Genomic DNA, 72,089 nt, shown 5'->3' on the forward strand with positions numbered 1-72,089 from the left:
TAATCAATGACCCTTGGGTAATAAACAACCAGAAGTTCATCTTCTGCAAATGAGTTACTCAAGAAAGTGAAGGTTTTCATTAAATGGTGGTTTTACACACAATACATTATGAGGACTTGGCTCCAACAAGTCTTTACTGCAGGCCTACTAGGTAGACGCCAGGCACTGTGTTAGATGCTTTTACATCTATTAGCTCATTTTTCTTTCTGGGCTTCTGAGCATTCTCTGCACATATATTTTGGTGAACTATAAAGCTATAATTATGAGTTCTGCCTCAATATATTTTATGGGTCTCTCTGGATCCCTTTCAATCTCAAGTTCCCAAATATAATGAAACTGAAGTTCCCTTAATTCATTTTGTTTGGCAGACAGTCCGTTTGAAAAGGCATAAAGTGCAGAGAAGCATATATAAACAAACGTTATAAACAAAAAATGATCAGTGTCTGAGAATCAGTCCTGTGTCTGACCAGCTGTGGGGCCTTGGGAAAATCACTTCACTTCTTCGGGGCGTAGTTTTCGTATCTATAAAACTGGCCTAATGACTTCTCTTCCCATATTTCAGGCAGACTATAAAGCACTAATGTGTTGACAGTAATAACCCATTATTCAAGGGTAAGGTATGAAAATTTCTCATTAGGAAGAATAAGTGAATTTAATTATCATTAAAGAGTTTTTATAAGTCCAGAAATTTTATGTGTGTTTTATAAAAGAAATCATGATATGATCAATTTGGGGTCCTTACTGTTGAAATTGGATCTTATCACTAAATTTCACTTATTATTAATGATCCCTAAAGTTGATTCTACTGTGCACAAGAGTTTTGAAACGACCTAATTTTTAAAGTAAATAGTGTCAAAATTATCACCAAAGCATGCTGGCCTACAAAACACTTCACGGGGCAAGGAACTACACTGAGAGCTGGTCCATTACTCCCAACTTTTTCCCATCACCTTAAAATAATACTCTCAAGATCTAATAATCCCATGATTCCTGCTCATAGGAGAACAAGTCCAGCTGAATCCAAGCTCAGGCATGCTGAACTGCATTCCTTGAGATCATACTACTCCACTCTCATACTTAAATGTACATTCTGTGTTTTACATATATAGAATATTTAACTATCATTTTACCATCATTGACCTGTAATGTACCAGAGCGCTCAAAAAACTCTGATTAAAACCTGAGGAAAGACTTCAATAAGGAATTAATAAAGATAAATAAATTTTCCTAGTTGCAATGATTTCTCATAGACTAAGTTATAGCCTTTACGCTTTCCGTATCTGGAATATTCATTTCCAGTCTATATTAATTAGGGTAGCCTATTTGCTATAATGAATAGACTCCAAAATACATAATGACTCAAACACAATAGAAGGTTAAAAAAAAAAAACTATGCTCACATAAAAGTGCATGACTGGTAAATACCTCGGTGAAGTTGTTCTCTTTCACACAGCTATTCGGTGAACCAGACTGACAAGGCTCTGCTGTCATCAGCATATGCCTTTCAAGACCACGCTGGGATCATCTTCATTTCTGCAAGCTGGAGAGAAGAATATGAGTAAACACATGTGAAAGGTTTTTTAAGGGCCAGGACTGGGAGTTGAGTATATCATTTGTACCCACATTTCACTGATGAGAACTCAGTTATACGGCCACATATAACTGCAAGGGAGCTTGGGAAATATATTCCAGCTGCATTCCCAGGAAGAAGAAGAAAACATGGATTTAGTGAGCAGCTAGCACACAATGATATCTCCTAAAATGTCTACAGGGAGTTTATCTAAGTTTTTGAAAAACACTCTAAAGCCATTTATACTCCAGTGCTGTATATCATTCAGTGAATATTTAGTAAACATCCACTGGATATCTTTCTACATGGGCAGTGATTTTGTGTGCAGATTTGTACTCCAGACTCAACAGAGAAGAATCAAGCCCAACAAATCAAGTATACAGTCAGAGAACTCAGAGCAACAAAAACTGATGTTTCCAAACTGATTTTATGTTTTCTGACCAAAAGTACTTCTCAAAACTCCAGACAGTAAATAATGAAAACGTTTTCTATGGGATTCTTACTCCATCAAAACTTGCATGACCTTTTGCATAAACTCTCATTCCTGGGGCAAGTCAGCATGTTTTCTGCTTTAGATTTTTGCACTTATAAGATGATTCTATTTTTTATTGGGTGATATTATGAATTAAATGACCACTAATTCATAATGTGACTGGCACATGTGACACATTCAATGAGTTTGTCTCCCAATAAATTTTAGACCCTCCTCATTCTCTTCTTCACATTTTTTTCTTTGCTTCCACACTCTCTTACTATGTCAGTTACACGGTGAGTTATATGGACTGGAAACAAGGACTGTCACTGAGATCTAAAACTAAATATTATTATTGGGCTTGCTGTCAGGATAGCTGTGGCAATTCCCATCTCAACTGTCTTGGTAGGTTTTTTTTCCCTTGAACTTCAAAACTGCTGTTTTACTGAGCACTGAAAATCTTAAGTGAAACAGAGAATATGATGCTTTGTGGTAGTCGCTGGTATTGTTCACCTATATTCCAGGTTGTCTTCCATTCAGACACGTGGTAGGGGTGGCACGCCCTCCCCACCCTCCTTGAAGTGGAACATGAGTAGAGGTGACACGTGCTACTTCCCAGTGGAAGCCTTTAAAACTAAGGAACAATTTTTCCTTTCTTTTCCATTATCACATTAACCAGCAATGCTCCACGCATGGAGACTCCAGCCCCTCTCTGAGAGCAACTAGAGGCAGGTCTCCCTACTGACCTGAAATGGGCTTATAACATGAGCTAGACACACATTTTCCCTAAGACACTGAGAATTGGGGGTTATTACCAAAGCATAGCTTAGTGCATTTTGACTGACTGAAACGTACCTCCCCTTATTTATATAAGTAATTATATTCATTTCCTTGGGCTTCCGTAAGAAAGTGCCATAGACTGGGCAGCATAAACAATAGAATTTTATATTCTTACAAACCTGGAGGCTAGAAGTCTGAGATCAATGTGTTGGTGAGTTCGTTTCTTCTGAGGTTTCTCTCCTTGGCTTACAGAGGGCCATCTGTTCCCTGTGTCTTTACATGATCTTCCCTGTGTACTTGTCTGCTTCCTAATCTCCTCTTATAAGGACATCAGTCATACTGGATGAGGGAACCACCCTATTGACCTCATTTTAATTCCATGGCTCCACTTCTAAATATAGTCACATTCTGAGGTCCTAGGTGTTAGGATTTCAACATATGAATTTTGAGGGACACAACTCAGACCGTAAGAGTAGTACCTGTTCACCTGGTCTAAGGTATATTATTTTATATTATCTACCTTAGGACTAAGCAGAAAGGCAAACATCCATTGAAACCTAAATTTTGACCAGAGGCTAGTAATTAATTTGAGATGATAATCCATGGATAGCCAAACCAATTTAACTTATCTATCAGTTTTGGGTCGTAAAGACATAGCCATCTATTTTTACTTTTCATAGACCATCAATATCCAACAGCTGCATTTATATAGATTCAGAACAACCATAAAATATGAATAATTGATCAAGTAAAGATTTTTTTCACTTCATTTAATAGATTGTAACCTTTAGTCCTTCATATACTATTTTTCTTTGAACAAAGATTGTCTCATAGTAGGTGCTCAAGTGGACAAACAGATGAATTGATGAACGAGAACCAAAAATCCAGAAGCTGTCACTGAATTGATTTGCATAGCCTGCGAATACTAAGTGTAACTTCTCCCAAATGATATTTTTGCACTTGATCTTAGCCAAAAGGCCAAGAAGCAATCCCCAAGTGTTATTTTTATGTGAAGATTGGGCAAAAACATAAGAGATAATGTCTTAGAAGGAAGCACACTTCTAGAATGTTAATACAAACATCTTCATGAATTCTTGTCTACTTCTCCCAGTTACTCCTCTCCTATCAATAATGGGTTAGATAATTAAGATAATGGAAAGGATTGAAAGCTTTAAAAAAAAAAAAAAAAGGTTCTGGTGTCCCCCAAAACATAGCTAGAATTTGAGATACGGGGAGAATGCCAAAGAAAAGGAAGCAACAGTTGTCACTACCAGAACGAAACTGTGTGGTAATAGTAGCAATGATACATCTTTGGACCCTCCCATCATCTGTGCAATAGCACTGAATAATGGGAATTTCTCTGACCTAATTGGTGGAGGAAGAGCAGGCCTCCATGCCAATACTTTCAGGGGAATGTGTCTGATAAAAATTTATTTATGGCCGATAAATACTGTGCTGAAGTTACATATTTTTTTCTTTTTAAAACTCCTACTGTTCTACAAGTTCTAATTCATCCATGACTTGAATATGAAAAAACTAAATTGTTCCTTAAATTAGAAAGTACCTGAACTAGAAGTAAGGAATCTGGTTTTCTGGTTCATTTCTGTGATAAATGAGCTAAGTGATCTTGAGTGAGTCTTAACCTCTCTGGGCCCCAGTTTCTTCTTTCATAAAACCAGAAGCCCAACACAGCACTGCTGACACTCTTCTCTGGTTGAAGTAATGGGCAGGGGGAGACACAGCCTGGCTCTTTGTGCCCACTTGCCCCCAGACCCTCCCTCAGCACCATCAGTGTTCGGTGGGGACCCTTCTTGGAAACTAGGACTCTTGAGACCACTAAACACAGCCTGTCTAGAAGCTAGCTATGGTCCTGTCACTCAGTAAAATTCTGCAACCTATAGAAGCTTTTCTCTTGTCATTAGGTTTCTGAGTATATGCTGAAGTCCATTTTATAGTTTATCTGAAGGAACAAATTTGCATACATTTTGGGCGGGACTCTAGCTTACGCTTTTTTTCAAATATTTTGGACATCTACTGTTCCCGCTTCCTAAAATTCATTGTTTCCTTTTACTCTCCCTTCCCATAACACATTCCTCATTTCTACCAGGAAAATTCCTATTCAACCTTACAAACTCTGTTCAAGGTTTCCTGCCTCTGCTAGTGAGCCTTTCATGACTACCATCTAACCCTTTGCTGGCTCTTAAACCAGTTCCTCCATTTTGCTGTGCCTCTACCATGTCCAGACTCCTATGATTACATGAACCTCACTGCCTTGTGATTATTCCTTTACGTAACCACTTGCCTTCCTCTGGCATGAGTTACATAAAGGATGAAAATATGCCACACCTAACACTGTGCTTAGTGGTTATTAATGTACATTCAAAAGATATTTTATTGGACTGAAAAGATATTCTGAACATAAAGCTACCCTGTAATAATAATACACAGAAGCCAGTAAAGAGGTGAAACTGAGTTCATGGAAGCCCCCTGTGGAGTTGAGTTTATTGATCTAACAACAACCACGTCTGAATTCTTCCCTAATAGATTCAACATTAGGGAAGTGGGATGGGAATGGAGGTGGGCTCAGGGGAGACTTTTAGCAAGGCTAAATCACAGGGTCAGAGAGAGTATTTTCCCCTAGTGAAGGTTTTGCTTTATTTATTCCCCTTTAGTCATTATTTTTTCTGGGAAATTGAGAATACTTATTGGAAGATCAATTTTTTTTTCCTGGAGTACCCACCATGGGCTTGAGCATGCTGTCCTAGAACAAAATATTCCCTGGAGAGATCTGAGTGAGGAGACAGAAACAAGGTCATTTTCAAAACAGCTTCAAAAGTTAGTTTGCCTCCGTGTCTCTTCCCAGAAGCAAGACCCAAAAGCTAAAAAGGAGTGCCCTAGGTTAAACCGCCGACTTGCTCATTATTAAAATGTGGAATACGTTGACTCTTGTCTGGGGGTGAGATGGGATGGAATATGAAAGCATCTATTAGTGCTAATTACACCTTGTCTTTCACCTCCTTAGCAGAGTAAAGCTAAAATTTAAGGTCCTTGACAGAAAGACAGTTCAGGCATTCTTTATTTTAGTAGCTTATGGTTTTTCAGCTTTACTAGCAGAGAAAAGAATCAGTCTGTTGAGGAGAAAATGTCAAAACTGAGCACACTGCAGTTGTTATAGGCTGGAGCAGGCCAGCAGCTGATTTAGCCATCATCTGAAACGCAGCAACATCCTGGCAGTGGAATTCAGATCATCTAGTGAGAAAGTCCTGACTTGTCCTGGAAATCAGTGAAGAGTGTGATGAACGTTGTGACTTCCCCTAAACAGGAAATCCTGTGAAGACGGGAGAGTGGAGGAGCCCTGGCAGACACTGTAAATTCAGAATCACAAATAAATGGACAATAATATTTTGACCTTATTATTCCTTGGCCAGTGCAGAGAAAGGTCTAGGTAAGAGGTCAAAGATAAGTGACTTAGAAGAGATACAGATCTTAAATTTGAAATCCCTATAGGGGAAAGCAGCTGACTGAGGTGAAATGCATACTGGAGTATGAATAATTAGAGCATAAAAGTTATTCGGAGTAAATAAATTAGACTCCAAAGCCAACCCACTGCATCTTCCACAGGAAAAATGGGAAAGATACAGACTTTGCATGAATTTCTATGGAACAAGTGAAATAAATTTTATTAGTGCTCTAAGCATCTTCAAAGAGGCAACAATATAATGGGTCATAATCACCAAGGAATTTGAAATTTTCTCTTCCAGTGTCTTAAATATGTTGAGGAGACCCAAACTCTGAAAATGATGGCATTTGTCTCAGAACGGCATAAAATAGTGATATAGACAAGGATGTCATTTGAGATTAAGAAAAATTTTATTCTCGAAAATATATTTGCATTCTGTGTATAGATCTGTTCCTCCCAGTAGGACTGAGAGTAGAAATAGGTAATGGACTGGATTTTGTGTTCCTTCAAAATTCATTATGTTGAATCTCTAACCCCCAGTGTGACTATATTTGGAGATGGGGCCTCTAAGGGAAGTAATTAAGGTTACATGAGGTATAAGAGTGGAGTGCTGAACCAAAAGGGTTAGTGTGATCTTTAGAAGAGGCATCAGAGAGCTCAAAGGAAAGGCCATGTGAGGACAAAGCAACCATTTACAAGCCAGGGGGACAGCTCTCACCAGAAACTGAACCCTGTTACAACCTTGATTTTGGACTTTTCAGTCTCTAGCATTATGAGAAAATGAATTTCTGTTCTTTAAGTCACCCAGTTTGCGGTATTTCATCATGACAGCCCGAGCAGACTAACACAATACAATATTTGGAGAAATCACATTTTCAAGTTTTTACTTTAATATTTTTGCCTCTTAGTCATTCCTTTTGCCCTCTGCTAGCAACAGACAAATGGCAGTAAGTCTCAAAAGATTTAAGAAAAATCAAATACCAAATAAACAATACTCTCTATTGATTCATTTTCCTATAATTTTGGAAAAGAACATCATGTTTTATTTCAAGTCAGTAAGCTTGTTCAGCTCCCGGAATACCACTCTCTCCCAGGGGATAACCAGGAGCCACTGGACAGATGAGAAACATCCTAAACTTTGTTAGTTTGAGAATACCTTTTGCTATGAAATCCTCTGTGTTTTTAAATATTTGTTTTTAAATTATTAAAAATTTTATAACTGATGAATATTTACTGGAAATTTCTAGGAAGTAAAGATGCTCACAGTACCACTCCTCAGACATGCTGGTAATGCTCTAAAAGAATTACAGTCAACAGGTATGTACCCTGCTTATATTATCCTCCTTTCTAGAGGAAATGCTCCAGAGCATGGGTTTAGAGAATCACATCCATGTTGGGCTCTGTCACAAACTCTTCGTGAACTCAAGGAAAGACTGCTCTTCCTGGTCTCAATAGGGAGATGATAGCAATCTACGTTGCCTACCAATTTCCAGGACTTTTTATATAAATACATAATTTTACATGATATTAAAGCCTGAGCTTTCCCAAAGAGGGAATAACACAAATGTCAGTGTTACAATCAGTACCAGACAGCCCCTAGGGTAGGTAGAACAGCATAGTTTGTGCAAAACCCAACTTCTTTGTAGGTCCCCCACCCCCCCAAAAAAGAACTCAAGAGTAATACTGGAAATTTCCCAGAGCTGAACTTCTAACTCACAGTCAGTAACTTACTCAACATATATTCAGCACCAACTGTGTAATCACAGCAACCATAATTTTACTTGGTGCTACTTATGGGAGTGGGACAAAAGGAAAAACAGAATCTAGTTTACTGTCTGAACCACTATTCTTTACATATTTTCTTACATTTACTCCTACATCAAATATCTTAGGGGTTGAATATCAGCTCTAATTCTTCCCATTCCTCAGAGTTCTGGAACCACACACACAAAGGAAATAAAGTGTGAGACAGAAGGAGGCTATAAACTCAAATCTGGGAGTCTTGAGCTAATGCCATTAACACACAGCAAATTTAAGGCATAATTCTTCAGGTTAAGTCATGGGTATCACTACATAATAAAACCTAGTTGCTTCTCTGTAAGACTGCTTTTTGAGGTATTTTTTAAAAGGAGATTGACAAAGGCTTAAGGATTGCACCATACTTAGTAACCTACAACAGAAAAACTACTGCGACACCACCAGCAGCTCCCACCCCAGGGTATTAGAGACCACAAGGAACATGCTACAGTACAATTTCAAATTCAACACAAAACATAAAATTGTCAGCTTCAGACTATCGTTTCATCATGGATCCTCTCACTAGGTTCTATACTTTTGGGCAAGTGGCTTAATATCTCTGAGTCTCCGCTTCCTTATTGTAAAATGGGGATAATAATGTCTTTCTCAGTCTTGCTGTAAAAATGAGGTGAAAGAACATGTGCATATGTATCAGCCCCTCAGGAAAACAGAAACCACTCTAGAGATTTCAAACAGAGAAAGTTTTAATGCAGGGAACTGATTACAATGATATGAGAAGGGTTGTAAGAGTAAAAGGGGGTGTGTCAAATGTGCCATGATAGGAAAGCTGCCACCACCACTGCTGCCACCTTCTGCCATTGTTAGAGCTGAACCAGGACCCAGCAGCCTGCACTCCATTGCAGAGCCCACACGTCCTCTCATTGATGCTGCGAAAGGCACCACTACTTGTGCTGTTGGAACTGCTCTGCCACCATTTAGTGAGAATCTATGTACTTAGATCACCACTGAGGAGCTGGCTCTCCCATTGCTGCCCCTGTCCAAGGTGTTTCCAAAAGCAAGGGAAAAAAATAGCTTCCTTCTTCCTCTTGCCTTACCAGTCTCCTACCAAGACATCACGCAGAACCACCTATAAACCAGGTCTCAGATTTTCTTCTTCTATCAATTGACCATAAAAAGCAAGTCAAGAGCTGTTTCTCAAAGGGTCAGCACGCACTTGCTTGTAGAAGAGGCCACAGCTCTGCTCCAAATTCCCCATGAGATGTTACGTGCAGATTAAGGGCTGGTAGCCATAAAGCAGAAGAAGGAGCTATAGATATTGCAGCCACTGGTCATGCAGTTTACTTGTATTTTTACAGTCTCATCAAGTCTAATCTCCTATACCCTACTTCTACTTAATGATAAAATACTGCTGCCCTTACTCCTGTTTAGGGCTTCATGAATCAGATAATACCCATTTTAGAATGGGCAGTTCAGATATCTGATGATCAAGCATTAGTTTTTACCCAGGCCCAAGAGCAAATCAGGAACCGTCTCTGGAGAGATAGTTGTTTGTAGAGGAAGACACAGCTTTTTCCCCGAACCTTCAGGATCTGCCCTAGAATTCCGTACTAAAGCATGTCAGAACCTCCACAGAGCATCCCAATCTGTGATAGCCCCTTGGACAGCCACTGAATCTTCTGGTCATAAAACCCAAGTGGCAGAGTTTTGAGCTCCACCATTTTGGTAGCCTTGCAAGTTACCCAGTAGGTACACAAAGCAGCACCCTGAAATGTGGTGTTACCCATCTCAACAATGCAAAGATGCACACAAAGCATTGCACCTCTCTCACAGTGGTGAACAGTGCAAGATGCAGCACATCGTCTTTTTATTTGGGAAGAGATGTCCCAGAAGATTAGACTGCCCAGACTCTACCAAGGTGCTAGACCCTAGACCCTTAAATTTTTGTGAGGCTTATCTCCTACCTTCTCACATACATTTTCAGAGGCAGTGATTCTCAAACTTTAGTGCTCATCAGAACTACCCTGAGAGCTTGTTAAAACACAGACTGATCCACCCACTGATTCAGCAGGTTTTAGGTGGGTCTGAGGTTGGAGAATTTTTAACACATTCCCAGGTGGCACTGAACACTGCTGGTCCAACTCTGTGAACCACTGTTCTAAGTCATTGATAGAAGCTACTACTTTCTCATAACCAGCATCAATCAGCTTGTTATGATCTATGTAATGGATCATCATTATGTTCCATAACATGGTGAGATAATCAAGATCTCTGCAGACTAGATTATCATCAAGAGAACATGAGAACCACTTGTGGCTGTCAAGGGGGAGGGGGGTGGGAAGGGACAGACTGGGAGTCTGAAATTTGTAGATACTGACAGGCACATGCAGAATAGATAAACAAGATTATGCCGTATAGCACAGGGAAATACATACAAGATCTTGTGGTAGTTCACAGCGAAAAAAAATATGCGACAATGAACATATGTATGTTCGTGTGTAACTGAAAAATTGTGCTCTACACTGGAAATTGACACAACATTGTAAAATGACTATAATTCAATAAAAAAAAGAAGTTTAAGAAAAAAGAGAACATGAGAATCAACAAAATCTTAAGTGAATGTGTACTTTTGTCCTTGCCAAATGGAAGCAAAATCTTCTTTATAAATTGTTATAGAAAAAAGCTGCCAGATCAATAACTATATACCACATTCCAGGGGCTATACTGTTTTGCTCCACATCTTATAATTTATAATTTGGATGATTTATCACCTGGTTACATTTACAAAACCCCATATTCTCCAAGATGCATCTGCCTTTTTCACAAAAGACAGTATTAATTAGGTTGTTGACAAGAATCAATACTTTCACATTTTTCAAATTTTTGATAGTGACATTAATCTCTGTGAGTCCTCCCATGAATGAGCTAGTGACTTTAGTTGATATTTTGGTAAGGATGAGAAGTTCCAAGGGCTTCCACTTGGTCCTGCTTACAATAATAGCCCTCAAAATACAGTTCATGAATCCACAGTGGGGATTCTATTTATTGCCAAAAATGCCATTTCAGCTATGTATTCAAGAACAATGAAAATCACAACAAAGGCCCATGGACCTATTAAACCCACTGTGAGAGGTAATAAAACCAAAAATCTATACACTTTTAGTTGGACATTTGACATCATCAGGGATGAGAAATTCAGAGCCATTGATTTATAATGCTCTAAAGGTCTGGGTGTTTCCCTTTCCTCAGCACACAGCCATCCTGGTAGATAGATTCAGATCCCTTTGGGAAAAGATTTGAAGAGGATGTCCAGTACATACGTATTATAACATCAGAGGGACCTTCTTCAAAGATACCCAACTTTCTCTTTATTTAGGTGGGCCTGGGTCTCCGAACTGTCTCACATCTGGAAATGGGATGAGGACATGACTCTCTTGTGTACAGATTCAAACTAGTCTTTTCTGCTTAGTCCCAGAGGTCTGTCAGTCACAAGGTAGGCTGCCAAAATATTTTATGCTCAAGGACTATTTCATACTCAAGGACTTCATAACAAAATTAGCTTTTGCCAAGCATCTCTGCAAGCTCAAACTGTCACAGTAGCCCCACATGAAAATATACCTAACAATTAAACCCAGCTCCATGGCCTTCATCTCCACCTTCTGGGATCCCATCATTACCACTGAACAAGAGGGTCCATTATATTCAGTCCTTTGGGGGCTACCCACTGAAAAGCCATTGCTATACATATTTCTTGGGGTTTTTTCCAGCATAAGTTGGCAGTGTTATCATTCTTTTACTGTTACTCTCTTGAAACATTCTGGGATCTTCTTCTAATTATGAGTCTAGGGGCAGACGGGTGTTAAGGATAGATCATGTGGAGAAAGAGAAACTGAGTCCTGTAAGATAATGGCCAGATGTTCAAGCAAGAAAAAGGCAGAGTCTTCAGAAAGGGGAGGAGGAGCTGCTTTTGAAATCAAAGGACATGCAGGTGGTTTGGGGGTTTCAAGTTTCTTAGACTCATCCGAGTACTTTCAAATGTCGCCATTTCCATTCCAATTCTCAAGGTCCCATTCCTTACCAATCAACACCTCAACTTTTATGTAAGAGACCTGGTGAAATAGTGAATTTTAATTACACTGCAATTCTACAGCCACCAAGTAGGTTAAAAGTAGAAGATTCTTTGGCATTTTTCAGGTAATCACATTTCTATTTAAATGTACACCTATGAATAGTCAGGATACATCTTATCAATATCATCAGTGCAAAGACACAGATAAGCACCTATGGTGATAATGAATATTTCTTGGAAATGCACTGAAGCATATTTTTCTATTAAGTGGTGTTTTGTGACAGAGAAATGAAGCAAAATGGGTACTACAGATTAACTTTTATAAAGCATAAACCTCTGCTTCAAATTCTGGCCATTAAAGATTTCAGACAGGCGTCCCATATCTGAATTAATTTGGTCAAACATAACATCTAAGAAAATGTATGCCACATTTTGTGTGCCCAAAGATAAACAACACTTTGATCAATAACATTATATAAATTATTTTTCTTATAGACACAAAAATATGATTTCTGTGCTGTGATTCACAGAGTAAATAATTTTATAGTTGAATTGCAAATCATAGGTCTCTGACTCACGAGTTGCCAGAATTTGCAATCAGTTAGACTCTAGAGACTTAAAAATAGTCTGGTATGCTATATTAAAAGCATGTCCTGTTCTGATCAGATAAGATCAAATGGGAACAAAATCTTTACTCAGACATCATATGGAGTTTAATTTATCAAAAGTCTATGTAGAATTTGAAAAGCAACCTTTTTTAAATTAAAAAGTCCAATATCAAAGCTAAAAAATCCTGGTTCAAAGACATGTTTCACTAATGAACTCATCTACAAAAGAGAAACAGACTCACAGACATAGTAAACAATCTATGGTTACTGGGGGAAAAGAGGTGGGAAGGGATAAATTTGGGAGTTTGAGATTTGCAAATGTTGGCCACTATATATAAAAATAGATTAAAAAAACAAATTTCTTCTGTATTGCACAGGGAACTGTATTCAATATCTTGTAATAATCTTTAATGAAAAAGAATATGAAAATGAATATATGCACATATATGCACGACTGGGACATTGTGCTGTACACCAGAAACTGGCGCATTGTAACTGACTGTACTTGAATTTTAAAAAAAAGAAGACATATTTCTTCCACTCTCCCATTCTGTGTTTCAAGTTTTGTATATAATTCCTCTTACTTCAATTACAAATATGTATTCAGAGCCTATTATATCTCTGGTACAGATCTAGATACTTGAAACCACATCATTAAACAAAAACAACAAAGCTCCCTGAACCCTACCTTTGTGAAATTTATATTATAATAGAAAGAGGGACAAAAATGCATAATAAAGAAGTTATATGCTATATTAGAAGGTTAAAGTAATAAAGAGGAGAGAAAAAGTAAAGCAAGTAAAGAGAGTAGAAGTACCACATTTTAAAGTTCACAATTTTAACTACGGTGGATCAAACAAGTCTAAAGAGAAACTTAAAAATACTTTGAGTAAATGAAAATTAAAACACAACCTATGAAAATTAGTAGGATGCAGTGAAAGCAGTGCTTAGAAGCAAACTGATAATACTGGATACGTATATTATGAAAGAAGGAAGATTTAAAATCAATAATCTAAGTTTTCACCTTAGGAAACTAGAGAAAGAAGAACTATTTAATCTTAAAGAAGCAGAAGAAATCATAGAAATAAGAACAGAAGTCAATGAAATTTAAAATGGGAAAACAATAGAGAAAAATCAATAAAATCAAAAGCCATTTCTTTGGGGGGAAAAAATCAATAAAATGATAAAACTGTAGGCAGGCTAGCCAAGAAAAAGAGAACACAGAACACAAATTGCCAAAAGCAGAAATTAAAGAGGCGTCATGACTACTCATTTCATGGATATTAGATGGATATTATGAACTTTAAATAGACACAATTATATTTGTCAATTATTCCCCAAGAGTTTTTTTTAAAGGATAATAAAGGAATACTGTGAACAACTCTATGACACAAATTTAAGCAAAATGGACAAATTCTTTGAAAGACACAAATTACCAAATTCACACAGGGAGAAACAGACTATCTGAATAGGCCTGTATCTGTTGAAGGAACTGAATCAATAACTAATAAAATTCCAGGAAAATAAAACATCAGGCTCCGATGGTTTCACTGATAAATTCTACCAAAATTTTAAGGAGGAAATAACACTAATTCTCCACAATCTCTTCTAGAAAATAGAAGCAAAGAGAATTATCTCCTTAGTCATCCTATGAGGCTATCCTTATTCTAATATAAAACTATGCTCTTAATGACTTAATTTGCCATTCCTTTAAGATTTTTACTTTGAAAATAAAGATTAAACCTCAACTAGGGTGACTATTACTCTTTGTGGCACCTGGATGCCTTCGGACCTTCTTTTTTTTTAACATTTTTTTATTGATTTATAATCATTTTACAATGTTGTGTCAAATTCCAGTATTCAGCACAGTTTTTCAGTCATACATGGACATATACACACTCATGGTCACATTTTTTTCTCTGTAGGCTACCATAACGTTTTGTGTATATTTCCCTGTGCTATACAGTATAATCTTGTTTATCTATTCTACAATTTTGAAATCCCAGTCTATCCCTTCCCACCCTCCATCCCCCTGGCAACCACAAGTCTGTATTCTCTGTCTATGAGTCTATTTCTGTCCTGTATTTAAGCTTTGTTTTTGTTTGTTTGTTTGTTTTTTAGATTCCACATATGAGCGATCTCATATGGTATTCTTCTTTCTCTTTCTGGCTTACTTCGCTTAGAATGACATTCTCCAGGAGCATCCATGTTGCTGCAAATGGCATTATGTTGTTGGTTTTTATGGCTGAGTAGTATTCCATTGTATAAATATACCACATCTTCTTTATCCAGTCACCTGTTGATGGACATTTAGGCTGTTTCCATGTTTTGGCTATTGTAAATAGTGCTGCTATGAACATTGGGGTGCAGGTGTCATCCTGAAGTAGGCTTCCTTCTGGATACAAGCCCAGGAGTGGGATTCCTGGGTCATACGGTAAGTCTATTCCTAGTCTTTTGAGGAATCTCCACACTGTTTTCCATAGTGACTGCACCAAACTGCATTCCCACCAGCAGTGTAGGAGGGTTCCCCTTTCTCCACAGCCTCTCCAGCATTTGTCATTTGTGGATTTTTGAATGACGGCCATTCTGACTGGTGTGAGGTGATACCTCATTGTAGTTCTGATTTGCATTTCTCTGATAATTAGTGATATTGAGCATTTTTTTCATGTGCCTTTTGATCATTTGTATGTCTTCCTTGGAGAATTGCTTGTTTAGGTCTTCTGCCCATTTTTGGATTGGGTTGTTTATTTTTTCTTATTGAGTCGTATGAGCTGCTTATATATTCTGGAGATCAAGCCTTTGTCGGTTTCACTTGCAAAAATTTTCTCCCATTCCGTAGGTTTTCTTCTTGTTTTACTTCTGGTTTCCTTTGCTGTGCAGAAGCTTGTAAGTTTCATTAGGTCCCATTTATTTATTCTTGCTTTTATTTCTTCTAGGAGAAAATTTTTGAGATGTATGTCAGATAATGTTTTGCCTATGTTTTCCTCTAGGAGGTTTATTGTATCTTGTCTTATGTTTAAGTCTTTAATCCATTTTGAGTTGATTTTTGTATATGGTGTAAGGGAGTGTTCTAGCTTCATTGTTTTACATGCTGCTGTCCAGTTTTCCCAACACCATTTGCTGAAGAGACTGTCTTTATTCCATTGTATATTCTTGCCTCCTTTGGCGAAGATCAGTTGACCAAAAGTTTGTGGGTTCATTTCTGGGCTCTCTATTCTGTTCCATTGGTCTATATGTCTGTTTTTGTACCAATACCATGCTGTCTTGATGACTGTAGCTCTATAGTATTGTCTGAAGTCTGGGAGAGTTATTCCTCCAGCCTCTTTCTTTCTTTTCAGTAATGCTTTGGCAATTCTAGGTCTTTGATGGTTCCATATAAATTTTATTATGATTTGTTCTAGTTCTGTGAAATATGTCCTGGGTAATTTGATAGGGATTTCATTAAATCTGTAGATTGCCTTGGGCAGTGTGACCATTTTAACAATATTGATTCTTCCAATCCAAGAGCATGGGATATCTTTCCATTTTTTAAAGTCTTCTTTAATTTCCTTCATCAATGGTTTATAGTTTTCTGTGTATAATTCTTTCACTTCCTTGGTTAGATTTATTCCCAGATATTTTATTACTTTGGGTGCTATTTTAAAGGGGATTTTTTCTTCACTTTCTTTTTCTGTTGATTCATCGTTAGTGTAAAGAAATGCAACTGATTTTTAAACGTTAATTTTGTAACCTGCTACCTTGCTGAATTCTTCGATCAGCTCTAGTAGTTTTTGTGTGGACCTTTTAGGATTTTCTATATATAGTAACATGTCGTCGGCATATAGTGACACTTTTACCTGTTCTTTTCCAATTTGGGTCTCTTTTATTTCTCTCTCTTGCCTGATTGCTGTGGCTAGGACTTCCAGGACTATGTTGAATAGGAGTGGTGATAGTGGGCATCCCTGTCTTGTCCCAGATTTTGGTGGGAAGCTTTTGAGTTTTTCACCGTTGAGTACTATGCTGGCTGTAGGTTTGTCATATATAGCTTTTATTATGTTGAGATATGTTCCCTCTATACCCACTTTGGCAAGAGTTTTTATCATAAATGGGTGTTGAATTTTATCAAACGCTTTTTCTGCATCGACTGAGATAATCATGTGGTTTTTGTCCTTTCTCTTGTTGATGTGATGTATTACATTGATTGATTTGCGTATGTTGAACCATCCTTGTGTCCCTGGGATGAATCCCACTTGGTCATGATGTATAATCTTTTTTATGTGTTGTTGGATTCTATTTGCTAATATTTTGGTGAGGATTTTGGCGTCTATGTTCATCAGTGATATTGGCCTATAATTCTCTTTTTTTGTAGTGTCTTTGCCTGGTTTTGGTATCAGGGTGATGGTGGCTTCATAGAATGAGTTTGGGAGTATTCCCTCCTTTTCAATCGTCTGGAAGAGTTTGAGAAGGACTGGTATGAGTTCTTCTTTGTATGTTTGGTAGAATTCCCCGGTGAAGCCATCTGTTCGGACCTTCTTAATCACGTCACAAAGGTGACTCTGGGCAAAAAACATCTTTGAGCTAAAGATCGGGAAAATATGAAGAATCGTAAGTCACACAGGACACAGCTGAGGAAACCAATTTCTTGGCTTTTCATTTATTTAAAAAATTTTGAAAATCCTTGGTGCATTCTCGATAACATTAGAGGTATCCAGCCTTCATGTCAGCAGAGCCAAAACCTAACAATAGCCTGAACACACAGGCCTTGCTCTGACTTCAGCCGTGTCAAATGACCTTGACCTCCACATTCTGGGAACTTCCTCTGTGTGGTCTGGCCTGCTCCTCTCCGCTGTTCCTCCTTCCCTGCTTTCCCTTCAGATCTCCACAGTCCTGGTTCTTCTCATTCAGTCTATTTCTGCTGCCACCCACGGTCCTGGCACAGAGAACATCTTCCAGATGTGTTGTCTTCCCCATTTCAAACATCCAAATATCTGGATAACATACAATGGATTGAATTTTTCATTTTTTTTCCCCAAAGAGTGGCCTGTGATCCAGAATCTCTGTATTGTCTGATTCAGCTCTGGGAATTGTCAAATTATAAGGAAGAATAAAACAGACATGAAGGTGAGCGAAACCAGTGGGTTTAAAGAGAGCATCCTAATCTTGACCTTTGCAGTCTGTTCAATTGTGATAAGAAACATGTGCAAAATCTGTATCTCCATATGAAAATGCCTTTTGTTGAGAAACCCAACCTTTGAGGGGGTGAGGTCAGGGAACAGTTGGGGAATTGTTTCTCCTTCGTAATGTGCTAAGAACTTCTATCCCAGAGAGAGGTAGGAGGATAAACTTCCTCTTCAAAAACTATTAAGCATATCCCTGGAAAAAGCAGAAACTTGGACTAAGTGAGAGAATGCAACAGAATTTCATATTCTTTGATGGCCTGGGAAAATGTAGATTCTGAATATAGGTAATAAATCATGTTGTTTCCATTTGATTTTTCCAAAGATGCTACCACCATATTTGGGAATTGGAAATGAAACTTCAGAAATATCTGATCTGGAAATTATAAGTAAGAAATTGTCCACAAATTGAAAACAAATAATCCTAAGAAACTTATGGAAGCTTTATGAACATTAGATTAATTCAATTCCTTGATACGTATTAAATATAACCAATACAATGACTGAAAATTTGTATCCTTGTTCTTCCTCCAAAAATCAATTAATCCATAAGCCTACCAACAAACCCACCAAGCACTAAAATAATTCTTGACGTGAAATTTACAGGTATTTTTCATTTTATGGAAGCTGGCAACAGACTGCAGGAAGTATAGCCATTCTCAAACTCCAGAAGGTTCTTAATTTTATGCAAGTGCTTGATGCTTACACATAAAATAAATATTTAAGACCAAAGATCAAATATAGCCCTTCTACTGTATCCACTGTCTATTCTTGTGTAATTTAAATTTTCAAACATGTTTGTAAAACACAAAAAAGAATGACAAACTTCACAATGGATCCGTGATCTTGCAAGTAGCTTAAAAGTTCTGTGCTATATCTTTTAATGGAGTGATTTATTTTGGAGACATCATCTTAGATCTTTTAAATTCTGTGTAAGTAGAACTGCCTAAGTGAAATATTTAAGATACCAGCATTCAGAATTTTTTTCCAACCAGAGCTTCCTGGGAAAGTGTTCTAATTTAATCCAAGGGCAATTATATATTATTTTAAAATATGAGATAATCAAGCATTACCTTGTGTAGGTAGATTTTGCTTTTAGGTGATTGTATCCTTAACATGACCAAAAATGACCACAAGCCCAATCCAAATGCTTTGACATTTGAGTTTGAGGTAAGGACAGCTGACATGCACCATCTCAAATATGATTCACTGTAAATAAATATCATAATGCCCAGAATTTAGAGGCAACTACAAAGACCTAGTTCACATAGGTCTCTCTTTTTTTAAAATTTCTGTTATGTTTTATTGTGATTAAAGCACACAACAAAAATTTACTCTCTTAACAATTTTTAAGTTTATATTACAGTAATAACTATGCATATTGTTGTGTAGCAGATCTCTAGAATTTTTTCATCATGTGTGACTGCAACTTACCATTGAGCAACAACTCCCTCTTTCCCCCTCCTGCCAGGCCCTGGCACCCACTATTCTACTTTCTGTTTCTATGAGTTTGATTACTTTAGATACTTCATGAAAGGGGACAGAGGTCTCCTTTTGTAATTTCCCGCTGTATTGTGACAATCAATATTTACGTACTCACTATGGTATAGTTTTATCAGCCAGTTGTAGTGGATATGATGGACTGCTTTGCACAACTGTATTTCTTGCTAGTTGTGTCTTCATGAACTACAGACAGTGGAAAACTAAAAGTAAAATTTCCCACACCCATAGCTGAGTTCTAGATGTGATTTTGATTTTGCCATTTAGAATCATTCATGTAAGATTTGGAAGAAGGGAGATAGAGGCTGTGTTTCTGGTGCTTTTAGAGTTGCTTCTGGCAAGCAAAGATATTGGAGCTGTAGGTTTTCCTGCAATGGCATAGCAGAGTCCAGTCATTTTCTTTAGGGAGGTTGAAAGGCAGTTGTGTTCATGCTGGTGGCCACCAGCAACTGGAATCCATGTTCCAGCAACCAGTTATCCACTTTGCTGTGGTCAAGAGGCAGTTGGAACTTTCTGACCCTGGATCACAACTGTAGCAGAAGCTCTTGAACTCACCAATTCTCGCGGCCCCTCCTGTATAGGACAGCTGTTTCACTGTCAGGTTGGTTTAGCTATTTTATTGTAGGAGTCTCTCACAGAGACACAGCCCAGTATACATTCCTTCAACTTTGGCCATAATTTTTAGAGCATCTAATTCTCTGGAGCAAATCACTTTTTACTTCAAATTACCAAAGTGTTCCTCATCCCTCCAACTGGCCCTTGGATGATGCACCAAGCAGAGGATGATAGCGTACTTCAACCAGATTCCAGAATCAATGCCCTTCTCTCTGACTTCAGTTTGTTAGATGCTTTTGGCTTTAATTAACGCCAAGCAGAGATGGAAACTCATGATCAGTCATTTTAATGCTAGACTCTCCAATTGCTCTGATTATATTACTGCAGCAAAATGACCAACTAGCATTTCAATATATATTAATTATAATTTTGAAATAATATACCAATACCAGTATTTCATTTTAAAAGTACTAGGAATCCATAATATTTTTAAACCAACAAAACTAAAAATGTGACAGCTTTTAAGTAGAAAAATATCTTTAGTAAAAATTTAAATTAATGTGTGTATAAATATTAAGCACACAGTCTAATTCTGATATAACTGTTAGGTGATTAAGTTAATGCAAAAAGGTATCAAAAATTAGCAAACTAAACACTCATGTAGGATAAAGATAACTAACAAACAGTAAAAATTTTAAAACAAAACATTATTTCAGCTATTTTTAAAAAATGCAACTTCAAAAGACAAAGTGCAACAAGCATGCATCCATTAAGGTGTTAGCAAAATGTTTTAAGCTTCAATTAAGAATTCTGGTACTTTGCCTATAGGTGGAATGTTGAGGAGATAGGATTATGTCAATCCAAACATCTCCCTCTAACTCTCTCATCTTCAGATGATGTTATCTCTTATAATTATAATTTTTTAAGACTTACTTAGAAGGAAGAGATCAGAGACTGAAACCTTTATAATTGAGAGTGAGATGTTTTTGTTTAAAGAGAGCTTTTCTAGTTTGTCTTCCTCTTCCTCAACTTCCTTGTGTATAGATGGAGATTCTGATTTGGAATTACCTCTATCAATGTTGATACTGTCACACTTTCCCTGTTTGAAAAGTCTTCCAGCTAAAATAAAATTTATTCTTCCAGTAGCAGCTTTGTGGTACCCTAATACAGCTGCTCATTTAAATTCATGCAAGCTAGGATGTGTCTCAGTCCGTGGACTGCATTACTGTCTCTGCACACACAATAACTCATCATTTAACTTAATCTCAAGATGAAATAACTTGGGTTTCAGACTTTTTAAAATGACATCTTAGACCCACAAAAATACAGTTCTCCAATCACATCTCACACAAGGACTTCATTCCTCCTTGCGCCCCACACACATTTCTGTGTTCCACTTCTCCGTCACCCTCGATCCCACCCTTTACCCTTCCTGTCTCTTAAAGGATTGCACTCTCCTTCCTTATAAAATTACAAGCCTTATAAGAAAAGCCCTTTCATGATGATTTCTCATCACTCCAAGCACTTGTGCCTTCACACAATTCTTTTTTTTTTTTTTTTTCTTCTCTCCTGTTCTAGGGGAAGAGAAGCTTTTGTTTCTCACCTGCTTCTAATTCTTTTTCTTCCTGCCCCCTGGGAATCTCATTCCATTTGTTCTTCATCCCACTCTCCAATTTTCCATCATCCCCAACTTCTTTCTCTTTGTTTCCAAATATGTCAGCTGTCCTCATATTTTTAAAATCACCTTTGATCCTGTTATCTCCTATCCATCTTATTTTTCTTTTACAGAAGCAATACAGTAAGAGGTCCTGACTACATGGTCCATATTCCTTGGTTTGCAGCCCAGCTCTATCACCTATTAACTGTGTGACCACCAGTAAGTTACTTAGCCTCTGAGTGTAAAATGCAGAAAACCCCATTGTTTTTAGTAGCGTATTCTTTTTTTTTAATTTTCAAAAAGATTAACTATATTTCCTCTCTTTTTTTCTATGGCCTCTCTTCCTTACCAAGTATAGAAGGTTTGAAATTTAAAGTCAGGACATAGACATGCAAAAATGCAACTTTATTTGATCATAAGTGCATTTAATTTGCTCCTAAGTCCCATTTCTACTCCATAATAGATAACACTGAAATTAGCCCTTGGGACAATATGAGGATCTGCTGATTTTAAGGTTGTCTGGTACATCATAGTTAAGCCTCTTCCATTTTATGGGTCCAGTTACATCTAAGAGAACAGAAGGAAGCTCATGGCACCCCTTCTTGGTGAAAAAGAGTGTGCAGCAGCAGGTTTAGCCTTAGAATCACAGACAAATTTTTATCCCTACAGGTCAATTTCAATTTCATTGACAAAGGCAATGAGGCGTAGCCTGTGAGGGGATGTTTTTGACCACAGCATTGTATCTGAGGAAATAATTTCCCTGTGTCATTGCTGTGTGTATCTTTCTGAAGGATGACTGAGAACAGGAACAGTACTATGAACAGTATTTCATTTATTCTGAATTTTTAACTGACTATTCTGCAATATTCTCTATTACATGTTATCCTAACATTCATCTGACAAAATACAGACATATTCACTAAAACAAAAAGCTTAGAATTTTTAATAAATATACTTTAGGGCACTGTGGTATAAGGAAGCCTTAGCGTCAAATGCATTCTACACAGTAGCTGCTAAATTGACCGGCACCAAAAGAGCAGCAAAACACAATCTTGGAGAGTTAATCCCTGACTGCTCAGCTCTTTATTTCTATGGGGTGTGAAAGGATTAAAGACTGCATTCTTCTGAGCTGCTTTTTCCTGATGTGTTGAATCTTGTCTCTCTTTGGATCCTGGAGCAATGCCTACAACAGCCTAAATTGCAGGAGGAAAGGCAGCTTGAATCAGAGAGACCATTCTGATTAGACAAGACTTCTCACAGAACCCATCTAGTTTATATTAGACTAAGGTTCTAGAATGAAGGGGGGAGGTAATTAGCAGACTGTGGGCAGATTATTTCTACTCCAAGGAAAAATAAGCTTTGGGATTTTGTTCCCTGCTAAAGTCAGCTAAGACTCGGCTCTCCTCCCTCTCCACTTTTTCCTATTTACTTCCTTTAGGAAGCAGTGTTCACAGATACTAATTTCATAATTATTTAACTATCTGGATGGTCACTTTCCCTGAGCAAAAGAATAGTAGCAGGTGCTGAGCCAGAGTGCAGCTTATGTAAGAGCAGGGACATCTGGTCCTTTGGGTCACCGTGACACAGAGCTCAGATGTGGGGTCGGGTGCATACCATGACACCAAGGCAAATTGATGGTCAGCCACTAAACCACAGCTGACAAAAAAAGCATCATTTTAGAGTTGAGTTGTGATTATTGCATTTTCCCATAGGCATTTGAAAAGAAATAAATGTGAAGTAATCTATTCTTGACAGAAGTACAGGAAATAAGTGAACAATTCATGTACTAAAAATAACTGTCCCTTTTATTATTGAAAAAAATATGCATTGCACTAAATATGTCTGCTTATGTCTGTAATAAATATTTTAACAAAATAGGTTTAGTAGAATCTTAATATATGGCATAAATTCTCAAGCCAAGCTCATTTGTTTATGTATAGAAATACTAAAACATTTTCTATTATTAATAAATTAGTAGGTCAAGACTATCCCTGCAGGCATGGCTAGCACAAAATTACAGGAAATATAGCCTAAATCTTTTTTTAAGTTTTACATACAGGAAAATGCACAAATCTTAAGTATACAACTCAAAGAAATTTCACAGAAGGAAACATACCCATCCAACTACCATATCATGACGTAGAATATTGCCAGAATCCCAGGAACCTCCTTTGTGCCACCTCTCAGTACTACCACTTCAAAGAGAGCTGCTCATCTAACTTCTGCCACCATAGATTAGTTTTCACTGTTTTTGAACTTTAAATAAGTGTAATCATACAAATCTGATTTCTTTCACTCAACAGTTTGTAAGATTTAACTATGATATCACAGTAGTTTTCACTGTTGCATAGTTCCCTTGTGAAAATATATCCAAATTTATTTAACCTTTCCATCGGTGGGCATTTGAGTTGCTTAGGGCTATTACAGACAGTGATGCTCTGAGCATTATGGAACATGTCTTCTGGTACACACGTACATAAGCATTTATCTTGAGAATAAACCTAGGAGTGTACATATATATAAGCATTTATCTTAGAAATAAACTCAGGAGTGAAATTACTGAACCATACATTATGTTTACAGTTTTCTAAAGTGATTTTGCAAATTTAAGTTCCTACCAGCAGTATACAAAACTTCCAGCTGTTCTACATCCTCACCAACCTTTGGCACTGTCAGATTTTTAATTTTTGCCATTCTGGTTTATGTAGTAGCTAGATGTGTACTGGTATGTCATCATGTTTTAATTTATATTTCTCTGATGACTAAAAATCTGAGCGTCTTTTTAAAAAATGCTTATTAGTCATTTGGATATTATTCCTCTGGGAGGTTCTGGTCCAAGACTTTTCCTGTGTATTAATTAGACTGTTCTGTATTTCTTTTATTGATTTGTTAGACTTACTTAAATAATCTGGATGAGTCATCTATTGTATATAATATATTGCAAATTTCTTATTCCTTTCTGTGGATTGTCTTTCATTCTCTTCATTATAATTTTTAATAAAGAGGAGCTCTTACTTTTAATTAAATTAAATTTAGTAAACTTTTACAATTATTGCTGTTTGCTTTCTGCTGATCAAATCTTTGTTTAATGAATTTTGTCAACCACAAGGTCATAAAGACATTTCATCTCCTATATTATCTCTTAGAAGCTTTATATTTTATAAGAACTTTAAATAGAGTATAATCTATAAAAATACTGAATCACTATGTTGTACACATGACACTATTTAATATTGTAAATCAACTATACTTCAACTAAAAATAAAATAAAATAAATAAATAAATTCCTTTTAAGTAAAAGTGTTTACTTTTAAAAGAATGCATTTTATTACCATACAGGAAAACCTCAATACTGTTAAAATCAAGTAGTTCACATATTTGACTTCTTATTGTATCACATAATGGAGATGAAATATCAATGGACCTGGAATCAGAGTTTCTGATTTTGATATAAATGTAAGTATATATAATTTTCTATTTGTTTATGGTATCAACTATGTTAAAGAAAACAACATAATTTCTTAGAAAGAAAATACATTTTGATTGAACATTTGCTGATATGGAAATTATAAAAACAAACCAATTGACAGGTCACGAAATCTCTGCCTTAAATTTTCTATAACTTTCTTGAGGTGACAGGCAGTGTTACAAAATTTTTAAAAATGAAATCTCCTATTGCTCATAATTTTCTTGGAGAAGGAAAATAACATGGTCACATGAAAGAATCTCAAGCAAGTCTTAAAAGCAACATACAATGCAGCAGAAGTTAACATACTGCAGATAGAATACAAACGCAATTAAGAAGACTGAGTAATAAAAAGTTTTTTAATTAAAAAAAGACAGCAATAATTAACATCTTTACAGATTACAAAGCACTTTCACTTGTACTATCTCTACTGATCTCAGCAACAACCCTCAGAGCAAGGTCTTATCTTCAACACTATTTCTGAAGAGGAAACTACCATTGGTCAATCAGTAGAGAGACCTGGGCTCAAACAGAGTTTTTCTCATACATTTATCCTAGCTCCCAAATTTAATGACTACTTACAAATGGTGGGCTTCAGCTGTGACAGGAGGCACAATGCAAAGAATAAAACTGAAGTGGGCACTTCTCTCAAGGAGCTTATGAACCATGAGGGAGGTAGAAAATAAATCAAATGGTCACAATACACAGTGATAAAGTCTATGACGGTGGCAGTGTGAGGTCGTATGAAAAATGAAGAAGAACTAAATCAGATCATGAAGACAGATAGCTGATCAGGAAAGTCTCTTCCACAGAAAGAGACCTCTAAGAAGGATGGAATAAAACCTAGAGGTGGGGATGTACAGCCTGTCTGAGTAGCTGAAAGGAGACTGTCGTGGCTAGAATATAAATGTAAAAGCCCGCTGGCCATGATGAGGCTGGACATTTCCAAGTCTGCATTGTTACTTTATACTATAGACTTAACAAAAGAATATTACTAATTATTGTACATATTTAGAAGACTTATAGGAATGCTAGCAAGTATATTAGATTGTATTAATGGATTGTAGTTCTCAAAGCAGATTTACTTAATTTCTAATTATATGCTTATTGATAAAAATTCTAAAAGGACTGTTCTACTCAGATATTTTGGAGGTCCTGCAGAGACTAACAGAGATCAACGGGTTTTTGAAACATACTGAATTATCAGAAATTTTAAGTAAGTGTCAGAAGTATAAGATGGAACATCCTAGGAGGGCCAGGTGAAGCTCAGAATTAGAACCACAGGCAAGACTGGAGTACGTACCACATTTCTAGAGTGCTGTCTCAACCAGTCAACGGGAAGTTAACCAAGAAACCATCAGAAGTCTAATTCTAGGAAGCAAGACTGAAGGTGGAAAAATTAAGAAGAGACTAGTGCACTTGGACCACACAGGAAGGCACATGCTGATGCAAGGGAGCTTTTCAATCTCAGGCCTCTTCATAGCGAGACCGCACAGTCCCCTAAACACCTGGGTAGATCCCTCTGCGAGATCCCTTAGGACTTAAGGAGGGATCTGGCCTCTCAGTCAAGGGCTTGCACTTGGAATGCAGGTCTTTTCTTTAAGGCACAAAATGTGCAAAGGCATTTTGGGCCATTTTCAGTCATGTTGCCAGCCCAGAATACTCTTCAGGGAAAAGTGTGTTCCTGGTAGTAAAATGGTGCCTTCACTGGGCAGCTGTGGAAATGCGGTGGACCAGTGGGCCACTTTAACTAGGATCTCATCAAGGCTGAAAACTTGGAGTGAGCAAGCAGTGCCTTTGGAAGGAGATACTCTCCCTAAAGCAGAGAAAGGAGGGCACCAGTCAAGCCCATGTTATAAACCCTGTTCATTTACTTCATCTCCTAATCTGTTATCCGTTTCCATTGCAGAATCATGCTCACTGTGATGCTCCAGCTACCTTCCAGGAAATTTGTACCAAACCTCTTCTATTCATTATCCTTGCAGCTCCCAGCATGGGTGCAAATGTCACTATCAACACTCATTTCATTCCATTCTAAAGGCTTACTTTAAATGTTACTTCTGGAATTTACTGTGAACTAATGTGTTTCTTAGGTTTAAAAAGCACAACCTCTTTGAACAAATACAACTTTGGATCTATAATCTCAGATTCTGAAGATTATTTTAATAAGCCAAGGTAATAAATGTTTTCCAAATTTTTAATTCAGCCTCACACTCATGACTTGATAAATCTTTCTCATTCATAGTCAGGAAATATATGCTTACATCTTCAAAGGAATCAGGATAGTTCTTGAAAGGATAACAGGTAATGCAATGGCTGAGATACTGAAGGTTTGATATCACCTTTCAATTCCCTCTGTGTTGGCTTTCACATTGTGGAGGTTGTAACTGATACCTAAACAAACCACCATTCAAAGTTGCTTAATATCATGAGCCCAAATTGGTAAAAACTGGTGAGTTGACATCTCTATAAAAACCAGTTGACTGACTTAAGTGTTTCACTTTCAGATCTTGTTAAAAGATTTTGGTGTCTTGGGCACTTTCTTTTGGTGTCCATGTGGAGGTACTGAGTGCACATCCATTAGCAGATTACTATTCCCGGACAGATGCAATGTGACATAAACAGCCTGAAATTCTCCAAGAGTGCTGACATGAGTTCGTTCTTTAGGCTTCTCCTATCAGATCATTCTAGCGTAGAAGCTGCATGGAGCCAGATGGGTCAGATCTGAGCCCTGGTTTTCCCACTTATTAGCCATATAACCTTGATAAACTGCTTCACTTCTAGGAGTTTCAGTTACTTCATCTATGAAATAATAGCAATACTGAAGCACCTTGCAGAATACTGAGTGGATTAAATGAGATATTTGTAAATGCTCCAACAAACTGTTTGGTACAAAAGAGAGAGTATATACTATTTGTTTCTGTCAATGCCTGGAATCTACATCCTAATCTCTTATCTTAATGTTTTCTCCACCTCCCTTGCCTTAAAACAAACTCTCCTCAAAGCCATCGCTCAAGTGCTTATTCCTCCTTGTTCACATCCAGTGAGGTAAGAAGATGCTCTTTTCCCACCTGTTTGCTAGCTCTTCCAGAACTTATTCTGTTACCCTCCCTTGGAGACCTTTCTTTCCATTAACTTCATCCTCTCTCTCTCTCCATTGATTTATTTCCTTCACCTATGGTTATATTCAAACATTTCTTATTTTGAAAAATAAATAAACAAATAAAAAGTATTTCCCTTGACTCTGTGCCCCTAATTACTGGTTACTAACAATCTCTTTCTTGACATAAAAGACAAACATGCTCCTTCTTCCAGATTGTGTGCTAAGAGCTGAAAGCGAAATAAATGTCAGCATTCTTGCCCTGAGTTTGTTCATGGTACTGGAAATAATATATCTCTATTATTATATTTGGTACTTTATACTGTGGTTCTGTTTCCTCACTTGTAAACAGGAGATAATAAAGGTTGATTTCTTGCTCATGCAAATCTGATGTCGATCTGGTAGACTTCCAGAGACCCCCACGGCCAGGGAAGAGAAAGCTTCAGGGTCCTATGGGATGTTTTGAAGGACCTGGTCTGCCACCAGCTTACATCGCTTGTGCCCACATCCAACTGACAAGAAGTAAGTCACATGTCCCCAACCTAATGGCAAGTACAAGGTAGCCTTAAAATGCAGTTTTTATGTATTCCAAGGAAGAGAAAACTACATTGAACATACAGCATTATCCCTGCTTAATATTAATATCAATATTATCTTTTTAATTACTGTTTCTTTCACTATACTAGTATGTCATTTCCTCTAGGAAATGTACTCAACTTTACTCATCATTTTTACTTCTCTACAGGACATGGCAATAACTTAGTAAATGCTTGTTAAATGGCTGACTGACTGAATGAATGAGTAATTCACTAAGAATGAATGAATAGTTGACAGTCTGAAGGCACCTGCCAATGGTTAAAACTAGAATCCATGTCCCAAATACTCTTATTGGGAGACAATACTCCATGAGTCTTTCACATTTCTATACATCTTACAAGTGAGGCCCTGGCTGCCCTTTGTTCCAGTCCATTATTTCAAGGATGTTCGCTAGCAAAAGCCTTGGAAGGTAGAGATAATGTCTCCCTCCAGAGCTAAGAGAAGTTTAATTCATAGCCTTATAAGACAGAGATGATGCTCTGAAGCAAAGGGCAGGCGTGACTATTATTCAGTAAAATAACATCTAAATCCAGAGCAGAAGAAAAGTAGGCTCACTGTCCTTTATAAAAGATTCAGGTGCCCAAAGCTCAGAATTCCTCTCGTATAATGCAACCCACTGCAATGTAGGTGCAGGTGCCATTTGTCCCTCTTCACATCACCCTATTGGGACAGGGCCTCAGGGCATCAGCACCAAAATGCAGATACTCTGGTTACTGCATTGCTGGGAGTAATAAATAGGCCTTCATCTCTGACCCAGGAGTCTCATTTCTTCTGCCAGCAACCATGACACTGTGTCAGGCTAACTTGTTAGCTTGTAAACAGAGCGAAATCTAAGACCCTTCACAGTTCTTGACAACTCCTTCCACCAGAAATTTGCAATGCTTTATTTTATGTTCATTTGGTTTTTAGCTTCCTTTGTTTTGCACGACCTTTGTACATAAGTTGAAAATCCAGCTACAAAAAGAAAAGGTTTCGCATATCTTTGCTTGCTTTGGTCTTCGTTTTGCAAATAAATGTAGAAGTAGTTTCCTGTATTTGTTTACCAAAAAATATTCATTTTGTTACTGATGTAAAAAAATTGTCATGCTGCTGACAATTATATATTTTTGAGGTCCAGTAAAAGCTGCTGATGTCATTACCGCCCCTTGCTAAAGTTACAGAGGTTCCTGTTCACAAAAGGCATTAGCAGACGTGGTGATTAGAATGATCTAACACACAAGAGGGTCTGTTAATCCATGGCATGTTCCACGCAGTTTGGAATGTCTCAGCATGTCCTTCCGCCTCCCCTTTGTTCCGGTGGACACACTCTTTGTTAGAGTGCAGGTGTGTTCCTGAGATGGTTGTTCCTGAAGGGATTACAAACCCTGTGCCAGAAGCCAGTGGAAGCATTTTTCCAATTTCCCACAGGAAAAGTTGAATGGAATGGTAAGTCATTTGTGAAGCCAGATGAAAGCAATGCGTTAACGCATGGATTTGTACCATTCCTTGTTCTCTTAGACGCCCACTGGTTTGTCTTGCTGCAAATGACCCAGTGGAGTCAAGAGAGAGTAAATGCACATTTCTAAAGAAATAAATGGGTTTTCCATTGGCTGACATTGATGAATCCTCAGTCTCTAAGGAGTTCCTCAAACTCAGCTCTTCAACACCGATTCTCTCAGAATCTTATAGAGTAAAACCTTTCTCTGCAAGTCTTAATAAGAATGGAAAGATTCAAGCTGCTACCTGGAAGAGTGGAAGAGGACACTATCCTCTCTAAACCACTATGGGGGCAAGACTAAATGCACAATGATTTATGCTTTAGTTATTCATTTGTAATAGAAAAATCATTTCCTTCCACTTAACGGAAGATTCTTAATGGATTCATCTATTTGTTAATTTCCAGCAATGGCAATGTTGTTTTCCAAAAAGAAATTGAATCAAAGCAGCCATAAAACCTAGGGTTGGAGAAGTTCTAGAAAACTTTCTCTCTTTTAATTTAAAATAAGAATTACATAGCTATACTGTCCAAAAAGAGTCTCAGAGAGGAACAAGTAGTTTAATTTTTCATGGATTAGGTTTCTTAAGATGGTGTGAGAAATCATGTTTTTATCAACATCTTTTGATGCTTCAAGGCACCATAAAATGAAAAAGAAGTTTATAAAACACAAATTAGAAAGACAAAGTATAGTGCTTTCTCTCTGAATTTACTGTTTTAAAACTGATGAAGACTGCATCTACGCAGAACACAGAAGCACCATCGTGCGCCCGGGAGCCTGTCACAGGCTGTACTGCCGTCTCCTTCAGGTTCTTGCTCTGTGGCTTGGACCAGGCTGCCCGCAAGCCTGTCTAGTTCCTTACTTAGTGCTGGAAGACAGTCATATTTCTCTGTTACTAAGAATGCTACTCAGGGAATAAGTGTAAAATTGTGTTAAGAAGTCTAAGCAAAATGCTCCCACTGCCTCTAGAATAATTTGTTCCCTTCGAGGACAAAATCTCAGGAACACATCTGCACTCTAGCAAAGACTGTGTTCACCGGGACAAAGGGGAGGCGGAAGGACATGCTGAGTCATTCCAAACTGCGTGGAACATGCCATGGGTTGACTGACCACCTTGTGTGTTAGGTCATTCTAATCACAATGTCTAAACACAGGAACCTCATATAAAATCAAGATGAGACCAATAAACTATCCTTCCCACTCTGCTGTTTGTACAAATGTGCTCTTTGGGGATTGATTGGAAATGGGGTGTTAGCTTGTGATGATGTGTGGGGAGAAGAAAATGAGGTCTTTCAGATATTCCACTAAGGCCCAGAAGATACAGACAACTGGTCATTGGCTGTTTTTGTTCTTTACAGCTACCACTCAATACAAGCTACTTTGGGGGTCTTCATTTATTTGCTTATATAATAAATATTTCTTGCAGAACGACTAGAACATCTAGAAAAGTAAAAATATCTAGCACCCCCTCAAATCATTTGATTGACCTGCCAGCATAGACAGCCACTGTTGTATGTCAGCACAAAAAGAGTGTCCTTGTTGGTTTGGGCTGCTCTAACAGAATACCATAAACCAGGTAGGTACTAACAACAGAAACTGACTTCTCATAGTTCTGGAGGTTGGAGTCTAAGATCAACATGCCAGCATGGTTGGGTTCTAGTGAAGGTCCTCTTGTAGGTTGCAGATGGCCATTTCTCGCTGTATCCTTACACGGCAGAAGGAGCAAGGGAGCTGTCTGGAGTCTCTCTGTAAGGGCACTAATCCCATTCACAAAGGCCCCACCTTCACTAATCACATCTCAGAGGCCTCACCTCTTACTACCACCTCATGGAGGATTAGGCTTCAGTTATGAATTTTGAGGGACACACCCTAGCAAAGAGTAATCAAATCTTTCACTGGTTCCACAGTGGCTACAGCTGCCTACTCTAGAAAATTCCAGGCCCCATCTACAAGCACACTCCTTACTCCCTACTTACACACTCTTCTGATTCTCCTTTCCCCTTTTCTTTCCTCAATCCTTTAGGAACAAAGGGGAGGACACCAGGGAAACACTGTCCTGCTGACGACGTAGGGACAGTCATTCTCCCTGTCAGTCTTGCTGTAGCCCCCCAGCAGAAGTCTGCCCTTCATTATGGATCCAATCTGGAAACGAGAGCACCAGGCTCTTCCTGTACCAGTAAGTGGGTCACTGCCATGTCACTTGTAAGTTTAAGGTTTCCCTCTGTCCAGAGACCTGGTGGAGTAGAAGCTCACCGCACATGGGAGACTGAAATTCAAGAGCTAGCTTTCTGCCTCCAATTCCATGCTGTTAACCACAGACAGGCAGGTACACGCCAAGCGATACACCAACCACTGTGCCCCACGGCAAGTCTGGCTCGGAGCAGATGGTGGTGCCAGACAGGAGAGATGGTCAGGCTGAACTCACCTCCTCCAGACTTCAGGTTCTATTCAAGTGAAGCTTGTCTTCCCGTCGTGCTTCTCATTCTATGCCAGGTTTTATAGGCATGATTCTAAAATGCCTGCTTTGTGAGCCTCATTTTGGTATCCTTTCAACATGCCCTCATTTCTCACTCCCTACTCCTTCAGGGGACATCTTTTTTTTTTTTTTTCCCAGTTTGAATAACCGAACCAGGAGTTTCTCATGAACATGCAAAGCCAGGAAATCAATTTGGTTTAGGCAAGCGGAACTAGAGTCAGCACCACCTTACACTGCTACACTGGGCTCTGCATTTTCCATCAAAGCCCACAGGACAATGGATTTGCTTGTTTACAAATGCTTCCTGGCCAGGCAGCCCAGCTTTCAGCATCACTGACCTCTGACCAAAGACTTGCACCGTTTTCCTCTTTCCTTCTATCTTTTTGGTTTCCTCTTCAGTCCCAGAGTAACTTCCTTGTGAAGCTGACTTGTCTTGAATTATCCTTACAAAGCAGCAGCCGCAAAGGTAATCCCCTTCCCTGTCCCACCGATCATCAGCTTTTCCTTGGAGCAGTTCCTGTCACACTGGCAAAGTTACTATGCCAGGGAGGTAGTAGACTATGCCAGAAAGCCAGAGTCCTGGACTGAGCCATCTGTCACCTTGGTGCCAGAGTCACTGCAGGAGCAATGTGCTGTTTTCTCCTCCTAGCATTGAAAGCAAGGTGGTCACACATTATGCTTGAGTGTTCTAAGTATTCTAAGAAAAATGCATTACAACCTAAAAATCCTACTAGTAGAATGTGGTCTTGTCTTTAGAAGAGGTGTGATCTGTTTTTGTTGATGTCTCTAATAACCCATGTATCAGTAACACGTCTATTACTACAACTATAGCTTAGTTACATTTGTACATCACTCAAAACGACCATCAAAACCAGTGGAATACTCAGAGTGTTTTTGAATAGGGTTCCAAAATGTCACTGTTTCATGTGAATACTGAAACAGATTTGGAAACAGAGAAGCCCAGATTCGGATATCAGCTCTGACACTGGTTAGTTCTTAGGCCTTGAGCAAGTTTCAGGTTCAATTCCCACATCTGTAAAATAGAGATGAGGAAAATAAACACAGCGAACAAGTCCCACTGAGTCCCTGTGTTTTATACCCATCATGTCATTTAACCCTCACTCAAGCCTGTGAGTTAGACAGTTACCACACCCTTTTTACATAGGTGGACACAGATGCTCAGAGAAGTTAAGCAACCTCAGCATTGACAGGAGGATGAACTGGGGGGCTTCACACACTGGCAACAGTTATTCCTGCGCTGTTGCTGGCATCATCGTTACTGATCCCCTTCCCAAAACTGTCCTTTCAATACTTGAGTCCAGTTGTATTCTCATTTCTTGGAACACACCTTTGCCTTCTGTCAAACTGTCTCACAGCCACCACTCTATAAGTTTTTTTCATTTCCCCTTCTCTATGAAACTTCCCTTCTTCACTCATTGTAAGTGAGATGATCAAGGTCTGTGGAGCACAAAATGGAATGTGTGTTCTTCAGCTTCAAATTCTTAAAATGAAAGGCACCTTCTCTCTTAACTGAGCATATGGTAAATACTTAAACCCCTAAGTGGATGTATGGATCCACCAGATAAGCCTTCACTGAGGCAAACTTGGGAGGCCCCTTGAGTTGACTTATTTGTTTCTCTGATTACTCAAACTGTACAAAATTCAAACATTACAGACGTAATTAACTTTAATAGGAAAGTCTTCTTAATCAAAAACTCACCTTCCAGAGATGATGAATGTTAAGAAGACTGTTAACAGTATAATCCCTCCATCTTTTTTCTCTAGATTTGCTAACCTATCATTGCTATTACTTATTTACACATAAACATACAAACACAAATGTACCCCATCCTTTCAGCGACTGCTTAGTATTCTGTTGTGTGACCATACCTAATGATACACATAATTCTTATGATTGCCTCTTAGGAAATCAAGCATCTCTGGAACACACACACACACACACACACACACAGATTAAATATCTCCCTTAAATCTGTCTCTGTTGCTGGGGAAACCCTATCATTATTTCTTTGTTATTAAAATTCCTTGTTTCTAGATGTGTTCTATTAAAATGCAGGTACCCTGAATACCTGGGTACCCTGAGTCAACAACTCATTGAATGACGAACAATTAGAGCTTGGTACCTGGATAAATTGAGGAAAAAGAGGAAGAAAACGAAGATGGAAGGTGCAAAACAAAAACTTTTGCCACTGGAGTTGTTTTCACTGGCATTGTATTATTTCTCTCACATCGTCATCTCTAAAACATAAACATGGCACTTCCTACAATCATCTTAGTGCACTACTCTGCTTTGCTGATGCCACCCCACACACTGCTTTTAGAAAATTTTTCTTAGGTGTCACAGTGAGCTGGTAATCCTGGTAAACGGGTACTGTCTTTGTAGATAAACAATGCTACCTAGACACCTAACATACAGTCCAAGTGCCCATAGTTATAAAGAAGCTATTAAAGGTACTCAAGGAATAAACCCATTGCCTTGATCTCCAGAACACTGTTCTCAATGCAAATAAGGTGTTTGCCTGAATTCTTTCAAATAATCCAGCCCTATTATTCTGTACCCCTTGTCTCAGCAAGATAGGCAAACGGTGGAAATGTCTCTACTGCCAAAGATGAAAAAAAGCCATGGGGCTCAAAATTTCTCAGAACTAAGAATCACCCACGATACTTTTAAAGTTGGATTTCTAGATCGTATTCCCTAAAGATTGGAGTAGAAGCCCAGGAATCTGCATTTTAATAGGTTTCTTAGGAGATAATGATGTAGGTAATTTGTGGACCGCACTTTGAGAATCACTAAAGGATCTTTAGCTCAAAAGGTAATAATACTAATGCCCTTCATTAAAAGTTTATGTTTGATTTCTGATTCTGCCATGATGAAGTAACTAGCAACCCTCCTCACGTAAACACTGGAAAAACCAGATAAAATATGTTAAATAACCTTTTTTCTAATACAATGTAGAGTGTAGGGCAGACAGTGCAAGACTAAGTTACTTTGAAAAAAAAAAGAAACAAGCAAGAGGAGCCCCATGATCACCCCAGCTTTCTTCCTGGAAGCTGTTTCTGGATCACAGCACAAGGAGGGGGATCTATACAGAAAATAATGGTCTTGATGAGTTGAAAAGAAGAGATTGAAGTTATTGAATTTGCAGAGCAAGATACCAGAGAGGAAGGCATTATCAGACAAAATGCTCCCAAAATCTGCACAGCATTCCCCTTGCATCTATTTCTGGAGACCAAGTCATGGATGAATAAAGTTCAAGAAGGATGGGTGAAGAATGACCAGGGAGCAGCAAGCTGGGCACTCCCAGAGCTTACATGGGGTGAGAAGAAGTTTGAATTCTGCACAGCCTGAGCACAAAGCACTCTAGGCATTCTTTGAGGCATTCAGTAGAGACTCCAGAAGAATGATTATGTCTTAGTAGTAGGACCAAACTAGCTCTAAAATAAAGATACTTTAAACTTGTCCAAACAAAGCTTGAGAGTATCAACTGGATCCAAAATTAACTGTACCGCCTGAACAACAAAGTTCACTACACTTTAAAGAAAGACAACACATTTCAGCTCTCAACAATATGACACTCACAGTGCCCAACATCCAATAAAAGAAAAATTATTAGACATTCAAAGAAATAGGAAAAATCGGACCCATACCCAGGAAAAAAAATCAATCAAGAGAGGCAAATTCAGAAATGACAGAAATGATAGAATTGGCAGACAAGAATATTAAATTATCTATTGTACATACACTTAACTATTTAAAGAAAACATGAATATACTGCAAAGAGGTATAGAAGATATAAAAAATAAACCAAATAAAAATTCCAGGGGAAAAAATGCATATAAATGAATTGAAAACATATTTGGAAGGGGAAAATAGCCGATTAGAGACTATTAGAAAAAGACCAATGAACCTGAAGATATAGCAACAGGAAACATCCCAATGAAGCACAAAACAAAAAAAGACTGAATAAGAACAAAGACTCAGAGACCCATGCATGATGCACTGTCAAGCAGTCACAGACATATGTAATTGAAATCCTAGAAAAGGAAGGGATAAAATCACTTGCAAAACTGATTCCAAGATGTATGTGGACATCCAAAGGACCTAGAATAGATAAAATAACTTTGAAAAAGGGGGAAAAACAGCTAAACTTATCTTATTTCTACACTCACTATAAAGCTACATTAATCAACTCAGTACAGTATTATATAAGGATACATGAAAGATCAATGGAACAGAAAAGAGCCCAGGAATTGACCCACACTTATACTGTCAACTGATTTTCAACAAAGGTGCCAAGGTAATTCAATGAGAAATGAGAAGTAAACATGAATTTGCAAGATTGAGCAGGATGGGGAAGGCTATACGACCATAATACAACCTAACAGTCTCTACTAGCCCAGCACAGAAATCCAGAGCAAAGACTTCTCATTGGTGGAGTCCTATGGAGAATGGAAATAGCTAGGTCACCTTGCTGAGTCACTGGCTAGAGGTCACCTTAAGAAAAGCATGACTTTGACTTTGACAGCCTTGCTCAATCATTAGCCAATAAACAGTGATGGAACAATTTATCCCTTTGGGGAAAAAAATGAACCTTAACCCTTACCTCACACAAAACACAAAAATTAAACCGAAATGGATCACAGTTCTAAATGTATAAACTATAAGTAAAAAATTCCTGGAAGCAAACAAATAAGAATGTTTTCAGAACCTTGGAGAAAGTAAATATTTCTTAGGTCACAGAAATCACAAACTGCAAAGGAAAATAAGTATAATTAGGGGTTATCAAAATTTAGAAGTTTTGCTCTCTGAGTGACAAGAAGGCAAGGAAAATATTGTACATCTGGCAAAAGATTTGTGTCCAAATTGTATAAAAAATTATACAACCCAGTAATCAGAAAACAAATCAATTTAAAAATGGGCAAACAATTTGAATGGAAATTTCACTGAAGAGATAAATGGCCAATAAAGCACATAAACAGTTGATTAATACCTTTGTCATTAGGGAAATTCACATTAAAACCACAATAGGATATCATTACTCTCCCATTAGAATGGCTAAAAATAAAAAGACTGACAATATGATGAATTGGTAAGGATGCAAAATAGTAGAACCACTTTCAAATACAGATTTCAGTTTCCTTTAAAGTTAAACATGAAATTATAAGATCCAGGAATTCCACACCTATATATTTAACTAAGAGAAATGAAAGTATATGTCTACCTAAATACTTATACACAGATGTCTGCAGTGGTTTTTTTTTTTTAAATAATATCCAGAAATGTTAAAAAAAAAACTCCAATCAACAGGTGAATACTAAACTAATAGTGTCTTATTAATATAGTAGGATAGTATTTAGCAATAAAAAGGAATAAATTGATACTATAAAATTATGCATAATTTAAAAATCATTATGCTGGGGAAATACAGATAAAAGAACATGTGTTTTATTAATTCACTTATATGACAATCTGGAAAACAAAAAACTTTTATATAATTATAGAAAAATATTAACGGTTGCCTGGAATTAGGGTACAAAAGAATGACAACAAAGGGGCATGAGGCAAATTTTTGGGGTGATTGGAATGGTGGTTATATGTGCGGTTACATATTTGTCAAAACTCAGATAACTGGATAAAGAAGTTGTGGGGGGGGTGCAAGTGCACACACGTGTGCGTGCATGGAATACTACTCAGCCATAAAAAAGAATGAAATAATGCCATTTGCAGCAACATAGATGGACCTAGAGATTATTATACTAAGTGAAGTAAGTCAGAAAGAAAAAAACATAGTGGCAGCACTTGTATGTGTAATCTTAAAAAACAATACAAAACTGGGATAGGTAACTGTTTCATCTAATTCAGAGAGGCAGAGAAAGTTAAGCAAAATGAGAAGACATAGGAATTTGTTTCAAATAAGAAATAATTTACCAGATAAAGAGTTCAATCAAAGCTTTAAAAAAATGATGCTACTGTGCTAAGAAAATTAACAGATCTATCATTTTATTATAGTTTGTTAAAAGCTCCCAAGAAACAAAAATTAAACTTGATAAACATTTTCCAGTGTGGATTCCGTATTTTTCAAGTAGACTGTCTTCTTTCAAGTATTACTCTTACAAATGTCGTTGAAGTGATCTCTACTTTCATAATTATCAAAGAACAAAAGATATATATAAATCTATGTGAAAGTTAACTATCCTATTGTTACTATTTTGTTAACATTAAATATACTGAAATCAGCTAAACTTTAATCTTAAAGTTTATCGAAAGAAAAAAAATACTGTTAGTAAGCAAAGCTAACCTGGCCTACCTTCTTAATGTGACCAAGAAACAATGGGTATGAATCAGATTATCTAGATCATTTACTAAGGAAATATTTTTAAATTATATGTTTAAAGTAACTATCTTAAGGACACATTATAGTTTATTATAGAATAGTCATATGTGTGTGTTCCAAATTTTTATCTCAAAAATAATTTTTAATCCATTTATATATGACTAACAGTCCTACTCCTAGTTACTTGAGAACAATGAAAATTTGTGCTTTTGTACAAAAACGTGCATATGAATGTTTATAGTGGCTTTATTCATAATCACCAAAAACTAGAAACAACTGAAATGTCTTTCAACTGGTGAATGATGAATGGATAAACAGAGTTACATCCACAAAATAAAATACTGCTTAGCAATTAAAATGAGCAAACTGCTAATACATTCAACAACATAAAGAAATTGCAGATGCATCACGCTAAGTGAAAAAAGCCAGATTCAAAAGGGTAGATAATGTATGGTTCCATTTACATGACAAAAATATAAAGGCATAGATTCAATGCAATCCCAATCAAAATCCTAGCAAGTTATTTTGTGGAAATCAACAAATTGATTCTAAAGCTTATATAGAAAAGCAAGAGACTCAGAATAGCCAACATGATACTAAAGGAAACAAGAACAAAACTGGATAACTGACACTATGGGACTTCAAGACTTACTATACTACTACTGTAATCAAGACAGTTTGATATTGGTGATAAAATAGAAAGACAGATCAATGGAACAGAATATAGAGCCCAGAAACAGACCCACATAAATACAGAAAACTGATCTTTGATAAAGGAGCAAAGGCAACACAATGGATCAAAGATAACCTCTTCAACAAATGGTTCTGGAACAAGTGGACAGCCATAAGCAAAAATTAATTCAAAATGAAACGCAGACCTAAATGCAAAATGCTGAGCTGTAAACCTCCTAGATGATAACATAGAAGAAAACCTAGATGACTCTGAGTATAGAGATGACTTTTTAGGTGAAGCCCAAAGAAGACACAATCCATGAAAGAAATAATTAATAAGCTAGACTTCAATTACAGTAAATAAAGTGGTTTTGGTTTGAGTCTTCAACCAAAGATTAATGTTGATGCTTCCCTTTGTGTATTGGCATAACCCTCCCCTCAGCTGTGTGTGAGTTCCCACACACAACTGCCAGCAAATCCCCCTGGGGAAAAGCTCCCCAGAGACAGCGTTTAGTGGGAAGAAAAGCAGACAAAACCACCTCTAGCAGCGCAGGTTGCTGACGCTTTGCAGATGCCAAGGATTTTTTGAATCGATAATTCTAACGACGACTGTATACCTGCAAATATGTATACATTATTATCATTAGTATCACAGCCACTTGATATAATCACGATGAGTTACAGTTTTCTCTTTCAATCACAATTGCTAAAAAAGTCTGCAGTAGTTAAAATTGCTACAATTGTGAGATTCGTCTCTAAAGTCATAGACTCAACATAAGACTAATTTAACACTGACTCGCAATTTCACACCATCAAATGACTTTGGTGTCTAAAGGTTGTGAAGTCATGGTCCCTCCATGACAGTTCTTCACAGCCTCCTTTTTATTACTACTGGATAGACTTATTTCTGTTGCACTGAGAAAACATGAAGTGCTTTGACATCATATGTGGAATGTTTTATTTAAGCACATAAATTTGTAAATTTCTTCCAACACAAGCGAAAAGAATTTCTAGCTATAATAATTTGTGTCTCCAGAAAAATACACAAAGCTATGATTTTGAGATAACGTTTTTAATTCAGTAGATGTATTTGTCTTCGTTAGCACATTTAAACTGTAATGTCTGACCAGGTGTCAATTTTTTTTTAAAGGAACATCGAAGCCAACAATGTCTTTAATACGTGACACCAGAGCCAACTTCATAAATGAGCTGAAGTGACTTTCACTTAAATATATACCAAGGCTTACAGATTGATGGGGCATATGGCAGCAGAAGAAATGCCACCTGGCTCATAGTAAGCACCCAGAGGACAAACGAGCATTACCAATTCATCAGGCAAGAACCAGGGCAGTAGCCACTGATGTTAATAGTAGCACAGGCATGGCTTAGACTGAAAATATGCACAGTGCTGCATAATGTGGGTACCTAAGTGGGAGCCGAAAAATGTAAAACACTGACCCTGAATCACATTCAACAAGGGGCTTCATTATAAACAGCAGTTTACCAGAGATCCTTCTAGTTCTGTTTTGTAGCAAACTGTTCACAGCTTTGCATGCTGATCTGCAATGGCTCCTACAAACCCAGATTTCCACTATCCTAAGCTGCTTTTCCAAACTGCTAAGATGTTGAAAGAAAGTTGCAAAGACACTCCTATGTTTATAACCTGAGTCCTGTTTCATGTTCCTATTATGTGTGACATAATAATTAAGGTCAATTTTTGTTACCTGTTTCAATTTACCCAATGAGAGTTTCTTTATGATGACAATGAAGCAATGAAAACCAATGGAAAACTTTCACATTTTTATGGATATTTCACACATTTTTTATGGTTACTCAGTAAAAAAAAAATCCCCAGGAGATTCAGGGTATCTGTCATAATGACAAAAAGTTAAAGTGACAAAAATAACTAGAAATAATCATTGGATTGGCTGAAAAGGAAGTGAAGATTTTTTAAAATATTTTAGTAACATGCTGGCTAATAAATATCAATATTTTAGAATATACTCATTGAGAACTTTTTTCTTCCTGCTATTTCATAAATGTAGCTGATGATGACATACCTTTTACTAAACAAAAACAAGGCAGCAAAGATCATGGTTGGGTTATCTTGGAGGGCAAGAAAGCATTTACTTGGTAATCTACATAAGAGATGGCATGATTTACACTCTGGAAAAATTAAAATTAAAATGAAGCAGCTTTTCCAAACTCTATCAGGGTTAGAATTCTGTTGTATGCTAGGACTTCCCAGCCAGGTCTAGCAGTTTATTCAAAATGCAACACAGGAGGCATGAGGATGGACCGGAAACCTGTCCACTGGGAAAAGATCTGAATAGGAGCCATGTCCACATCCTGGTGGGTGAGGCATATTTCCATATGGTGTTGGCAACCTCCAATCACAATGTGGGCAAAGAGTGACCCCCTAGGAGTCCAACTGGAAGCAGCAGCACATCCCTATTGTGGAAGCAATGGGGAACCCAAAATGGAGGCCAAAAGAGAAACTTATCCTTGTGAACTTGGCTTAGGGCAAGGCTCCAACTTAGGTCTTGGATGCAGGAGCACTGAAAATAAAATAGAAACGTTGCACAGGCCTAGGGATTTGGGCAGTGAGAAGGGAGACTGGCAGTTACTTGCAAGGTCTAGAATAATAAAGGGTGCCAATGGGGAGCTCCAGGCCAGCCTCTCTGTGGCAGTTAGTTAATTGGTAAGATTCACAAGACAGCATTCATTCTGTAACCAAAACTCATCTCTGATTCTATTTGATAGACAATAAAGGGCAGAATGGTACAATGAAAACAGCGAGCCTTTGTAGGCAGAAAACTTGAGTTCAAATTTGGGGTCTTCTACCTTCAGAATATGACAAAAACTGCTTGCTAGTCACCAAAACACTATCTCTTTTTCCTGGACCCGGGTGAGGTTGCATTTCCCAGCTTCTCTTACAGCCAGTCATATCGCATATGACTAGGTTCTAGCCAATAGAATGACAACAGAAATGATGTTGATGTGATTTTGACAAAAACAAGATGCTTTTAATAATTGTCTTAGAAGGCAATTAGGCATTTGCCAGGTGGTCTATTTTAGGGCATGCGCTGTGCACATACTCAAAAAATAAAAACGGAAGAACCCTCACAGCTGTCCCGGACTCTATATTCTTAGTCAAAAAACAAACTGAGTACCTGCCGCTAGTCCCTCTTCCCACCACGAATTACTAGAAAAGAGAGAAGTGGTTTTTTTCTAATGGACAAATTCATAACATGCAGGAAAAAAAACAGGAGGGATTTTCACAAGTGTTTAATTCACTGAAGGCACTCGTTTTACATGTGGGATGGAATAAAGACCAGAATTTCAGACTCTCAAAGGAGATGATGACTGGTAGCGAACGGCCAGGTTCAAGAGCTTTCTGGTGAATAATTTGGGTACTTCAGCAGAAATAGCCAGGCAGTTCAACTGCCAGAAAAATCCACCGAGTTCAAAAGATCACATGGCCCAGTGCTTGAAGTTTCTCACTGAGGCCACAGCAGTCAAAAGCCAAGGACACAATTATAAAAAACCAACCCAAACAAATTATTACAAACCAAGTCAACAATGTATATTTTAGGAAAACTATAAATGAACTTAATCGATAAAAGGTATCTACAAAATACCGAAAGTCAACATCACACTTAATGTTTGATGAGAATCAGAAACTTTTTCTTTGCTATCACTTCTTAACTAAAACACTGTAACAGAGTGTTTTGCCAGAGCAAAGACAAACGAAAAGTATTTTTAAAACTCTGTAAAATAGAAGTGAACTAAATACATGCAAGGCTTTGTTTGAGGAAACTATAAAGTTATCCAGAATGACAGAAATGACAATCCAAATAGATGAAGAAATTTATTATAACTCTCCAAAAAATTCGTCTTGAACTCAGTATAATCCAAATCCAAATTCCAACAGGATTTTTGAAGGAATTTGACAGGCTAATTCAAAATTTCATGTAGGAGGCCTTAACCATAAGAATATCAAAAACATTTTTGAAAAAGAAAAATAAAGGCAGTATTATAACATATCGAAACAACATACAGACACTAAACTGGCTAATATCAAAATAAGAATAGCATATCAATAAATCAAAACAAAGAATCAAGAAATAGGCCCATGTATATATGGAGATTTTGTGAAAAATAAAGTTGGTGTTTTAACCCACTAAGGAAATGATGCATTATTCAATAACTATGGTTGAAACAGTTAAGTATTAATTTTTAAAAATAATAAAGTTAAGACACTAGCTCACAGAAATCACAAAAACAAGTTCTAAAATAATTAAAGATATAAATCAAAGACAATTTTTAAAATGATTATGAAAATCTATAAGCCTGGAATAAGGGATGTCATCTTATGATATAAAAAACAAAATATTAAAGGAGAAATAAATTTCACTATATCAAAATTAAAGCCTTGTCTATGCTAAAAGATGCCATAAGTAAATTTTTAAACCAAGTAACAGAAAAGGGAAATACATTTGAAATTTCTGTAACAAGCAAAAAGTTAGTATCTAGCATATAAAAACAACTCTTACAAATTAGTATTTTAAAGGTCCACAAAAATAGGGAAAGAATATAAATAGGCAATTCCAAAAGAGAAACCCAAATAGCGAGTAAACATGAGAAATACCTAGCTTCACTGGCCAGGGAGGAAATGGAAATATGGAAATGAAAACAAGAAAGGGGTGCCATTTTTTAAAACAATCTAATTAGCGGTGTGGGGGGGGGGGGTAGTTATGATATCAAAAGCTGCTGAGTCCAAAGGGGAAAAAGAAACTCTCCAAAGTTGCTAGTGGTAAATTGGTGCAGCCACTTTGGAAAGCAATTTTGTGCCATTTATTAAATTTCTGAAGCACATACCCTATGTCTTGTCACTTCCAGCCCTAGAGATCTCTAGAGAACCACTCCAACAAGTGTACAAAGAGGCATGTGTGAGGTATTGCAGCATCAGTTTAAATTACTTATTTTAAAAAAGGGAAATAAGCATATAAATCAACAGAAGAATGATAATTATACCAACATATTATATCCATTCTACGAATTTATAGAATGTTGTAGAAAAAAGTTATTTGAACATAGAAATGTACAGTATATTATAATCTATATGGTTAAAAATCAATTCTATGTACTGTTTTTGTACAGGGATATTTATTTTACACAAATATGTAGAAAGGCTTTATAGCATACATGGCTCTCATTCATAATAATGGTTACCTGGAGCCCTGGAACTTAAATGTGATGTGAAGTAAGACTTGGTTTTATCATGATATTTGCATATTTTGCAATGAGAACAAATTTACATATTCATTTTTAGTTGTATAATAAAATAAAACTTTAAAATATTTTGGCATGTTTAGACTTAGCCAGAATGGGTTTCAGGATCAATCAGCAGCTTAGATAGTGTGGCAGGTGGAACAATGGTCCCCCCAAAATGTACATGTTCTAATCCTTGGAACACATGAATAGGTTACCTTACATTGAAAGGGGGACTTTACAGATACGTTAATTTAAGGATCTTGAGATGTGGATATTATCCTGGAATATCTGGATGGGCCCAATACAGTCAAAAAGGTCCTTATAAGGGAGAGAAGGGTCAATTAAAAGCTGATGTGACAATGGAATGAGAGAGAGATTGGAAGCTATATGGCTGCTGGCTTTGAAGATGGAGGAAGGAGCTAGAAGGTGAGGAATGGAGGTGGCCTGTAGAAGCTGGAAAATGAACTAGCTTCTCCCCTAGCACCTCCAGGAAGATGCAGGCCTGCTGATGCGGACTTCTGACTTTCAGAATTGCAATGTAAGAAATGTGTCTTTGCTATTTTTTTTGTTTGTTTTGTTAGAGCCGAAATATATTCTTTAGGGATAGAAATCGGATAAGGAAGAAAAAGATACCTTTGTTAGTTGCTGCTGAAATATCTTTGAAAGAACATCCTGGCTGAAGTGGGAGAGAGACAGCTCAGCGGTACAGCGCGTGCGTATGGTTCAGTACCTCCATCAAAAAAAAAAAAAAAAAAAAAAACAGTTAAAAAAAGAAAGAAAGAACACCTTGGGGAAACAAGGTGCTTGTGTGTCTGTGTGTGTTTTGGGGCAGGGGAGGGAGGAAACAGGGGACCAGAAATCTGGGTCCTGGAGCCTGGGTCCCAAAGGCCGGCAATAGGGCTTGGACCTCTGGATCTGAGGGAACGGGGCTGGGGGCTGGGACTCCCGGTCTGAGGAAGGAGAGGGTGGGCCTGATAGGAGGGGGCTGAGGACCTGGGCTGGGTCTGAAGGAGGGGGGACTGGGAATCCAGACTCCCGGGTCTGAGGAAGGAGAGAACCAGATGTGGAACTCTGGGGTCCCAGGGACTCACCACGCCAGCAGGGTCACACCAACAGATGCTAAAGCCACAGCTCCCCCAGCAGACACTGCCCGGCGTCGGAGTCTGAGACCTGCCCAGCAGCTCGCCTAGGTTCGCCCTCCAACCTTAGGTTACCTCCGCTTGGGCTCTGGGGCCGCCGCACAACACACTTCCGGGGTTGCCGCACAACACACTTCCGGGGTTGCCGCACAACGTTGCCGCACAACACACTTCCGGGGTTGCAGCAAAGAGAAGTCTCCCTGCGCAAGGCGGAGCTTTGCGGGGACGCGCCTGAATTCATCCCTGATTTAAGCCTCTGAGTTTATGGTAATCTGTTACAACAGCAATAGGAAACCGATACAACTAGTTATGATAATAATAATTTATGAGTTAGTGAATAGGTAGACATCAAAAAAAGCTACCTTAATTATTAAATAGCTTCTACTCTACCTCATACAAAAAGTGTTAAATTTCAGGATACGTTTAATAAAAGTTTCTAAATACAGAGATAATATAACAGAATATGGAATTAAAGAGTGAATATAAGTTATTAACACCAGCAACTATTTTCATTGAATTGCTGTGTATCGCCATTTGCAGCAACATGGATGCTCCTGGAGAATGTCATTCTAAGTGAAGTAAGCCAGAAAGAGAAAGAAAAATACCATATGAGATCGCTCATATGTGGAATCTAAAAAACAAAAACAAACAAACAAACAAAAACAAAGCGTAAATACAGGACAGAAATAGACTCATAGACAGAGAATACAGACTTGTGGTTGCCAGGGGGACGGAGGGCAGGAAGGGATAGACTGGGATTTCAAAATTGTAGAATAGATAAACAAGATTATACTGTATAGCACAGGGAAATACACACAAAACGTTATGGTAGCTCACAGAGAAAAAAATGTGACAATGAGTGTGTATATGTCCATGTATGACTGAAAAATTGTGCTGAACACTGGAATTTGACACATTATAAAATGACTATAAATCAATAAAAAATGTTAAAAAATATAAATAAATAAATAAATAAATAAATATTTCAAAAAAAAATGCTGTGTATCACTTGTTTATTCCTGTCAAGGAAATTTCTAATGGTTTTCTTGCTTCTGGTCAAGGTATGAAGGTATTTTTAAATACCATCTATGAATAAACTCTCCTCAGTTCTAACAAATGTATATATCTTACTTACCAGTTTATTCATCTTTTTATCAGCTATTGATCTTACCTGAGATATAGAGCAAAGATTTTATCATTATTTTGCAGGCAGTATGCCAGCCTTCTAGAAAGACAGGCTATGGACACACAGGGCTACAGAATGTTTCTATATGGCAGGAGCAAATTTTCCTCAGCAAACTTTGCAGGTCACATTCAGATGCTTTATCTTCTTAAATAAGAAAACAGAAAAAAAAAAAAAAAGCTTGTTTTTTTTTTTAAACAAACTTTTTTTTTTTTAGTGCAGCTTAAGTTTCACAGCAAAATTGAGACGAAGGTACATAGATTTCCCATATACTCCCTGTCTCTACACAGACACAGCCTCCCCCATTATCAACATTCCCCACCAGAAATTAGTGACTATAACAAAAAAGATATAGATTCACAGATATAGAGAACAAATTAGTGGTTACCAGTGGGGAGAGGGAAATGGAGAGGGGCAAGAGAGGGGTAGGGGATTAAGAGGGACAAACTATTATGTATAAAATAAATAAGCTACAAGGGTGTATTATACAACACAGGGAATATAGCCAGTATTTTGTAGTAACTATAAATGGAATACAACCTTTAAAACTTGTGAATCACTGTACTGTACACCTGTAACTTGTGTAATATTGTACATCAACTACACTTCAGTTTTTTAAAAATGGGAAAAAATATCCTCCACCAGAGTGGCTTATTTGTTACAGTTGGTAAAATATTGACACATCATTATCTCCCCAAATTCCACAGGTTACATTGGGGGGTCACTCTCGGTGTAGTGTATTTTACGAGTTTTGACAAATATAGAGTACCATGCATCCATCATCATAGTCTCATACATACAGTATTGTCACTCCCCTAAAAGTCCTCTAGGCTCTGCTTACTCATTCCTCCTTCCCCTCTTGCCCCTGGCAAACACTGATCTTTTTATGGTCTCCGTAGTTTTGCCAAGTAAACTTTTTTAAAAGATTAATGAAGAATATTTTTAAAATCCTGTTTGATTTTCCTTTATATTAAAATCAGACCAAACAAATTCACCAGTTGCATTTTTCCACTGACAATATTTTTCCATATTGTCTCCTAATTTATTTTCCATCAAAAAGCACTTAAAATATCAATGACCCACTCCAGAACAAGTTCTCTGATGAAAGCCCCTGATTGGCAACCAATGTATCAGGTTTATAGTCTGTCTTTTTTATTTTTTCCTTCTTCTTTAAAGCACTATCTCTAAGTCCAAGAATTTCAAAAAGACTAATTTTTATAGACTACGTTGGAAAGTCTAGAGTGAGAGATGCTATTTTGGGGAGAGGAGTGGGATGAGGAGAGAAGAGGTTTAAGATAAACTTTTCCATTGATGGGATTAGTCTATTATCTTAAGAAATTGAAATGTAAGACAAATTGTCCTCTTTTTCCACTTCTGCTATTAATGTCGTTTTTTCAATTTATAGTTCCTCATGGTTCTTGAGAAAACTACTCTGCTGAGCCTCTCAGGCAGAAATTGCACTGAGCACAGAGATAAAGGAGGGAGGTTATGAGAACAATAGAATACAGAGTAGCAGTCTGTACAAACCAAGCATTGAGGAAGAAACATTTCAAAAAAAATGTTTTTTTTTTAAGATGTCTGTGGTGATCCAATCTGAATAATCATCTGGCTATCTCCTTATTTATTTTTTTTAACATTTTTTTATTGAGTTATAGTCATTTTACAACGTTGTGTCAAATTCCAGTGTAGAGTATAATTTTTTAGTTACACATGAACATACATATATTCATTGTCACATTTTTTAAAAAATGTTTTAATAGGTCATATTATTTTCTATTTTCAAGACAATTCAATTTAATCATTTTGTTGCGTTACCTCAAGTAGATGTGGTTTTGTTCTTTCAGTAACTTCAGCATAAGCAGAAACAGAAGGTGTATAGATCAGGAAGATGGAATTTGAAATCAAGAGCGTTGGATTTTGAATTCCATCTCTGCCAGGTCCTAACTGATGCCTTTGGATAGGTTTCATACCATGCTTTGAGCCTTTGTTTCCTCATTTTTTAAACATAAATGGGAATCCCTTTTTCACTTGGCTGTCATGAGTATCATGTGGGATGTTTGTTTGTTTGTTTGTTTGTTTTAATGGATGTACTGGGGATTGAACCCAGGATCTTGTTCGTGCTAAGCACATGCTCTACCATTGAGCTATGCCCTCCCCAACCTATTCACTCATTTTAAGCCAATTTCTTCTTGCTTAAATCTCTGCAGTCCTAGACTGAATACAAACTGTGATACCTACTTAATTATGCTAATTGGGCAAGGAGTAATTTAATCCTTAAGACCAGTCAAATCCACTTATTGATGGCATTTACTAAAACAAACAGCTATTTTGGATAAGATAATAAATCTGAAGAAGATAGCACCTACATATCACATTCCTTCAGTAATGGAATGCCCCAGCTGAATTTCTATCAAGACTACAGCTTGAGAAGCTAACATTAAATTCTGTTACTTAGGGGTACAAGGTTCTGGGTTCAATCCTCAGTACCTCCTCTAAAAAAATAATGATAAATAAACTAAATTACCTCCCACTGCCCACCCCCCAAAAAAAACTTTTTTAAAAAAGGGATAAAAAATAAATTAATAAATTCTGTTACTTGAACCACCCTCTGTTTACTGAGACATTTATCCTCAAAGAAGAGAATGAACTAAAGGGCAGTATGGTAGCAGGCTCCAGGTTAAAGTGTGGGTCTGTGAATCATTAGTCTCTTTTATCATTCATACATTTAATCAATAAGTATTTTTTGAGCACCTGCTAGTCAGGCATATTTCTAAGAACTGGAAATAGAGCAGAAAATGAAACAAAGACCCTTCCCTTAAACACACTAGAGACAGGCTATAAATAGATAAAGATATAGATCAGATTTTGATATGTACTATTGTCAAAAATAACGCAAGGTAAGATTGATAAAGTGTGCCAGCTTGGTAGTGGGAATGGGGGAGTCAGAAACAAACTTTCTAAAAAGATGATAATTAAGCAGATATGCGAAAGAATGTGCTGATATCTAAGGATAGAGTGTTCCTGGCTAGGATCTTGGATTAACCTCAAACATTACATTGACTAGCTTAATGGCAGTGACTTGACTTCAACTAAAAATGTTCCAGAAAAAATAAAACAACATTCTGAATTTATATAATTCGTGATTTAAAAAAAAAATTTCCAACTTTACAATTCAATGACAGAACCAAGTCAGCAAGAATGGAATCTTAGAGCATGCATAATTTTTCAGGACTTTATGGGAAAACCAATCTGCACTGGAGAGTGTGAAGAATCAGCAGCAGAGCAATGCCCAATGAGCCGTGTTATTGTGAACTGAAGGGAGGCGATTCCAAACTGGAAAACGGGGAAATGCTTTACCATAGCGTGTGAATAGATGCAAAAGTACAATGCTGACAGGACGCTTGAGGCCAGCCTTAAGGGGTGGCATTGTTCCATTGCAGGAAAATCATCAGGCCAACCAAAAGGCAAAGATCTTAAGTAGTCTCAGCCGCTTTCAACAGGAGCCACAATTGTTCATCAACAAATGGACCTAACTCGTATTCAGTGAGAAATGGCACAGTTGCACAGACAGCAGCTTCTTCTGAAAAAGACAACAATACAAAAATGTCCTTTCAAGATGCCCAAGCAAACACACAAGTTTATTTCATTTCACGTGTCTTGGTCATACACATGACAGGCATTCAATTCTCAAAGCTATAAGGCAATGTGATATGAAACATTATATTTAAGGTAGAAGAAACAATTTAGCCTTAATCACCATGCAGTTTTACGATGGGGAGCCTTGTTTTGAATCATTAAAAAAAAATCCTGTCTTAATCTGTCTTAATATTCTCTGCCATCATTTGGCTTGAGAAGACCTCTGTGTCAGTTTAGCCTCAGGCTTAGATCTCACATTTTTATGGGTTGTATTTTCAAAGGAATGCTTGTGGCTGCCAATCTATCTGACACAAGCTGATCAGGTAACTACACCTCAAGCAATCTGCTAATGCAAAATTTAATAATATGATTGCAAAACTTGCACGTGTTCATACTAGAGAAGCTTTGCTTGTCTGATTCTGTATCTACTTTCCACGACTAATAAAATGTCTTGCCTCCTTCTCCTCAGATTCTTCCTAGTCAGTATCATAGACTTGTAGGCTTCTTGGGAAGGCTGTCCGAGCTGATTCGGAATAGGGGAGCAAGGCCAGATGTTCCATGTTTGCTGTGGATTATCGGTTGCTGAAGGTGGTGCCATTTTGCTTAAGGCAATTTATGCATGACAATCACACACTAAATATAAAAAGCAGCACCCACGAAGAACCAGGCTCTGTGCTGGTAAAGAACAAAGGGAGGGGAAAAAAAAGTTCCTAAGCTTAGGATGATTATGTTAAGTAAAATAGTTTAAGAGATTCTAGCATGTCAGCAATATTCTAAATGTGAGTTTAGAAAATTGTATTTTAAAAAAAACTGGATCATATTATAGTTTAGAAGACAATAAAGATATCAAATGGAAGATGAAGAGAAAGATCAACAGAATAAGGACCAAGCTAATGTAGTGTAAAAAATGTAAGAAAACTACCAATTTCAGATTGTATCACTCTATCAAATTTCACAGCCATATTACATTACATGATGGAGAAAACTTATCACTAAGGCACTCTTCAATCAAATGCAATTTGCTGTAGATCTAAATACGGTATTTGAAATGACCAAATCCCTACAAATTGATCTAGCATTACAAAGCCCTGAAATGCATGGGGAAATGAAGAAAGATGAGGCACAGGACATCCCATCAGCTATGGACAACTTGCAGGACTTGAGAGAACCAAATGAATTAGTTCTCTTAAAATACTATGATTTCCCTTCAAACTTAAAGAACCTGAGCTTCTGAAACAAGATAGAGCATGTAGTGATCAATTACAGAACACCTCGGATTGTGAAAGTCAAGATATCATTTCACCTGGAGAATTAATTGACCATTAAAACATGCATGGTCAATCTATCTCAACATGGATTTTTGTTGTTGTTGTTTCCCATTGAACATCTTGGTACTGTGAAAATCTTTAAATAAAATCTATTGTGGGTAAGTCCTACAGGATGGGATCATAATTAAATATAGAACTTGAGGAAAAAAATACTTCTAAACTAGCATTCTGTTTTCTGGCAAAGAAGGAGAAGTGAATTTTAAAAATACAAACACATACACACATCATACCATTCTTTACTTTTTTTTATTCCAGCCATTGGCTTGAATCATATTTTTTTTCAATTTAAATAATGTCAGCCCATATTTAAAGTGACTTCCATCACCCTGGAAGATTAGGGCCAAAGTAGCAGTGCTGAGGGCTTTATCTAGAGCATCTCAATTAATCCTCACAATAACCTTATAGGACATCACCATACTGCTCCTGTCAGATGGGCTATTCAGTGAAAATATGCTTGACTTCAATAACATGATTACTAACGAATGTGACAAGGCATGTTAGGCTGAGCAGATGGTTTTTTGCACCCAGCAAGGAGCCCCCACTGGATCATGGCATAGCCCTTACTTTACAGTTCACAACTTGGCAAGGATGCCGTTTCAGCAGTTAATTATTTTCTTGGCTTCCTTTGGAAATGTATAATTTAAGCATTAATGTTCCAAACATTAAATTTAGACCAGGGGAAATCCAGCAAGGTGAGCAACAGAACCTAAGTTCAATGAAGGCAGGGATTCACTGATGTTTTCCAAACTTCTAGGACAGTCCCTGATGCATACATAGTAGGTATGCAATAAACATTTATTTAATAAATGGCCATGTGGATTCAAATATACCATTTGAATGTAAAGTTTTATACTGTATGCACACGTGTTTGGGGCTAGGTTACACACTTCCCATCAGATTCTCAGAAGGATCTGCGAAGTGAGTTATGACCCACTGCTGGAAGAAAGGGATTATATGTTGAGCAGCATATAGAACCAGATGGCCTGGAAGGACTTTTCAACTCTAACATTTGATCACAAAAATGCTTACATCTTTTACAATGTCAGCATGCTTACATCTCAGTTTCGTTAGTCTTGAATGCCCAAATTCCACCCACAAGACTGAAGTTTCTCTTCTTGTAAAGGAATTATAAATCATATTGAACCTGAAGGGAGCCTGATGGAATTCTAGAACCCTATCATAGAGGGGACCTCCAGTTCTGCTATCAAAGGAAGACCTGTCCTCCTGTCTTTTTTTTTTTTTCTTTAAATCGAGATCAGGCCACCAGAACAGCCTCAGCAGCAATCCATATGTTGTGAATTTCCAGGAGTGGGAGTCAATCTAATTTATGGCAACCACGTTTTCTAGACTGATGTTTCATGTAACCATTTACATTATTATATATACTTTCTAAACAACTAATCAATGCCTTGAGCCTATAAATATTTTTCTGACTTGTGTTTATATAAAAATGTCTCACATTATTGTAAAAATAACAAATCATCTTCATGTAAAAGAAGAATGGACTTGTGGTGACCATAAATTCTAAACCTGAAATTTGGAACACAAAGCCTAAAACTCAACAATTTTGATTTGCAAAATTTACTATTCTTAGTCATATAAAACTCTAAAAATGAAACCATGTTGAATTATATATTTAGTATCTGTGTGTAGTATGATTAACAGGTTAAGAGGAGAAATTACAGATTTTAAATATAGGTAGCTTGAAATTATCTTTGTGTGCTTGATTCTGAGTCCAGTCTTCTATAAAGGCTAAGAAAAGAGGAAACAGCGGGAAGTCAGAAACAAGATTTCTCTGAAGTTTGGACTGAAAAAAGCCAGAACAATGCGCAGGACAGGAGGGATGTCTGGGGCATGGGGGATGGTTTCACTAGATGAACAAGAATTTCTCTGAATCCTCTGGCTCTAAGTTCAGTTCCTCCCTCATGACTTGCCTTGATCTCCACCATCTCCTGGATGATTCCCTTCCCTCCTTCTGCATCTTCCCCACTTCTTTCTTAAGGAAATTCTTCTAATGTAGTGATAATATAAGGATCTCTATTCACAGTGCAAGCTTGGTACATGCTGTTCCACTAAACAAATTTGATACAGTTTTAATCCTATTATGCAGTCCTGGGCTAAAGCTATTACAAAGCTTGTTATTCCCACAGTGTGAGAGAAATGTTATCCTTGAACTTGGAGCTGCATAAAAGGAAATCAGGTGAAACTATTATATCTCTGTGAGTGTCTCATTATCTCAGCCAAGGAAATGAATGTTTTCTGACTATCCTCTACTGTTCTCCGGCATGAAGTCTGGATTTCATATTTATTGACACTTTTATAGTTGACCTTCAAGCTGGTTGACAGATTTCAACAGTGATGTTTAACAATGAGGAATAAATCACTCTCCCTGCCAGCATTGTGCTGTTGACTGTTCCCACTCCTCACTTTCTTAGCTCTATTATTTATTATCATCTCTTAACATAGGTAAAAAACTAAAAGTAGATTCATATAATGTTAGCCTATGAACATATTGGGGGAAAAAATGTAGCTTACATAATGTCATGAAAAATTGAGCAAAGCACTAAGGATTAAAAATGCTTTTTTAAAATAATGAGGTTTAAAGCAGATGCTTTTGATTCTTTGTTTTGTGTTTACAAATACTGGCAGATATGAACCAATGTTTATCGACAGAGACTACTCTGTGGCAGTAGATTTTGTCATTTTTCAGTATGCACAGAGAACAGGTTAATTTCACTTTTCTCATAATAATATCCAAGTTCTATCAATTTCATATGTTCTATATTTAGATACTGAATACACGTGTGTTTGTGTATTACTCTTAACTGCATATGTATATCTAGTTTTATGTATCCATTTTACATATATGATTTTAGGGTATTTGTTATTTTAGAACACTTAGAAATGTGAATGTTTAAGACAGTTTCAAACTATACTGAAAACTATCAAAATGTTACTGATATATTCTAACTAAGCAAATAGCCTTTGAGAACAGCAAAATCTGAGGGTAGTTCAACTGCACATTATTTTGTATGAATATTCATCAATTTAAGTCCTCCCCTATGATCAGAATATCCTATTAATAAACATGTTCTTATGAAAGATAACATACTCTAGACTGCACTTATATACTTACAGTAATGGACAATTATATTAAATTAAAATAATGAATTAAAACACTTGATAAAAGTACAGACCATGGCATTGGTATATTTTGCCAAAAGGAAGCAGAGAGCTGAGGAAAGTATCTGATTTGAAAATTCATCCAAAATCCTCTAAACGTTGAAAAGAAGGAAGAATGTGAGAGACTTGAATGTCATGTAAGAAATTTAAAATTAGCTAGAGCTATCGTAGGTTTTAACCATACAGTTTCTTTTAAAAAAATCCTATCAGTTGTGTGCTTTGTCTACCCAATGCCAGAGATGATTTATATGAAACCACTTTGAAAATCGCATGCCTGTGACTAAACAGAACTTTCCTAATTGTAAAAATTCTTAGACCTTGGAACAGGTTACCAAGATAAAAAAAAAAAGAGTGGAATTTTCTTCCCTGGATACTGTTAATGCAGAATAAAGGGTTGTCTGGACCTCTTCCTGAACAGAGGGTGTTATTCTTCACAAGTTTTGAGATTCCTTTTCATTTTGCCATTGTATAAAATTTTCTTAAGTCTACAGGATTGACACTGGCATTCTACAAGCTCTCTTGACTTTTTGGGCTTTGATTTCTATCTTCTTTAGCAAGGAAGAATCTAATTTAGGTAGTAAATGATGGCTTCAGGGCTTTAGCACTTCAACACTTTCTCCTATTTCTTCACTGTTTGTTGTAAAATATGTAGCAATGCCTCAGAGAAGGAAGCTGTGAACTTTGTGTGGTATGCTGGAACAAATGTATCTTGCGTGCTGTCATTGGTACTCCCTTGATTCTTACCCACGTCTCAAATCACAGTTTATCAGAGCGTCACATCACAGTGGATACATAGCCCTCATAAATTCAGTATGACTGTGATGGACAACCGTGTAAGCCAAATGTTCATGGGTTCCCTGACCATGATGGGGTGAAGCCCAGCCATTACGCCCTCCATGGAGATGTGATCTCACTAGGTTAATCAACATAAGGCAATTATCACACATTAACCATCATTTCAATTTGGGTGAGAAAAACTTAGAGAATAATGACCTGTGTGGCTGTGTGTTTGGTCAGTTCCCTTAGACCACAATGACTGTATAATGTATTGCCCAACCTAGGACCCTTTTGAGAGTTAAACAAAGGATGGGAGTGTCATTAGGAATAACCCTGGGACCGCACATATGTAGATGGGGACTATCCCAGGAAAACTGGAAGATATGGCTGCGCTGCTGTGAACACGAGCCCTGGTGCAAAAACAGACAAGAAAGGCTGTTGGGTGGGTGGAGGCACAATGTTAGAGTCGTTTACCACTTCTGGGTATTTACTGAAAAGGAAAGCTGCTAAGTGAGAAAACACAGAACAGGTACAACCATCACTTTTCTTACGTTCTGTAACCCCTTCAGTATTTTGCACAAGATAAAACATATATTCTTTTTTTTCAGCAAAGCTCTTTTATTTCCAATGCAAGATAATGTTAAATGATACTATATTTTACTACACTGGCTTCTTAGCCCTCTGCTAAAGAGATGCCTCTCCTTCTGTTATTTCAAAGATCCAAGGTAGATTTGAGACTACTGTCCCTGCTGCCCACCCCTCTCTTAGGCTCTACAGAAGAGCCCTGCTGGTGGTTCAGCTCTGTCCCATTCTGGACACTGCTTTTCTCTTTTCATTTGCTCTGCCTGCCCTTTTATACTCACGGTGACTGACATTAGAAGTACAATAAATTTTCCTTTCTCACTTGGGGCCAGAGAGGTGGCCTTTTTCTGTGTACTATCAGCTTTTGCAAAACAAAAAAAAACATATATTCTTAAAATTTCATTTCAACGATGCCTTCCTTTTCTACAGTTAAGGCATTTGACTTTATATTAAGGGCTTTGATTTAGGTGGGTCCAATTCTGGCATCTTGCATAACAAACCAGCCCACACATAGAAACTAAAAACAGCAGCAGTCATTTCTTATCTCTTCCAGTTTTGGTAGTTGACTGGGCATAGCTAAGTGGTTCTTACTCCGCGGACTTCCTTGAAGTTGCAGTGAGATGAGGTCTGGTACTAGTGTCATCTCAAAGGTTTTCCTCCTCATATGATAGGTAGTCGTTGCTGACTGTCAGCCAGGACTACAGCTGCAGCTAAAACCACTCACACAGGCCTCCACATGTGGCCTGGTGGTCCTTCTAGCATGATGTATGGGTTCCAAGAGCAAGTGTCCCAAGATAAAGAGCCAGGAGATAACTGGCCCTCCTTTATGGCCCAGTCTTGGAAGGCACATAGCATCCCATCGACACTGGACGTTGGTAGACACAGGGATTCATTCAATCTCAAGGGGAAGATAAATAGACACCACCTGCTGATGAGGAATAACAAGGTCGTATCTGTAAGAAGAGTATGTGAGTTCGGAGATACTTCCATGGTCATCACTGGGAAATGCATGATGCCCAGATGCCCAAGCAATGCAAAAAGAAAAAGAAGAATAACTTGAAAAAGCAAATGTTTCTGAAATAAACTGAATAATGAGTTGCATATTTTTCTTGAAGCAAATGCATATCTTGTACCTTTCTCATTCTTTCTAAATGAGTTATATAAGTGGGGAATGTTAATTGACTTTTTGAAATTTAAGTAACGTACACATTACATTAGCCCAAACTGTTATCCACAAAATACGGTAATGGTTAGCTCCACACCCAGTGTCCCTGACTGAATTCCAACTCTCATTTTCTCTTCTCTGAACTCTTGGCATCATTTCTTAAGTATTACTCTTAACTTCAGTCTTCTCTTTCTGCAGTCTATTTTTGGCACTGCCTGAGTTTGCTATATATCTCAAAATACCAAAAAAAAAAATTAAAGTCAGAAAATATTTTATAATAAATACCCAGTTAATGAAAGTTAAAGTGTTTAGTTTATTGCATAACCAAAACCCAAAATAACGAATAAGAGAAGAATTTTTAATTCCCTTTAAGAGACAGTAACCCCAAGTCGAAGTTAAACCTGGCTCAACATGATTTTTCATAACCTGTATCAACTTTTATCTTCGCATCTAAGGAAATACCAACATAAGATCCCTCCAAGCTTTCCCGTGCATCCAAACCACCAAATTTAACGATGCATTCAAAAGCAGGAGCAGAGGTGGGAGGGGAGGGGCTCAGCAACAGAGCGCATGCTTAGCGTGCGTGAGGTCCTGGGCTTAATCCCCAGTACCTCCGTTAAAAAAGAAAACAAACAAACCAGGAGCTGAGAATAACACCTAAAAAGATTACATGAATTGTGACATCACTGTGCTTTAAAGATGTACTTGGAGGAGCGATTCCCTAAAGGTGGCATAGTTCACCTTGCTCAGGAAATATCACAGGAATGACATAATAATGCATTAGAGTCCTTGGCACTCTTTCTGACCTACTCTAGGGTGAACTTTGATTCTGACAACTAATTATAGGTCTTACAAGAGCTTGTTTGACTATTAATTTGGCAGTGCAAAATAGCATCCATACATTATTAAAACTGATCCATTTCTCAGTAATTAGTGTTATTTAAACTATACTTGAAATCATCAGAGTTTAATTTTTGAAGGCTATCTTAAAATGATGATCCTCCAGAAAAATTGTGCAAAACGCCCACTCTGCATACCACATTAAAAGTTTAGTTCAAAATCAGAGTAACAGGTGGCTGGGAGGAAGGCACATTTGATGGGGGTAGTGAAAACGGTGCCAAAACTGAGGAAGTGGCTTGAGACATCACATTAAAGGCAGCTGACGATGCCCCAGGTCAGAGGAGGCTCTGGAGCAGAGAGAGCAGGCTGGAAATCATGGACCCCCTAAGACCCACGAAGCTGAGTGAGAAAACATGCCTGGAAACATCTGGTCTGTATACCCACAGTAATTCTGCCCCGATCCTTGAGGATATATGAAAACAGTGAAAAATTTTGTCTCAAAGCCAATTGTTCTGCTTCCTAAATTCTGTCTAATTTAATTCAAATTGTTCACTGATGTTATGAATTTTCCAATGCATCATTCCCTTTTGCCATCAGCTTGGAAAGAAATTATTTGGAAATTAAGTCATAGTGTATTTTTCCCTAATTATTTCAAAAGAACGGAAAGATCATCATCTAAATGTAAACACCTGGTCAAATATCTTTCCGCTCTATCAGCATTCATTTAAATTTGTATCTGTAAAACTTGTTTGGTCTTCCATTACTGTTTTTAATATAATAATGTGTGCAATTTTACTTCTGGAATATATCATTAATACTTTAGTTATAAGCAGTACAGTACTGAGAAAAAAAGGTAAGGGTTAGAATCCTGAATCCACATAGCTTCTGGAGATATTGTAAAATTAAAGGAAACACTATAGTAGACTGATTATTTGCATACATTTCCAAAATTATGCCCATCTAAAACATTTCCAAAAGTGATCTAATAATTTACTTATAGAAAATGAGAAAAGAAATAAAAAAGAATCCTGAATCTACAATTCACTAGATATGTTACCTTGGATCAGTTACTTACCCTTTCTGAGTTTCAATTTTCTCACCTATAAGATCAAGATAGTATAGTATGTAATAGTTCTCAAAATTTTAACTATTAATACTAAGTATTCATGTGGGATCCTACCATGTATCACATGAGAATCAAAAGCAATCATCTTCTACCCATAAAATCTGGAGAGGTTCATACCTGAAGTGACAAACAGGAGCCACTGAAATTATTGTTCTCATTCTAGAAATCCATAAACCCAATGCTTTTGTTGACCACTGCCCTATCAGTGACCATATCCACATTCAGGTGTTTTTGATACCCAACATATTACTCCTGAACTCCAGTAACTCAAAATGTTGTCGGAAAATAATTAGTCCTTTGTTCTAAAGATAATCCTCCTTTTGAAGGGAGGAGAGAAAAAGATTTAAACGTGAAAAGAAGGGACATCTTTTGCAGAAGTCTATTTAATATATGACAACTACAACTCCTAGGCCTTCCATAAAGGAAAAAAAATGACATGTTTCAGGAGCTCTTAACTCAGATAATATTCAAGAGGGCGGGGAAGCATGAACAAGGTGCCTGATTCTATTTTCCCGTGAGCAGCTCCTGGTTATTCTGCGGCCATTGAAGCTAATCTCTTTCTGCTCTGGTACAATGACTGATGAGACCTTTTCATTCAACATAATAGCTGGGAGTCATGAATTGATTCAGAATAATCTGAGGAAATGGCTGTCAATAATTTAGCATATCAATTTTTCCAAGTTACTAGATTTCTGGAACATATTTAGCCTGTGGCAAAGAATGGTCATATGGTAATTTGTTTGGATGAGGAGAGCTTCAAGGTCTGAAGTAGGACACCTAAAATACCAAATTTTACTCATCCTTCTTCCAAAATGAATCCATTTAGAGCAGTATAAAGGTAAAGGAGGATCCATCAGGGAAGGGAGCAAAGGGAAATAAAGACAGAGAAAATGATCACTGGACACTATTTTAAAAGGTTGGAAATGATGAATTTGCAATGCAGTGAATCTCTCTGAATTTTACCCCTTGAGAGGACATCCCTCCATTTCCTTTCCTTAACTGAACCCGGATCCTCTGAGGATACTGCTTTTTCTGCGATTCTCTTAATGTGAAAGTCTTTACTCTCTCACGCCCCATGCACTGTGGATTCTAACTGCATGGTAAGCACTGCGGTGGCTGCCTCACACTCATTACTGCTCTCGCTCCATTTCATTTCCACCTGCATTCGACAGCCTCCCCTGTCTTTTGATGTCATGACATTTGATTGCACCCAGACTGGTTATGTGTCCGGTAGTCATGCTCTTGCTGACCTCGGGGCCCTGAGGAAAGGCCCAGACTCTCCTGGCTCCTCATTGCAGGTTCCAGGCCTCTGGTGACTGTCTTCGTTCAGCAGGAGCTCCTTCTTTGAACCTCATGCCTCCAACTCATCTCAGCTTAGCTTCGTTGTCTGTTTTCCAGGCCATTTCTCTCTGTTTCCTGAGGATTTCAGCACCAGCCTCACTGTTTCCCTCCCTCCAAGAAGATGTGACTGTGGCTGGAGATCTCCAGTCTCATAGCGCTTCAATCCACTCTGCTCTAACGATAGGAATAATAAATCAAACTTTATCTAACTATAGATCAATGCAAATTTTTACAAGAATCTTGTAAATAAATATTATTATCCCCATCTATAGATGAGAAAACAGATAAAGGTTTAAAAAAATTTTTTTTGAGTTTGCACAGTTACTAAGAAATAGAACTAAATATACATCCAACTCTGATCTCAAACGCTGAGTTTTTGGCAACTAAGCTCCGCTGCCTCCTAATGGTTCTTACCTTGGTTTGAGTTTGCTTCCTTATTTCCAAGTCCTTTCAGCATGACCTTCACCACTGTCCAAGCTGATTCACTTTTGCAATACTGAACTATGAAATTTCCAGTTATAACTACCAACTTTTCTTCCATCTCTCACTCATTCTGACTAACCTCCTTTTCGAGTTCACCACAACTTTCAATTTCTTAATAACTCTCTGTTTTCTCAATTTTCCCTTAATTTCCCTCTTCCTTTTCCTGATTTTCACTGATAAAATAATCCAACTATATTTTGAGTTATTTCCCTCCCTTGACTGGCCACAACCAGGTTGCCGATCTCCAGTCAACTGTCCTTTTGCTCCATTCCGGTCCCCGCGGGTTACTGAAAGGGGTTTTACCTAATTTACTGCATATTTAACAGACATAGCTGCGAATATGTTAGGATGAACATATACAACCACAGCTTTGAAGGACACATGGCCTGGAGGAAAAGGGGATGCAAATAGTTAGGTACAGTAAATGTTGTTTAAACTTTGTATTCAGCGGAGGTAGATAAAGGTCCATCTAGGTCCAGGAAATGTAAAACCATAGTACTGAATGGTCACCTATGTGAAAATTGAAATCTCCGAGACAACTGTCAGAAATTTAGGTAGAGGAAGAAAAAACAGTGAGTCCTCTGTCAAAACCCTCCATTACTATCTTAGTGAATAAAAATGGGGCACTTAGGAGGTGCATATGGGATGAACAAACCTAAGAGTTACAGCTGAAATATTAGTGAGAATTATAAGAGAAACTATCGCTTTTCTTCTCCTTGTGACAATAACCTTGATTTTCCTTTAGGAATTCACCCTTTCACCACTCTGTGTCCAAAGTTGGTCCAAATACAGTGAATAAGAGAACTTTGTCAAGAGCTCCCCAAGAGACTCCTTTTAGAACTAAATTCAAATTTGAGCTACTGCAGTCATTTGGCCACCGTGTGAAGTCTGAGAATGAAAACAACATACCAAAGACAGCATAATGTAGCAGAGACAGAAAGTCACAGCTCCGATAAGACTGTCTGAGGATCAAATTAAGCCGCACCTGAAACCAGCTCTACCCCTGGACAACTTTCCAGGTTCATGAGCCATTACATTTCCATTTTTTATTCTTATGCAGTTTGGACTGTATTTTTCTATTACTTGCAACTGAAAAAAGAACTGATAGTCCAAGTATATTAAGGGAGGTAAACGGAGCCAGACCTAAACGAAACGTGTGTGTTTCTTCCACATACAAAAAAATCAGAAAAGGGGTTAATAAATTATATTCTTAAAAGCAGACTGCCTGGATCTACATTCCAGATTTGCCACTTATTAGACATGTAACTTTGGGCAAGTTAACTACTCTATAACTTCACTGGTAAAATAAGGGGAAAAAATTGTAAATTTTTAAAAAGCCACAAATTATAGTAGAATTTCAGTTTTTAAATGAATGTGTAGAATTCTACTACTTTTTTTATTGAAGTATAATTCATTTACAATGTTGTGTTAGTTTTAGGTGTATAGCAAAGTGATTCGGTTATACATATATACATTCTTTTTCAGGTTCTTTTCCATTATAGGGTGTTACAAGATACTGAATATAGTCCACTGTGCTATACAGTAGGTCCTTGTTGTTTACCTATTTTATATATAGTAGCATATATATGTTAATCCCAAACTCTTAATTTATTCCCCTTTTCCTGCTTTCCCCTTTGATAACCATAAGTTTATTTTCTATGTCTGTGAGTATTTATTATTTGTTTTGTAAATAAGTTCATTTGTCTCATTTTAAAATTCTACTATTATGTGTGCTATTTGTGTATCCTTAGAGAGAATTCTACAAGGTTATATGTCAAACTGTTGTCCATGGTTATCTCTTGAGATTGGTAGTCAGTGTAAACAGAAAACTGTTATTTTTTAACATATAACTTATTGATTGTATGAATTTCTAGTAATTACATATTTATTTTATTCAGTGTAAAATGAAACAGTAAACTATAAAAAATCAAGTATTTCAAAGGATATTTACATATTTGCCTTTTAAAAAACTGTATTTTAAATCACGTGAAGAGCCAATTTTCAAGATATTGTGACTTGAAATGTAATTAGCTTGATGCTTTTTCTATGAGTAAAATAAGGTAAAATGAAACATTCATATGAATGGCATGAGGTTATATGTAAGACTTAGAGGAATATGATAATATAAATCATGTAACTGAAAATCAGAATTCATGCTTATTAACTGTCAGGAACATTTTCTGGATCTTTGCTACGATCTAGAGACCCTTGGGAATGAACTAGGGTAATTACATGCCACTCCACTCTTTGACCATCCACCACCTTCCTCCTCTTATGCAATCATTGTTTCCAAAAAATTATCTGCTTTTCTGCTTTGGAAAATAAATAAGGGCAAAAAGTTAAATGGTGTATATAACCAAAAAATCGTAACAAAGTTTGCATACATGAATTCTCTAATATATTATTATTATTTTTAGGTTTTAAAAAAGCAGATAACTTTTAAGAAACTTTTCTTCTGCAAAAGCCCAAATGATTTGCCTTTTCATTGCTTATCAAATGTGGTAATTCTTCCAGCAATGATCGTGAAATGCATAGATATTGGTAAAATCGATATTTTCATATCAAATCAGTACAGGAAGTCTAAATCATTATGGTGGTGTTATAATAAAAAAATTCTCTTTCTGATTGTGACTTTAGCTAGAGACCTGTTTAATTATTAGACTATTGCCTTTTGTCCAACTCTCTTAAAAGCTAAACATTGGATGTATATGCCATAAACCTAAAATGTATAAAAATGTATAAACAAAATAAAATGTTTTGCCAGTTACTTTCTTCTCTTTGACTCTAGGGTGAACTCATCAGAAATTTTATTTAAAGAGAATTATGGGGCAAAACTATTTTGTTTTAAGCTGCTAATATTTTGTACATTTAAAATCAACTTTATCTGCAGAGTTATCAGAAGAGCTTTGTAAAGGTTTTTAGTGACTATTGTCTTCATAAATATTTCGCTTCAAAAGACGAAAGTGAGACACTAAAGTACAGCACAGTAAATGATACACAGTGAAATCCTTATGACGTAGATGTCTTGACTTCTAATGTATTTTGTAGAATAATGTGTCTGTGTATTTGTAGAGCTTGAACAGACTGCAACAATGAAGCTTCCTCAGGACTGGGAATGACGCTTCCATTTATTACTGGAAAAGGAGGTTTATGTTAGAAATAAAAGCACATTATCCAAAACATCACTTCAAATTACTAGGGAATTAAATTGGTTGTGATACAACATTGGGAGAAAAAAAATTGGTATAAAAAGAAATCTGGTTATAGTTTAAAATGTCGTTTTCATGCCAGAAAGAACTTTTCCCCCCACTGCAACATTGCTGTGCTGTGATTATATGGAAAAATGTTATAAGGGACTATAGTGAATATTAGTCTTTCTGTTTCTTCTCAGTAGAGAACTTATCCCCTGTTTTGAACATTATCCATCATATGAATCTTTGTTCTCTCCTGAGAATAGAAATTTAGAAGGCAATAGGGTTGCCAGAGTTAACAAATGCAAACACAGGATGCCCAGCTACATTTAAATTTCACATAAATAGCAGACGAAACTTTAGTAGAGTTATGTCCCCAATAAGGATGTCCCCCCAAATTCCACAACTCTAGCAGGCAAGATCTTGCTTTCCCAGTCTCCTGGATAGTCAGGATGTGACATAGGATGGCCTTATGACCTAAGACTGACCAATTAGATGTACCAGATTGGCCAGACCTTGAATCAGAAGAAGGAGGAACAGTGGAGAGTCCACTTAGTCAGTGATGCAGCCACAGCAGCGACATCATTTCCATGGCAACGATGATGACTGTGCTGCAGTGGTGCCCGGCCATGAAAGCTTTGGCATCCTGTGTCCAGTAGCAGCAGCAGCGTCTTCACTGGCCTGATTCTGGGGTGTATTTTGCTGCCTAGCCTCTCTTCTTCCTACCCTGCTTTAGACTTCTTGATGTTTTGAGCCACCCAATGGCCTTTCCACAAATTCCCTTTCTGTTGAAATTGTCCAGAATCACTTTTTTTCTTATTAAAAAAAAAAAAAAACCCTTTTTAATGCCAGAAGAGAATGATTGGGGGGGGGGAGAAAAAAGAATCTACTATATACATCAATAAAAATAAATTAATAAATATTAAATCATAAAAATAAATCTAAACATTCAAACACAATGCATTTCCAGGCATTCCCTTGAGAACGAGAGACTCTTTGCTTCCTTCTAAGAGCAGCAGAGCACAGTGTCAGAGCTCGGACCCTGTTAGAGCGATGGTCCCTGGGTTCACAGCCCAACTCTGCCCTCCACAGAAAAAATTGCTTCCACATCTGTAAAATGAGCATAATAACAGCGTCTATCTCATAGAATTGTTTTGAATTTCAAATGGGTTAATATTTAGAACAGGGACTGGCATATAGAAAGCATTATATACATGTTTAAAAAACAACAACAAAAAAAGATCATCATTCACAATTCCCAGTCATATTCAGAGGCAAAAACAGTATTGGAATTACCATATTGACTGTCTCCTCCAGGTGCTAGAACAGGGCTTCAGAGGAGCCGTTCATGTGTAATAATAAACCATTCCATGACTCATACATGTTAGAACAAGCCACACATTCTTAATACTGGTACCCAGACCTTCTAGCATTATAATGTCAAGCTAGCAAGGTTGGTGGGTCTTACTTGAAAGTGAAATAGGTGAGATTTGGGAGGAAGTATAAAAACATCTATACACCAAAAAATTCACCCACCCCCACTTTGTTATGGTCTTACAGAGTTATTTCATCAATGGACTAGACAGAAAAGGTGCATATGGAATGATCAGATAGCTAAAACATTCCTAGCAGATGACAAAGGGGAGTGTATTTGATTAATTAATTGCTATTACAGGTCTTGGAGTGACATCATGCAGGACTTGGAATTTTAGTAGAGTCAATGATGAAAAGCAAAAGAGGGAATTTTATCATCTCTTGATGAAAGATAGAGATGTGAGCTGAGCTGAGGTCAAGAGCAGGATGCAGCAATAGATCAAATGTTAGGAGACTTAATGGGAATGAGGGAGGGGATGGGGAAGAACAACATCTCCAACTGATGGATTACCCTTTATTGACTCATTTATAAATACTTATTAAGTGCCTCCTCTATACAGACATAATTTTATCTGGAATCTGCTTGGGACAGAAAATAATAATTAAGACTTATAAAACATACCACTAATGAGATAAACGTAAGCCTAGAGCCAGTGCTGATTCTGCTTATATTTTCTTAATCAGTGTGCTGAAAAGCAGTAAACTCCAAAAACCATTTGGCATAAACTAGAATCTAAAGGAACCATGGAAATAGCACTTACTCCAGAGTCAGACAAATATGTAAAAAAATGGAAAGAGCTTTCTTGTCTCAGCAATTAGTTCTGGAAATTCTTTTATGAAAACACTAAATTTATTTTTTTAAACGATGTTGATAAGCAGCTTGGCATGAGGGTGAGATGCAGGGGACATGGTTGGGGAACAGGAACATGGCTACTAAATTCTTTGCATGATGCTATTAAGCTTAGTACCGTGCCTGGTACTCAAAAGATGAAGATTATTCTGCTGGATGTTTGTTAATCTGACTTTGCTGTAAACTCTCCATTCTATCAGTGGTTGAATTTAAGTGAGGAATCAATTTACAGTTTTTCAAATACTGAGGGGAAGGGATCTGTGGTTGTATAGATTTATGCCATGCTGTTATATTTTCTCTGAAAACTTTTATTTACCTTCAAATTTTTGACTTAGTTGGTGTCCCGAATAGGAGACCTCTAGCAAAGAGTAAATAAAGCAATCTACTCACGTAAAATTAACGGCTCAAAATTCCTCCGTAAAGCAAGTTGAGAAGTTCCGTGTCATTGAGAAAGGTGATAATGAACAGTCCTCATAACAACCTTCACATTTTCAGAAATATCTGTCTTCAGTGGTAACAAAAGTTGGAAGATGAATTTGGATTCCAGAAATGAAGAGATTATTGTGTCAGACTGAACCTGACAGGAATTATTTTGGTACCTATTATGTGCCAAGCACGGTTTCAGAGTCTCTCAAATGCTTTACCTATATTCTCACCAAAATATTGTGAGTGTTATTCTCATCTCACAGATAAGGAAGTAGGCTATGAAAATCTTCTTTAGGGGAGCAAAAGTACCATAAAGCTAGAATAGAGTATTTTAATTTTACAGATTTGGGTACCAAAATACAGAGAGTTTGTTACTTAAAGTCATTCATTAGATTCAAGTATGAAGCTGACTTTCTACTCCATTTCTTTTCCCATTTCAGATATGACTTCCATTCTAAGCCAGAGCTCATTTGTTGTGATTAGATTAGTCCACTACACCCCAAAAGGAAATCTCTCCTTAATTTGTGACATTTGCGTAGTTATTTGACATGTGCAGATCATCAAATTGAATTCTACAATCTTAAGATATCTAAAACTTAATGTTTTCATGAGGAGGTGACTTTGTTCTTGTCACTGAGTAAACAAAAACACACTTTAGTGTGGCTCTTTTTTATCATAAGAATTCCAAGGTGGAACTGACAGAGTACACTGGGAAGTCAACATTCTTGCATCCCTTCTAACTATTCTAATTTATTTTCCTCTTTCTCTGTCTTTCTCTCAGTCTCTCCCTCGTTCTTAACCCCCCCCCCCTCAGATATTTGGGACAAGAGGCCAAACTAATGGTCAGGCTAATGTGGCTTAAAATTTCACCCTAAAGTGAACACTTCAGAGAACTCTGTCTTTTCACTCAATCCAACAGTGTTTATCGAGCACCTACCTGAAGTACAATGCTGTGTCAGACACTGTGAGGAACATAGAGATGAATTAAACAGTCACTATAGAACAAAGCATAAATGAGCAAGAACAACGTGAAAGCATTTTATTACTAGAGCAACATGGAACAGAGTGCTTCCAGCCAAGGCTGAGAGCAAGGGCAGCATCTGAGGCAGATAATGAACTTGGGAGCTATTCAAAGAAAAGAAACCTCTCAAACGTAGACAGTATGAGCAAAGGCATGGAACCAGAAAAGAACCAGATTCATTCATGAATACATTCATTCATTCGCCAAAATATTATAAGCCAGACACTGTCTGAGGTCCTGGGAATACAGAGATGAAAACAAACAAACAAACATCCTGTATTAAGGGCTTTATCATCAATTGGGAGGATACAGGGGAAAAAATAAGTGTCATAAATGATTAGAGATATGATGAAAACAATACAATAGGGACTATAATAGGAATATTTGGTTATTCAAAAGGTTGAGCTTTCAAAGACTTCACAGAGAGTGACCAGTGGGTAGTGGTTTGTGGTAAAAAGGAAACAATTAGTGAAAACAAATGAGAAGTGATATTTTATAACCATAAGAAATACACTGTTTATTTAACTAAAGAGTATCTGATAATCTCTGATAGTCTAGAACCTTGCCCATTGTCAAGAATAAAAATGACAGATAGATAAACAGACAGATAGATAGATAGTATATTCAAAATGCTAAGATAAAATAACTTTCTGCATAAAAATTTATATCCAGAGAAACTATCTTCCAGTATCAAGTCTGAAATAAAGAGATTTTCAAAAAACTGATAAATAAAAACTGAGGTTTACCACAAATATACTTCCCTAAGGATCTTCAAAGGATGAATGAGTGAAGGAGAATGATCCAAGAAGTAAGATCAAACATTCCATGAATAACATGAGAAAAAAAAAAGCTAAAGTTGAGTAAACTAAACAAGTAGGCTACGTAAAACAATAATAAAAAAAATTTAATATGTGGGACAAAAATTGGATAATACCATCATGAATTGAGGGAAGTATAACTTGGAGTATAGAATTCTAAGTGATTTTTATTGATTGAAAGGATGGTCAAAAATATCAACCAACTATAGAACTTGTTAACTACATTAGTAAACACTAGGTGAATAAAAATAGAAACGTATAATTTTCAAATTAATAGAAAGAAGAGAATTGGGGGAAAAGGAATTTTAAAAATATAAAAAGAGACAAATATAAAGCACTAAGTAAGATGAAGGAAATAAACTCATATATATCAGTAATCATAATCAATTAGAACAGACTAACTTCTCCAGGAAAAGACAATTGTGAAACCAGACTTGTAAAAAAATCAAGACATGTTTCACTTATAAGAGATACACATGAAACATAGGGATATAGAAATATTTTCAGGAAAATTTTAGAATAAAAATATATACAGAGGCTAACCAAAGAAAGTTGGTGTGACTATATTACTAAGAGAAGAAGGAAATTACGAAAAAATAAGGTAGGACCAGATTATGAAAGTACTTCAACCCCCAAAAGAATTTAGAAAAGACACCAGAAAAAAAGTGAGCCACTTCATACTCTCAGTAGAAGTTGGTCATGGTCGGGGAGAGGGGGATAGGAGCTTGAGATGAGATGGAATAACAGTAAATAGGCCAATGAGATGATGGATGGAATAACAGTAAATAATTATGCATTAGGTATGAATCTAGTCTCTTTCTTCTAACCCATTTGAAGTTGAAAGTACTCATGTCTCAGTTATGGTAACATTTATTTAAGTGTGTATGTGTGTAATTACACTCCAGAAACTGCTCAAAGTATTTACATGGTTACTTATTTAATTCTCACATGGCACTATGGTGGTAGGTGGTTATTATCATGCTGATTGCACAAATTAAGAAAGGTTAAGTAACTTGCCCAAGACTTCTTACTTAGTAAGAAGTCCAACCAAAATTTGAACCTACAGATTCTGACATCAAAGGCTAAGTTTTTAATTGGCAGCATGAAGACAGCTTCCCATTAGGACAGTCCACCATAACATCCCCTTTAATTGTGTCTTATTTTCTTCTCTTGCCTTAGGTTATTTTAAATATATAGGAATAAAAGCCTGAAAATGAGACATACTTAATAGGTTCTAGTATACACTACTTCTGTCAATGAGCTTACCAACCTCATAGTCTTTCAAGAGACTAGCGTAAAGAAAATGATTGGATCTGATTGTCTTTAATTCTTTTATTTTAGAAATCCTTCCCAAACTCCAATATTAATGAAAAAGTCCTGTGTTCAAATATTGTGAAAGCTCAGCAGGACAGTGTTAGCAATGTCTCTATTTATTCCTCTATCTGCCAGCATGATTCATACTTTGCCTCTCCTCCATTCTTCATCCTGGTGAAGTCTATACAAACAAGACATACTTGATTACATAAACATTTCTCTTCTGCCTAGTCATGGCAAAGTTAGAATCATATACACTAGCGAAATTAATCCCCCATCAATTAACTGATCCATAAAAATTAATCTGTACTGACTGTACCTCTAACCCTGGGTCCTCAAGCAAGGGTGATTCTGTCCCCTAACAGACAGTTGATAATGTCTTGAGGCATTTCAGTTGTCACAACTAGGCGTTGCTACTGGCGTCTAGTGGGCGGAGCCAAGGTTGCTGCTAAACTTCTTACAAAGCACAGGACAGCCCCTCACAGCAGGAATTATTCTACCCAAAATGTCAACGGTGCCCAAGTTGAGAAACCTTGCACATCATTCCTTCATCTTATTCACAGAAAGTTATTTTGTTCAGGAAGTAATTAAACACAAATTCAGGGATAGAGTAGGAGTCAGAAGCAAAGGTAGTACTATAAAAAACTAGGCTTAGAGCTGAAAGCCAGGTCAGATGTTGTAGAATAATCATATATTGCTTAAAAACTGATTTCTGGATGATATTTTTTATGACATAGTTAATACAAGAGTGCAGACTCGAGAACCAGGCTCCCTTGGTTTATAATACTCAGCAACTTTATTTTTCTATTCATCTGTTTCTTCATCTGTAAAATGAAAATAATATATATACCTCTTTGGGTGGTTGTGAGAATAACATGAATTAATATTTGCAAAATACTTTAAAAAGTATCAAGCAAATACTAAGTGCTGAGTACATCTTAGCAAGTTAGCTGTTATCACTTACACGACTCATCTTTCTAGAGACTGGAATATGCAAGTCTACAACATAGGACTACCTTCCTGGTATCAAAGTTTGGAAGAAAAAACTAGGTTCTTGGTAAGCAAAGAAATTATATACATATAAGGAATGTTCAGTCTGCAATTGCCTGATAATCTATCCTTTCACTTTCCACTTTTCATTATTTGTAAAGCACTTTTTTCAAATTCTAACATCTCTAAAATTGGTATCTTATCATCACTGGTGTCTTGCTGTTGCTGTCAGCCATGTTGAAGTCGTGACGTAGTTATCATTGGTTGTGAACCCACAAACGTGGTTGTTATTCCTGGCAACGTGACTGAATAACTGCAGCC

Source organism: Camelus dromedarius, chromosome 21 (genome assembly GCF_036321535.1).
Source record: "Camelus dromedarius isolate mCamDro1 chromosome 21, mCamDro1.pat, whole genome shotgun sequence".
In the NCBI taxonomy this organism is placed as follows: Eukaryota; Metazoa; Chordata; class Mammalia; order Artiodactyla; family Camelidae; genus Camelus; species Camelus dromedarius.